The sequence below is a fragment of the Indicator indicator genome, chromosome 35, assembly GCF_027791375.1.
Source record: "Indicator indicator isolate 239-I01 chromosome 35, UM_Iind_1.1, whole genome shotgun sequence".
NCBI classification, from domain to species: Eukaryota; Metazoa; Chordata; class Aves; order Piciformes; family Indicatoridae; genus Indicator; species Indicator indicator.
The window spans coordinates 2,037,230-2,103,799 of record NC_072044.1 but is presented as its reverse complement, the minus strand read 5'-3'; the positions used below and the strand labels follow the sequence as shown (position 1 = coordinate 2,103,799).

Genomic DNA, 66,570 nt, shown 5'->3' with positions numbered 1-66,570 from the left:
TAGAATAAAGTTGGGTGGGGTTGTACCTTGTGTGGACAGGGAACCTCAGCTCCCAGGTTCTTCCATGTGAAGTTATTAATATGCAAAAGGATCCCAAACCCTTGGAGTTCTGCTCCTAAATAGGGCAGAGCTCAGAATGTCTGAAGGTCTCTGTGAGTCACAGCTGGGAATCTCCTAATGATCTTAGTTATTTTTATTTGTGCCTGATCCCGTGCGTTTACGCTGCCCTAATGCAGAGCAGCAACTCTGGCACCACCCAGCAAGAACACACAACTCTGCTGGGGAAAACTGCAGGACAGGAAGGGCAAGGGGAAAAAAAGCAATCCACAAAAATAAATTAAAGTAGCAGGACATGAAATAAAAGCACAGGACAGCAAGAAGGAAAAGCAGGAAGAGAAAACAACAAAGGTGATAAAAGGACAACACAAAGCGAAGGACTTTCCTTTTGCTCCTTCTGTTTTTAACCTTGCTTGACAGAAAGGAATGGGACAGCAGTTCACCAACGCTGAAGGGGAGCAAACAGAGATTGATGTTGCTGAATTGCAGGAATGGTACAAAAAATTTGTGGTTGAATGTCCCAGTGGGACCCTCTTCATGCATGAGTTCAAGCGGTTCTTCGGGGTCCACGATAACCATGAAGCAGCAGAGTACATTGAGAACATGTTCAGAGCTTTTGATAAGAATGGGGTAAGTGGTCAGGAGTTGTTACAGTTGTTTGGCTATTTATTTGACTAATAATTTGTATGTTGTCTTCTAATTTGGAGGTGTTTTGGTGCAATTCCCACTCCTGTTTCCATGCTTTGTGAGACTAATCAAGGATGATGGACCTGCTAGGGCAGGGGGAGGAGGAGGAGATGCTGTGGTCCTCTGTATGAGCTGCTGTGGATTTATCTTCTCATAAATCTGTGCACAGAATATCCCCTTAAGGAACTAAGGATGGATGAAAAGGCTGAAATTCAGGTTGTCACATTTGGAGGCAGTCTTGATGATCAGTTCTCAGGTAGCCAAGGTTGTTACATGGGGTGGGAAAAAAATTATCTGTTGTGATAGAGAAGGGAAATGTAGCAGAGGAAAGCCCTGCTCAGGCTTGCTGTGCACTGGGGGAAGTTTGTGTTCAGTTCCAACAGGTGGCCTGTAACAAAATATTGATATTTATCCACTGAAAAGTGAAGCAATGCTGAACAATTCAGACATTCTGGTTTTGATTCCCTCTGCTGTATTTGTCATCAGACACCTGGGAAAAGTGGGCTTTCAGGTTTAGTGGCATACCCATGTGCTGTGCAAAGCCAGCCCAGTTTAGCTAGGCTCTAGAAGTTTGGATACTCCAAAGAAATGGCACAGAGCTGCCTTTCCCATCTTGAAAGGGCTAAGCAACTCTTGCCCAAACAGCTCAGCTCTTTTCCTGGAGCTCTCGGTCGTGTTCAAGTGGAGTTGTTTGTTGCTGTTTTATTAGCAGAGAAAAAGGGAGGCAGGTCTGTTCTTTCTGATACACCAATTTCCCTTCAGCTTCCTCTGAAACCAGTGGCAAAGTCACACTGAGGTGCCAACAAAAGCCAGTTTGTGAGAAAGGATAGCAAAGCTGGGGGAGACGTGGGCAGGTGAGACCTGTCTCAGGATTTGATGTTGGTAAAATATGAATTCTTGAAAACAAAACAAAACAAAAACAGACAAAAATTAAAAAAAAAATAGACAACAAACAACAACAACAAAAAAACCCAACCTACAAAAAAAACCAATACCTGAAGTTCCAGGTCTGAATCTTGGCCTCAAATAGCACCAGAGGACGTTTAGGTTGGCTCTTCAAAGAAACTTCCCTGAAAGGGTTCTCAAAGAGTGGAACAGGCTCCCCAGGGAGAAGGTTGAATCCCCATCCCTGGAGGTGTTTCAAAGCCACAGAGATGTGGTGCTGAGGGTCATGGTTTAGTCCCAGCCTTGGTAATGTCAGAGAATGGTTGGGCTGGATGAGCTCAAAGGTCTCTTCCAACCCAAGTGATTCTGTGAGTCTGTTAATTCTGTTATGGAAGCTGTGCAGGAAGGATTGCAGGGCAAACCTGTGCAGAAAAGGTGAAGTCCCAATCCTGTTTTGTAGTTTTCCCAATAAGACTGAAAATCTGGTTTCAAGGGATGCTGGTACTTAAATTTAAGAGGAATCAGGATAGGGTCCATATGTTTGCTTACAAAGGCCCATGGTATGGAATCTGTTGAGCTGCACCTGGCACTCTAAAGGCTTATCAGTAATACAGCAACAAAACAAAACCAAGCTCTCAGCTGCCTTCACATCCCTGCTGGCTTTGGCAGTGCAGTGGCAGAGGGTTTGCTCACAGCTGCTGCAGAGCAGGTCGGTGCTGGGGGTGGGGTGATGCACAGCCCAGACCTTCCAGGGGGTTTGCTAACTGGGTCGGGAGGGCTGTAAGGTGACCAGGGACCCAGTTTAGCCCTGGGGCAGGTGGTGACCTGCAGGAAGGCCATCTGCTGGTGGCTGCCGAGGCAGTCCTCATCCCTGCGCTGGAATTTTCAGGAGGTTGAACACTCGATGTAAATCCTTTACAGTGGGTGTTCTGCTGCCCCCTAAATGGTGACATTTGCATTGTAGTCTTCCTCAGATAAACCAGGATCAGACAAGGGGGTAGGATGGAAGACAAAGGTAATGGCTGGGTGTTGGTCTCAGCATCGAAGCAGCTGAGATCGTTGAGAATGGCAATAACCTTCCCAAAAGGTCAATCTCTCCTGCAGTGACCCTCCTCTGCCTCCCCATCCATATCACCTCGGGCTATCCTTTTCTGGAGTCCTGAATGTGGCTGTCCCTTCCTCACTGTCAGATTGCTTTGCTCTGCACTCCTGATGAACTCATCCTTGGTGCAGAGTGGTGTGGCTGTGGTCTTCAGCTGGTACAAATCTCCTGTAAAGTGGCAAATAACTGCTGCCTGCATTCTCTTTGGGCAGTTCCTTATCAACTGTTCCCTGCTAAGTGCCATTCAGCTGCTGCTTTTGTTTCTCCAGGACAACACCATTGATTTTCTGGAGTACGTGGCTGCCTTGAATCTTGTCTTAAGAGGCAAACTGGAACACAAGCTGAGGTGGACATTCAAAGTGTATGACAAGGATGGGAATGGCTGCATAGATAAACCTGAGCTGCTGGAAATTGTTGAAGTAAGTAGGCATTGCCTAATCACCCATTTAAGCAATCACAGATCTTTGGCAATGTAATGATAATCATGATAATTGTGATAATCAGGTTTCAAGGCAGCTGTGGATAGTGATGAAGTGAAAAGGCCTGACCTTGGTGAAAGGGATGTGTGTTGAGTGGTTTGGAGCCCAATGTGGTGGCTGAGGGATCACTGATACCCTCTGCAGGCCCCTGGTCCCTGCTGAAGCTGTCCAGAAATGCAGCATCTGGATGCTGTTAAGTTCTGTGTCTCAGCTCTGCCTCTACTTTCAACCTTTTTCACCAAGAGCCATTGCACTGGCCAATGGAAGTGGGTTTCACCCCATGCCCCTTAGAGGAGCCAAGTTTCTTGCCTGAGTTGCTGGTGAAAACCTCTGAGAGGCACAAATCAGCACAGAAATCCCTTCTGCAGTTTTTTCTTTCTGGGTTTCTGTATGTTCTACACTTGGCTTTCATTAGGGACTGTAAGGTGTGAGAGGAGAGGAGTAGCTTAGCAGAGAGTGGGATGCAGGGCACCTGGGTTCTGACTTTGGGTGATTGTGCTGGAGTCAGCCCTGCACCACTGGTGCTGTGACCCACCCTTGCAGGAGTCATGAGATGTCATCCCTGGGCAAGCAACATTTTCAGTCTTGGGTGAAATGCAGTCTTGAGAAAACATCAGCAGTGGGGTCTGTGGAAAGTAGGTCATTTTGGGTGGAAAGTGTCACCAGCTTGTTAGCTGCAGCACCAAGAGTGGGAGCATCTCAGGAGCTTGGCCAGGCCAGGTTCAATTATAGTTTTGAGGTCAACCAGGAATTGGCTGGAGTTGTTAGGGCCTTGCTAATCTCCTCTCTGGGAAGAGTTTCAGACAAACCCCTGCAGCCCAAGGTGTAAATGGCAGCTGGCATGGGAGGAGCAGATAAAATCTGCCCCTTTCCAGTGACAAAGTGGAACAGAAACTATGGGTCAAGGGATGTGCTAATGTGGGTTTGATCTTGCAGCTTAGGCACAAGTTCCCTGGGAGAGAGCTGGCTAAGTCCAGATGTGCCTGGCCTCAAATGCTAGAAAAATCACACTCCAAAGCCAGAGGATTTTCTCCTCTGTGAAGCTCTTGCCTTGTTCTTTGCAAAGGAACCCTGAGGCCTGACCAAATTGTGTCAGGAAAGCAGGAGGGCAGCAGCTTCAAAGAGCAAATGAAGTGTTCTGCAGTCTGTGAGAGCTTCAGGTCAGAGGTTTTATTAAAGACTGAGTGGCAAATCTTCCTAGAAAGGTTAAAACTGCAGCTTTTGGAGAGACCTTGACGCTGTTGGGAAGATGCTGGAGTTCACTGCTCCTTATTTTCCACTTCCTCTCATAATCTGTGAACTTCTTTTCAGTCCATCTACAAGCTGAAGCAAGTGTGTCGGGCCGAGGTGGAGGAGAGGACCCCATTGCTCACACCAGAGGAGGTTGTGGACAGGATATTTCAGTTAGTGGATGAGAATGGGGATGGTAAGTGATGCCCAGGTGCCATCAGGTGTTCTCTGTGCTGGGCAGGCTGGCTGGAATCCTAGTTCTCAAGAAACCAGGACCAGTGGACACACTGAGTTTGGTTCTGGGCTGTTTGATGGAATCCAGAGTAACTTGGTGCAGCAGGATGAAATAATTGTCATGGTTATTGGCATGTAAAACACAGACACCTGCTCAGTCCAGGTTTTGAGGACACACAGATCTCAGCCTCTAAAAGCCCCAAGTAGCCAGAGTGTAGGTCCCAGCACAAACAGCCTGGATAAAGCCAGTGGCTCCAGTCAAGCTGGAGCTTGCAGGATGACACTTGCCACCCTCCTGGAGGAGCATGTCTGAGCAGAGGCACCACTTTGTGCCAGCCAGCAGGATGGGGCAGGTGTGGGTGCACTGGCTGGCAGCTGCTGGTTTGTCTTTCAGTTAGCTGCCCTAAACCCGGGGTGGGAAATGAAGTATGGCTTTGGTTATATTTATTACCTCCTTCTCTGAACCATAGATGGCTTTTACTTCCTGCCTTCCTCTTCTTGTCTGATCTGTCACGTTTTGTCTCCCCTTTTTGTTCTTCTCATCTCCTACACAGGGCAGTTATCCCTTGATGAGTTCATTGATGGGGCCAGGAAAGACAAGTGGGTGATGAAGATGTTGCAAATGGATGTCAACCCTGGGGGCTGGGTCACTGAGCAGAGGAGAAAGAGTGCTATGTTCTGAGCAAACTCTGGAAATGTGATGCTGACTACAACTGTGACTTACTCTAGGGTGGTAGTGGCTTTCCTTTCTCATACAACCTCAGCATCCAGATGAAAACTTCAGTGGTTTAAGAAGCTGTACCTCAACCTGAAACCCATCTGCTGCATGCTGCTGGTACCCAGAGACTATTTTTGGCCCATGAATAAGTCTTTCTGTGTACATAACACTGTGTTTGCCAGCTCTGGTTTTTGGTTACACCCCAAGGAACAAACTTTGTGTGTGTGTGTGTGTGTGTGTGTGTGTGGCTTCTTGCAATGGATGCTGGGCAGGGTTTTGTTCCGATGACAGATGGGATTGGGAAGCAAGGAATCCTGACGTGGTGGTGCTGTCTCCAGGGCAGATTGGGGTTTGCATCATCCATGCCTAAAGAGACACAAACACATCCAAACAAAAGTGGCAGCAGGAGAACCCAAAGGTGGCAGCAGAAGAACCCAAAGTCACAGCAGAAGAACCAAGGGTGGCAGCAGAAGAACCAAGGGTGGCAGCAGAAGAACCAAAGGTGGCAGCAGAAGAACCCAAAGTGACAGCAGAAGAGGTGCTCTGACAGACTTGATACACACAGGAGGCCTGTGTTTGTGTTTAGTGGAATTAAATGTCAAGGGAAAATTGCTGAGCACCAACATGTTGCTTATCAAAAGTGAGCAGTGGACTGTAGGTGCCAGCCAAGACAGCTCCCAGAGCTGAGGCCAGCCTGCTGTGTGGGCTGGGCAGGTGGAGCAGCAACTTCCAGCATCTCTCCTATGGATCACAGTCTGCTTCCTTCGACCTGTTCAGAGCCCTGGGGCTGTGAGGCTGGAAAAATGCTTTTCCCAAACAGTGAGGAGCAGCAGCAGCAGCACCAATTGTACCTCCTCTTCACAGCCACATTTAGAGGTCAGATTTGCACAAGTGTGGTTCTGCTCCTTTGGAGCCTTTTTCCTACCAAATCATCACTCCAGAACAGCTTTTCCTGCCCTGTGAAGATTGAGCTCTAGGAGCTCCACGACTCTCACTGCACTGGGAGAGGTAGAAGGAGGGACAAGGGATGAGCAGAGCTCTGCCTGGCAGTGTCCCTGCAATGGGAGGATTGGTGCTGCTTTCTCAGCAGGAGCACAGAAGGCAGCAAGTGACAGAGAATCCAAGTGAGTTGCTGCAGTCCAGTGGTTTTACACCGGGCTTAATTTAGCCACAGACTATAGATATAAAATCTGGAGCAGCTGTAGGCTGAGCTCTGCTATTCTAACCTGGACTCCCACGTGTGTGGAAGGAGAATTTGGGTTGAACCAATATTTTAGCTCACTGTTATTTGAGATTTCATTGGTTTCTTTGCAAGGAAAACTTCCCCAGGAGTATAACCATGAGCTTGTCTGGTTTGTATTAATTTTCCCAGGGGATCAGTGGGCCTGGTCATACCCATGATAAAATTTGCAACCTGCCCCCTCTCTCCCCCTCCCCTCCCCCCTTTTTTTTTTTTTGTGGCCTTTAATTAGGGTTGTAGGATCCTTCAGTAATTAGTTAGTTTTCTGGTTTGTGGTCTTGTCACTTCAGCCAGTGTTTAAATTCAGGACCATGAGGAAGTGGTCAGGATAAGATACAGGCAATGCTGGAGTTCAAATGCATCTACATTTCCACTTCTAAAACAGCCTTTCCAAGAGTGCTCTGTAAATATGCACTGGCTTCTGGTGTGCTTATCAGTGCTGATTAGATTCCCAGCTCATGCTGTAAGGCAGCTCTTGAAAGCTCAGCTCAATAGTTTAGCAGCCAAAGATCTGAAAGAAAAATTTGACTCGAGAGCTTGGAAGAAAAGATTCACTTTACTGGAGTGCTGTATCCAGCTCTGGAGTCTTCAGCACAGGAAGGACATGGACCTGATGGAGGAGAGCCAGAGGAGGGCTACGAAGATGATCAGGGGGCTGGAGAACCTCTGCTACTAGGACAAGGCTGAGGGAGCTGGGGGTGTTCAACCTGGAGAAGGCTCCAAGGAGACCTTAGAGCAACCTTCTAACATCTGAAGGGGCTACAAGGCAGCTGCAGAGGGACTGATTCCAAAGGCCTGCAGTGACAGGATGAGAGGCAATGGTTTGAAATTAGAGAAGATTTAGATTGGATGTTAGGAACAAGTTCTGCACCATGAGGGTGGTAGAACACTGCAACAGGTTGTCCAGGGAGGTAGTTGAGGCCCCATCCCTGGAGATATTCAAGGTGAGGCTCAACAAGGCTCTGAGCAAGCTGATCTAGTGGAGGATGTCCCTGCTGGTTGCAGGGAGGTTGGACTAGATACCCTTTGGAGGTCCTTTCCAATCCAGACCATTCTATGATTCTTCCAACTTGTGGACAAATGTTTTCAGTGGAGGACACAAATCTCTTAATTCCTTGCATCTCAGCCTCTCAACCAACACAACTCCCTCTGCTTCTTGCACAGTTCAGTGGATGTTTGCTTGCTGTAGTTGCAACACTGGAGGTTTACTTCAATGCTTTCAACTCTTACTCTGCTCACCTGGTGAGGCATGGGAGGAGATGTTCCATGGCCCTGCAGCAGCAGTCCTCAGCTGGGGTGGTAGAGGGCATCCTAGCACCAAGCACGTGGATGGCTGCTGGGAGAGGTTTTGTAACATCAATTTAATAAAGATTTATTTATGAAAATTCCATCTGGTTTGGAGAATTTATCTTTTTTTTCCACTTAGAATGAAGACTGAGACCTCTGTAAGCACCTGGCCAAAGCTGTAGGGCTTTAAGACATAATGAATTTAAGGGAGGTGTTAAGTGGAGCAGCCAGCCTGGGTGAGACAAAGAGAAGGCAGAGGTGATGATGCTTCTGCAGATGCAGAGCAGGAAAGGAGTCTCTTCTGTTTAACTTCTACCCAATGACAGAGAAAAGCAGAAGTGTGTCATTAAAAGCAATTAATTGTTAATGGAATTTGAAATAGGTGCTCACAAGGTGAGCTGACAGTGCTGCAATCAGATAGCTCCTGCCTTTTGACCCTGTCAGGACTGAAACAGGAAGCTCAATGAATTTAGGGCTCAATGTGTTGGACTAGGCAGCTGGGTGGTGCCACCTTCTCTGGCCTGGACCAGCCTGGGCACAAGGTGGGCAATGCCTGTGTCAGTGCTGGCATCACCCAATGGAAAATTGTTCCTCTTATCAGTTGTGTAATCTTTTGTCAAGGTGCTTTAGTCTTAGTCCTGTTTTTAAATCCATTGGTATAAGCTCTTTGATCTCCTCCCCAACTCAGTTCAACATCCACAGCAAGCCATTGATGTCAGACACTTTGCATAATCCATTTTTCCAGCCTTACAGCCCAGCTACAATTGGATTTGCCTGATCGGATTTCTTTTGGGTCTAAACTGGGAACCAGGATGGCTTGGAAAAGGCAAATGTCAGGAGGTTCTGCTGAGCTCCTGCCATCTGCTCTGATGTTTGGTGGCCCTCGAGTTGGGTGGGACTGAAGGTGGAATAATCAGATTAGAAAGCTGAAGGTGAGGCTGTAGCTGAAGGGGGCTGATGGAGAGAGGCACCAGGGAACAGGAGCCAAGGAGGCATCACATCCCAAAATACTCTGGGAAGTGCATTCCCAGGAGAAGCACTGAGCACAAATAATGAAGCTGTGAAGGAAAGAGGAGGAGTCCATCCAGCTCTGTGCTTGGTTTGTTGATACACCTGATGTCCTGAGAGGGGAGGGTCTCCCCTGGCTGGCTGGGGTCTGGTGGCTGCCTAGGGGAAAGGTTTGTGTTCAGGTCATTCCCAAAGCCCCCGTGGTCAGCTTCTCCTTGAAAATGTCATGTTGGAAAGCAGAGTGGCAGTGCCAGGGGTTGCACAGCCCTGTGCTGGTCACTGTAGGGATGTCTTGAGGTCTCACCAATTGGGGTCATGTTCTCACAACACCCACAGCTGGCTCCAGCAGTCTGGGAAAATACCTTCTCTTTCCTCTCCTCTCCTCTCCTCTTCTCCCTCTCCTATCCTCTCCTCTTCTCTCCCCCCTCTTCCCTTCTCTCTCCCCTCTCCCCCCTCTCCTTGGACAGTGCACCTCACCAGTTTAGAAAGTGTCTCAAACACATCACCTTTAAAGCCCCTGTGTTACTCCTAAAGATCTTCACTACAGGGTCTTTGAGGGTATCTAATGGTGCTCTGGGCTCTGGTGTCTGACACAGGAACATCAGAGCTGTGCCGTGGGGCAGCCTCATCCCCTGGGGATAAAGGACCTTTAGCAGCACCTGTCTGAGAACCTGCTTTGTATCATTGCTTTGTTGCACAGAGGGAGGTGGAAGGAAATACACCTCACAGCCAGGGTAGCCCTGCTCTGGTGCAGAGCCCACCTAAGACCCCTCCCCACCATGGGCAGTCCATGATTTCTGCATCCCTCAAAAGCCAGCTGTGCACTGATGGTGTTTTGGCACCTCAGCCCCGCTGAGATAAATGCCATGGTGCTGCCAAAAGTCACTCCCTGGGTGGTTTTAGCACGGCTGCAACTCTCCATCCTGACCCTGTTTCAGGGACCTGTCCCAGGTCACTGCAGAGGGGGAGGCAGAGCTGGGAGCTGACACAGCTCCAGGCTCCTGGAGCAGCTGGGCTGCCTCTCACTCACCACTGAGACTGTCCCAGGAGTGAGCAAAGTGTCTGTGGCTGCCACCACCGTTTTGAAATGAGTGACTGATGCCTGAGTTAGGCCAAAGAGAGTCACAATATTAGTTTTTAATTATTTTTAATTTGCTTTCTTAGAGGCTGAATAAACATCCTCTGGAGAGAGACGCTGAGGTGTGAGGAGTGCCTTGGGCCAGCCAGCAGTTCTGGGACAGCCCTGTTGGGATAACTTTGCCTTCATACATAGAAATGGGGCTTGTGGGGGCTGCTGCTTCCAGCTACTTGGGCTTGCAGAGCAGAGAGGGACTAGAGGAGGCAGTGGCAGGGCTGACTGTGTCTCTGTAGAGGAGGTGGGTGCAAGAAAGCTGAACTCTGCTCCCTCCTCGTTGCTGCTGTAAAGATGAAGCACAGGGAGTTTTGTGATGTTTTTTTTTTTGTGGGGGAGTTAGTTGTGCTGCAAGGAGGAGCATTGCACACTGAGTAAACAGCTCAGCCTGGCTCTAATAAGATGTTTGCAGCCTGCTCTGTCTCACACTGGTGTAAGAGGGGTGACTGGACAAGCTGGACCATCAACAAGTTCCTCCCTGGCCTTTGGTTTCTGTGTCTGCCCAACAACCACAGAGCCCAAACCAAGCTGTCAGGGGCAGTAGCCAGCAGGGCTGTGTCTGTGCATCCTGCACTTGCTGCCTGTCTGGGTGGAAAATAGGGGCAGGAGGGAGCTATGGGGCTGCCAGATGTGACCCAGAAAGCAGAAGGTGTTGAGGAATGGGTGGGGTAAAGCAGAGAGCTACAAGAGAGAGTTGTAGGATTACCCAGGGGTGAGGTTTGACTAAAGCAAGCTGAGCACTGAGCTGTGCTGCTCAGTGCAGGGAAGGTCAGAAGAGCAGGCAGCACCTGTGGGATGTGAGCAGCCAGAGCAGCCTCTTTTCTAAGCTGCTCTGAGAAGCAAAGAGAAGAAGAAACCAGACCTCTCCCCTTCCCTGTGCTCATCTTGGACAAGAACTCTTGCAATGAAGCCAAAGCAAAGCTTTCTGCACTTGCTGGAGCCAATTCATCTGTCCTGCTGGAAACAGAATGATTGATTGGAAGAGAGGAAAAGCAGACCCTGAAATAATCTTGTAAAGCATCTTTATTAGTTCACTAGAAGATTGGAAGTACAAAAGCTTCCAGGTAAAACACTGTCAAATGAAAAAGACAGGAAAATGGTCAGAAAGCTGCTTATGAATTGCAAGCATCCAGTGCTAAATGAAGAGCCCTTCAGCTAGGCAAGAAATCATCCCCGGTGTCCCTGCTGCCCCAGCAAACCTGCAGCTTGCTCCCATCGGACGAGGAAACTCCTCTGGAGGAGCAGCCGAGGCTCAGCCCCGGCCGGGCGCGGGGGCGCGGCCGCCGCTCCGGCTGCATCCCTTGTGCGTGTGCTGGGTCCTGGGTGCAGCCCCCACTCCTGCCACTGCTGGCTGGCACCTGCAGAGGAGGTCGCTGTGCCCGGAATGCTACGGCCAGGGTTTTATTCCACGGGGGACAGTCCTTGAGCCCACAGTACCGTGGCGGTGTCCTTTGCCTGCTGGGGATGCTCGTGGTGTGGGTGCTGTGTCTGGCCCCTCTCTGGCAGCACTTCCCTGCCAGCTGCTGTTGTGGTGAAAACCTCCTGATGTTCACGGAGCATAAGGGGCAGGAGAGTTTAAGTTTATTGCACAGCCTAGAAGACTGCAGGAATATTCCTACAAGCATGCAAAACTCTTCCCCCTCAGGTGGCTGCTGTTGCAGCCTGACGTGGTTCAACACAGCCCTTCCAGATATTTCAAGGAGAAAATGCCCTTAAAGTTCAGATAGTTGGTTAAAAAAGGCACCATTCTGTGGGTTTAGTGCTTTTTTAAACAAAGGAAAGCCACTGCATTCTCCACTCCCCTTTTTCTAGCCCACAGCTGTCTGGATCTGGCAGTGTCACTAACAATTGCTAACTGAATGGTGACAAATGAGAGAACCAAGGACCAAACCTGCTGATCTCCTGCTCTGGAAACAGATATGGGAAGAGAAGGTTCAGGTTTTCTCCCTGGGTTTTGTACATTTGTCCTTTGGGGACCCCCTCTCACCAGGACCAGGGGCTGGGCATCCTTGGGGCTCATCCCCAGTGCAGATGCTGGTGTTGGCCACTGCCCAGGGAGAGCTCTGAGGCTCCTCTCAGAACTCAGCCTCCTTGAGGCTCCTCTCAGAACGCAGCCTCCCTGAGGTTTCTCTCCTTGGTGCATCCTCTCTTGCCATATCCAGAGGCCCCAGAGTCCCCTTGGCAGTCCCAGCAGCAGATGTGTGCTTGCAGCATGACGAGCCACCATCCCAGCACCTTCACAGCAGCCTGTCCTCTCTCCAGCTGTGCCAGGCAGGGCCAGGGCAGTGCTTGGTGAGCCCTGGGCTCCCCTGAACCCTCTGCCAGAGGAGCAGAGCCTGGTCCATGCACTAGCAGGATAGTCTGGTACTGGTGCTGGGACAGCTCACCAGCTCCCACAGCTACAGCCTGATTTGTCTTTATAATGCAAGGGGGAAAGGTGGAGATGATGGGAAGGTGCCCAGGAGCCTACTGGGCATCCTGTGCCTCCTGCTCTGGCTCGTGTGGGTTCTTCCCATCGTTCTGGATCAAGCGGACGATGTGTGTCAGGTCCAGGCTGCGGGTGAGGATGTCCAGCAGCACTTCATCCTTCTGCACACCCTCCATGAACTCCTCCAGGGAGAGCTCCCCTGTGTTCACAAAAGGGCTGTTAATTCCTGCACCTTGGAGCAGCCCCCCAGGAGTTTTGCACCCACTATAAAACGGGGTCCTAGGTCTGTGTGTCCCAAATCCCATCGCAGATGAACCCTGTGCAGATCCCTACCCTGCCAGTGTCACAAGGGGCAGTTGGCAGTGTCCCCTCGAGCTGGCTGCAGCCCAGGGAGGGGATGAGGAGCTAAACCTTCACAGAGAGCCACCCTCCACCAGTTGTCCCCATGTCCTAGTGTTTTGGGACATCTGGCACCTGGAACTGCTCTGGCAGACTGAACCCTGTGTCCAGAGAAGGGCAACAAAGCTGGTGAAGGGTCTGGAGAACAGGTCTGGTGAGGAGTGGCTGAGGGAAGTGGGGTTGTGTAGCAATAGCATGAGAGGAAATTGCCTCAAATTGCACCAGGGGAGGTTTAGGTTGGAAATGAGAAACAATTTCTTGACTGCCAGAGTGGTCAGGCATTGCAACAGGCTGCCCAGGGAGGTGGTAGAGTCACCACCTCTGGAGATGTTCAAGAAACCTGTGGCCATGGCACTTGGGGACATGGTGGTGTTGGGTTGATGGTTGGACTTGATGATCTTGGAGGTCTTTTCCAACCTTAACGTTTCTGTGATTCTAAGGGGGAAGCAGGAGCAGCAGTGGCACTGCACAGGGAAGTTCCTCACCATCTCCATTGATATCTATTTTGTCAAACACCATGTTGGTGAACTCCTCAGCCGTCATCGTCTCGTTGCAGCGGTTGATGGCTCGAATAGCCTGGAGGGGAAGGAGGACACAGAGGACAATTCCTGAGTATTGTGCACGTCTGTATGCCCACTGGTACAAACAGACAGGACACAAGAGACCAAACCCTTCTGCAGGCAATAGCTCTCATAGATTCATTGAATGGGTTGGAAGGGACCTTAAAGATCATCCAGTTCCAACCCCCTGCCATGGGAGGGACACCTTCCACTGGACCAGGTTTGCTCAAGTTTCTGGTAGGAATAGGTCCTTTCTGAAAACTGGAGATTAAAGTCACTGCAAAAGGCAATCAGTGCATTAAGAGATTAAGTGGGCATGCTGGGGTAAGCCAGGAGCCCTTCACCTCTGCCAAGCCTTAGATTAAACTCAAGTGATTATCTCGGCTGGGTTTCGGTGGACGTGGTTGAACAACCTGCAGTGAGGTTGCTGCATGCTGGAGCATGCAGGGTGTGAGGTGCTCCAGACAGGTCCAGCCAGGATGGGCAGCCTGGTGGGAGGACTGGCAGAGGACAAGCAGCAGGTTTGGCCCGAGCCTACTAATTACCAGGGATCTGTCTTTTGGGTTGGAATATTCCTCTTACAGCCTTTCTGTTGGAATATTCCTCTTACAGCCTTTCTGTCTGCCTGCATCTCATGACATCATCCATGGTAGAATGGAAGAACCTGAGCCCACTCACTTTGATGATGTTGAGCAGTTCCCCCCGGTCAATGCAGCCATTCCCATCCACATCATAGAGCTTGAAGTACCATCGCAGCTTCTGATCCACCTTCCCTTTCAGCACCAGGCTCAGAGCTGCCACGTACTCCATGAAGTCTATGTAGCCATCCTAAAAAAGCAGAAGGTTGGAAGCTAGGTGAGATTAAAAGCAGTCAGGCAGTTAAGTGATTTTCCTGGTCACTTTTGGAAGTCCTCACTGGAGGACTTCACTGTGTGGCCACCACCCCAAGAGCAGAGACCTGGGGGCATGGTGGTTGGGTTGTGGTTGGACTTGAGGAGTCTTTTCCAACCTTAATGGTTCTATGATCCTCTTCATTGCCTACCAGTTAAAGCTGATGTACTCTCTGGTGAGAGCTCCACGTTATGGTCTTAAAAGGTCTTTCCCAACCAAAATAATTCCATGGCTCAGTGATTCCACAGCTCAGTGACTCCACAACTCCATGCAGAGCCCTTCTGTGTGGATAAGCAACGGACTCGGCGTGTGCCTGGCCTGGGGACTGACCAAGCCTGGCCTGTGCTGCAGGAACCTCTTTATGCAAAGTGGTGGTAATTCAGAGGCCAAAGAGGAGCAGCCTTATGCAGATGAACCCCCATGGATTACCTAGCCTCATCCTGCCTGCGCACACCTACAGCTCTTTGCTGCTGCAAGGGGGATCCTGCACGGAAACCTCCAGGAGAAGAAGGAGCTCAGGAATTACCCCCGCAGGCTGCTGACACTCAGGAGAGGAAGGAGCTGCTCTGTCCCTGTGCCATTTGTGTGCCTGCTTCACATTTGTCACGTCAGAAGCACAAACAGTTTTATCTTTGACTTTCCTCCTAGGTGTTTGTCCACCATGGTGTTAGAGACGTTCAGCTGGGAGCACAAACAGCTCTCCAGCCAGGGTCGTGGTACCAGTGCAGAGCTGTGCTGGGGTGAGCCCATGTGCCACCACCACCCCGCCTCCAGACACTGCCCTCTGTGGTCACAGCTCTAGGACATGGTGCTCACCACTGAGCACTCTGGTGGCACAAACCATTGAGATACAGAGCACCCTGCAAGGAAATTGTACCTACTGGAAACCAGGACTGGAAACCAGTGCTGGCAACCATGGGGAGTCTTTAGGAGGGAGTAAACTGGGGTTTGGTCAAGGAACAAAGCCACTGCACCACAGGGAGGGTTCAAGAAGAGATCATCTGCTCTATCCCACTGCCGGATTAGCTATAAATAGCTCCTGAGCCCCATTCCCAGCAGGATTTCCTGGGTATTACTTCCCTTTCCACGTGTGCATCCAAACAGGGAGCAGCAAGCAAGGTAAAGATCTCAGGGCATAAACGAAATACCTGAAGGACTCAGAGCCTAAGTTGCATTTTCGGTGGGAAGCCCTCTGGGTTGTCATCAAATTTCTCATGACATTTCCTTTCTCACATGTGGTGCAGTTCCAAAGGATTTGCAAGCAACGGAGGATGCTGTTTCCTCTTGGAGACAGAGCATCCATCTGCTCCTCTGGCACAGCTCCTGAACTGGGCAAACAGCATTCCCAACATGGGCAGGAGCTCCAAGACTGCTGGAATTGGGCTCAGCCACAGCCCAAGGTGCAAAACTTCCCTGAGAGAACCAAGGACCTTTATCACATGGGGCCAAGCAGAGGTGAGAACCCCAATGGACTCTAATCCATTTCTAATTAACAGAAGGGAAAAGCCAACCAGCTCCAAGCAGGAACAACCAGCTCACCCCACAGCGTGTGCCTCAGGAGCTGGCTGCCTCTCCAGCACTGGTTCTCGTGCTGCTCATTTCATCCTCATTGTCACAACAGTCACTATTTAAGGATTAATCATAGACCCATAGAATTGTTGGGGTTGGAAATGACCTCTAAGCTCATCGAGTCCAACAACCAACCCAACACCACCATGGCCACTAAACACAGAATCACAGAATGGCTTAGGTTGGAAGGGACCTCAGAGATCATCTACTCCAACCTCCCTGCCATGGCCAGGGACACCTCTCAACTAGACTTGGTTGCTCCTGGCCTCATCCAACCTGGCCTTCAATACCTCCAGAGAGGAGACATCCACAACACAGAATTACAGAATCACAGAATCACAGGATGTTAGGGGTTGGAAGGGACCTCAAAAGCTCATCCAGCCCAACCCCCCTGCCAGAGCAGGATCACCTGTACCAGATCACACAGGAACACATCCAGGTGGGTTATGAATATCTCCAGAGAGGGAGACTCCACAACCTCCCTGGGCAGCCTGCTCCAGAGTCTTACCACCACCCTCATAATGAAGAACTTCTTCCTAAAGCATATCCCAGAGAGCTAGGTCTAGACATTTCTTGAACACCTCCAGGGATGGTGACTCCACCACCTCCCTGGGCAACCTATTCCAATGCCCAGGGCACTCCATTCTGAAGGGAGCACAAACTGCCAGCTAAATCCCACTCTCTGAATCACTCAAACCCAAAATATCCAGTCTAGGAGTGGTCTGGTTTGATTTTAGAGCAGTCAGCAGGTGAAGAGCTTCTGCTGACATAATTTTTGTTTTTTACCTTACAAAACCGATTTTACAATTGATGAGGTCATGGCCAATCCTAGAATCACAGAATTGTCAGGGTTGGAAGGGACCTCAAGGCTCAGCCAGTTCCAACCCCCCTGCCATGGGCAGGGACACCTCACACCACAGCAGGTTGCTCACAGCCACATCCAGCCTGGCTGCAAAAACCTCCAGGGATGAGGCTTCCACCACCTCCCTGGGCAACCTGTGCCAGGCTCTCACCACCTTCATGGGGAAGAATTTCTTCCTAACATCCAATCTGAATCTACCCATTTCTATTTTTTTCCATTCCCCTTAGTCCTATCACTCCCTGACACCCTCCAAAGTCCCTCCCCAGCTTTCTTGTAGGCTCACCCAGCCCACCCAGCCTTAGACCCCCACCTGTGTCACACAGACCCAGAAGCCACCGCAGGTGACGGCACGAGATGCCCTGCAGAGGCCGAGCAGGAAGGACAATATTTACCTTATTAAAGTCAAACGTCTCAAACATTTGCTCAACGTATTTGTTGGCTGATGGACTCAGGTTTTTCAAGCCAAAAAACTGTTTGAACTCATAGAGGGTGAGCTGGCCAGAAGGACACTCCGTCATGAACTTCTTGTACCATTGGTGGCACTCAGTGGTGCTCAGCTCCTCCACGGACTTCCCATCCATGTTCCCCATCTCCACACCAAGTGCTGGTCACTTTGCAGCCCTCCTCCCCACCACCAACAGAAATAATGAAAGAAATAAATGGCTGTTTTCTGATGCTTGAGGCTTTCTTGTCGATCTTGCTTCTTGCCTTTAGAGTCCAAACGTGGCAGCACTGCAGGGATCACAATGTCAGGAAGAAAGCAAAAGGGCTGTCCCAGCTAGGGGGTGGTGGTGGTGGATGCAAAAGGCACCTCTCCTAGGAAGATTCAAAAGCACAAAACCCTCTTTGGGCAAGAGGGTGATATTTAACTCCCCAGTTAATCCCTCCCTGGCCAATGAGGCTCAGGGAGGTGATAGGCTCCTGCTGGGCATTAAGAATTCAGGGTTAAAATAGAAAGGAGGTAAAATGGGAATGTCTTGCAGATTACAGGCCCAGCAGGAGCTTAAGAGGGTGGAATTTTCTCTGTGATGATGTAATCTCCTAATCCACTTCATTAATGATTTTGTGTTGGGGCCACACAAGCAGTAACTTCTGAAAACAAGTCAGAGTAAGAGGAAAGAGAGAAAGCCACTGGGGAGTCTCTGTGCTGCTCCTGGCTTTTGGGTGTCTCTTAGTCTTCCTCTGTCTAGAGGATTTCCAGATGGAGCTGTCAGTTTGAGCCTGAAGTTCATAGAATGGTTTGGGTTGGAAGGGATCTTAAATATCCAGTTCCAACCTCCCTGCCATGGATAGGGATCTTTATGACCTTTAAGATCTCCCTGCCATGGGCAGGGACACCTTCCATCAGCCCAGGTTGCTCAAGGCCTCATCTAACCTGGTCTTGGACACCTCCAGAGAGGGGACATCCACAACCTCCCTGGGCAACCTGTTCCAGTGTCTCACTACCCTCACTGCAAAGAGTTTCTTTCTAATGTCCAGTCTAACTCTACCTTCATGGAAGGGGAGGCAGCATTTCAAGTCCTATATGAGATGCTCTCTCTCTAAGCTAAGTTTGGCGTGGGGAGACAACCACAGAAACATTGCTTTGAATGGGAAAGCTTCAGGTGCTTTAAATGCAGGCACCAGATGCTGTGATCATCTCCCAGGAAGCTCCCTCCCCACCCAGCTGCTGGGTCCTGCCCTTTGCTGGGACAGCCCCTCCTGAAGCTGCAGTGGTGAAGATTCACTGGCAGCACAAAGTTGGGGCTGGATAATCATTGAGGTCCCTTCCAACCTGGTGTTCTATGAATGAATCTATGAATGAAATGCATTCTAGGAACCTCTTAGCTCACAGGTGATCTTTAAAGCCCCTTCAACCTCAACCATTCTATGAATCTATGAAATGTGGATACAGCCTCACCAGCTGCTTCAGGAAGGATTTGCTGAGGGCACTTTCAGTTCTCCAGAGCCTGCTGGAGGAGAGCTGCAGGGATGTGCCACCTGAATTTCATCTCCAGTTGCCACCTCACTGCTGAGTGCCACAAATGAAACCACAAACAACTCTTTGCCTGTGTCTGGGACAACCTAGTGAAGATGATGTCCTTTTAGAGTAGGAGCAGAACTTAGGCTCAGCTGAAGATGCAAAGCTCCCAGGTTTCACAGCATATGCTAAGCCAGGCTTGTGCAGCTGAGCTGGCTGGGTGGTCTTCCATGCCATGCCTTGCTCTGCTGACACCCAGTGCCCCTGTGTGAGCAGCTGGCAGTGTCAGGACAAGTTGGATGGGGGTTTTAGAGCAAAATCCACACTGTGTCTCCCTGTGGGAAGCAGTGGCACAGCCTCAGATGCATTGCTTAGAGTACTGCATCCAGTTCTGGAGCCCCTGTTGGAAAGATTGGAAGGATTGGAATGTGCTGGAAGGTGTCCAGAGAAGGGCTATGAGGATGAGCAGAGGGCTGGAACTCCTCTTCTATGAAGACAGACTGAGAGAGTTGGGGCTGTTCAGTCTGGAGAAGAGAAGGCTCTGAGGTTATCTTCTTGTGGCCTTCCAGTATCTGAAGGGGGCTACAAGAAAGCTGGGGAGGGACTTTTTAGGGTGTCAGGGAGTGACAATTCGGGGCGGGGGGGAATGGAACAAAAATAGAAATGGGTAAATTCAGGTTGGATGTTAGGAAGAAATTCTTCCCCATGAAGGTGGTGAGACACTGGAACTGGTTGCCCAGGGAGGTGGTGGAAGACTCATCCCTGGAGGTTTTTAAGGCCAGGCTGAATGTGGCTGTGAGCAACCTGCTGTGGTGTGAGGTGTCCCTGCCCATGGCAGGGGGGTTGGAACTGGATGATCCTTGAGGTCCCTTCCAACCCTGACAGTTCTATGATTCTATGCTCACTGCTGGTGGCAACCCAGGGAGCAGCTGGAGTCACACCAGTCACTGGTTGCATTGCTTGGACTTTATTGCTTAGGCTTGGTGCCCAGGGTGGATCTCCATTTCACAATGTTTGCACTCTGGATGTCCATCACCTTCCTGGTGTGGTCGGTGTCGCGGTGGAAGCGGTACCCACAGGTTGGCTTCTGTGCAGTGTAGAAGGGGTTGTAGGAGTTGGACCATCTTGGGTTGTAGAAGAGAAACCTGAAGGAGTTGGGCTGGCAGCCCCCCGGGTGGGTGACCAAAGGGACAAAGCGAGCAGACAAAGGCTGGTCCCCATGGTGATGTCCTGCAGGCTTCTGGCTCCTTGGGACAGGAGGTGTCTGAGGGTTTTGCAGTTCTTTGGTCTCCTTTGTTCCCTTTGGTTTCTCGTGGTCTTTGTCAGGGGCTTCTGCTGTTTTGGTCACCTGGGGAGCAAAAGAGCCAGACAGATGCATTGCAATTGTCCCCACGCTTTGGCATCCTCACCAGTGCTGATGGCCCCAGTGCAAGGCTTGGGTACTGGTGACCAACAAGTTAAACAGCCCAGGAGAGCTTGGGGAGTGCCACCCTGCTCACAGCCACTGCCAGGATAAATGCTGACAAGTCAGGTGTTGGCATTTCTTCAGCCAGAAAGCTAAGGTGGTGTTAATTAAAGTGACTCTAAGGGAAGCAGTGGGTTCCCCTCCACTGGACAGTTTTCAGACTCAGCTTGCCAGGGTGCTGGGCCAGCTTATTTCAACTCCACTATCACCTAGAAAGATTGGACCAGATGAGACTTGGATTCCCTTCCAGCCTGGCATTCTGTGATGTGCTGGGAACGTGGCAGGGAGTCAGGGACAATAAATCAGGATACAGAGGGAAGACACAGGGAGGTTTGTAGGGCTTGGCTCTCCCTTGACCTGCTTTTCAGCTGGTTATTTGTCACAGGACAGAGAGTATGAAGTGCTGCCCAGTTTCTGCTGTTCCTGCTGTCAGTCTGGCCTGACTCACCCTTTCATCACTATGGGGGATACTGCATTTTCCTTCTGTGTTTGGCACAAGGGAGCCCTGGTCCCAGATCAGGACCTCAGTTCTGATCACCAGCAATACAAGCTCCTCATGAAGTCTTTACCAAACCACAGCCATGGCAAACCAGCCATGGAAGTGATTCAACCCAGTCTGACCCACAAAGTTCAATGGGCTGCATCCGTGATGACAGACACTGTGCTTTACACATGGCCTGGGGCATCAGTTCCACAGGCTCCAGGAGGTCCCTCTGCAGGTCCCCAGCAGCACCCTGTGCCTCATTCTGCTGAGCTTATTGCTCTTGATGAATCCTGGAGTGCTATTGTTTTCTCCTAGAAATGTGAAGAGAGTTAAAGGATCGTTCATGATCAGGCTGGAGCAGCTCTGCTGTGAGGACAGGCTGAGGGAGCTGGAGTTGTTCAGCCTGGAGAGGAGAAGACTCCAGGGGGACCTTAGAGCTGCCTTCCAATAGCTGAAGGGATCCTACAGGAAGGTTGAAACAGGTGTCTAGAGACAGGTAGCTAGACAGGACAAGGGGAATGGTTTGAAGCTGAGCGAGAGCAGGGTTAGACTGGAACTTAGGAAGGAATTCTTCACTATGAGGGCAGTGAGACTGGAACAGGTTGCCCAGGGAGGTTGTGGATGCCTTCTCCCTGTAGGTGTTCAAGGCCAGGTTGGATGAGACCTTGAGCAGCCGAGTCTCATTGAGAGATGTCCCTGCCCATGGTGGGGAAGTTGGAGTAGATGATCTCTGAGGATCCTTCCAAGCTAAGCCATTCTGTGATCAATTGGATCACATTTCTGCAATAGGTGCCATCACCCACATGCATGATGAGGGGGACCAGGCACTGCACAGAGCCCATTTTGCCTGTGCCTGCTGAACCCTCTGCAGAGGAGGGGGTGTGGATGTACCCCAAGCACTCAGACAGGGCTGAGCTGTCACCCATGGGTGCTCCAAGGCTGTGCCTGACAGAGGAAGTATTTCTGCTGCTGTTATTTAACCATGACTCAGTTATCTTGTTTTCCTTGATGGCACCTCAGTGCTAATGAGATCTGACTCTTCCCCTGCAATTAGCTGCTTTACTCCTGGGCGTCCCAAATAAAAGCTTTGCTGTCTGGCTTTATTTTTAACCTCTTAAGGAGGTTTCCTGGTTTCCGTGATGCCCTGGCTTACTTGGTGCTCTATTTCTGTCCCCTGTAGCTGGCTGCTAAACCTATTAGGCTGGGGATACCCATAAATTCCTGAGAAATCTCCTTAAAGTCTCTGAGGGGAACGCCCAGGTCCCCACAGGTTCCCCACCTCTTTTTGTCATTCATTCTCCTGGCACAGCCACCTGCCAGGTGCCCCAAAGGCTCCTTGCTGGAGCTCACGACAAGAGTTACCTCAGCAGTCACTGCTACAAGGCAACAATCCCCAAAGGAAACATTTCCCCCCTAAAGGGGATAAAATAACGGGATTTTGCCTCCCAAAGAGCAGATTTTTGTGCCCCTACAGCCATTTCCCTGTGGTTTGAGCAGAGATTTGTTCTGAAACGATTCCATTCACACAGAGATGATTACACCTCTTTGGCTTTGGCAGATAAGAGACAAGTATGCACACGACTGTGCTGCTGCAACAGCACCCACCCAGCAGGGAGGCATTTGTCTTATTAAAGCAGTTCTGAGCACTTGGGGTGTGGAAGGCAGCCTGTAGCTACTCTGAGAACTCAGCTGCTAAGTCCTGTAGATGCTCTCAAGACATTCAAGCCCTGGGTGCTGATGGCCATCGCCAGCGACAGGCAGGACACCCTGGCAAGCAGTGCTGAGCTTTGCTCTTGGGATGGGCTTCGTCTGCCCTGGGGGTTCCTGCTCATCCTCTGGGGCATCTAAAGCTTAGCAGAAACACCCTCCATGCCCAGTGAGTGCACCTGCTTACGACAGCACTGTCTTTGAGGGGAAGCACCAGCTCTATTTATGGCACTGCCAGAGCTCTGTGCCTGCACTGAGCCCCACCTAATCCTCTTGCATCCAGGCATGCAGGCAGAAACCCCTAATCCCTCCCAAACTCTGTTGTCTCTCAGAGAAGATCCCCACAGGCGGAGTCACAGAGAGAAGACTGACTTCAGCAATCAAAAAAGCACCAAGGGTTCAGCCATCAACCCCAGGAGGTGGCTGCCAGAGCCATGAGCAGCTGCCAGCACTGCCTGTCCTGCCCCTGCATCGCTGCTGTCCCCATCGTGAGTCCTCCCCACTCCTGCTGCTCCTCACTCATCCCCACAGAGCCACTCCAGGACTCTCAGAGGGTGGTTTGCTTTGAGCTCTCATGGGGTGGTACAGCCAGGTGGATTTACAGAGCAGGGAAGGGAAGACATCAAACTGACAGTACCAGGACCCTTTTGTCCTGGCCACCCTCAGCAAGGGGACGCTGAGAGCAGGAGTCCCTCCTGCCAAACCACGAGCCCTGAGCTCTCACCTGTGAGGTCATCTTCCCAGTGGGGACCCCAGCATGGGGGACTGCCAGGGGTGGAGGCTGCATGTGAGTTGCCAGGGTGGGCAGTGCCAGCTCTCAGGGCCTTTGAGGCCATTGTGACACCGGGGTGACAGCAGGGTGTCATCTGGGTGGTGGCTGTCATAGAGGTACCCAGGCTTAGCAGGGCTGCTCGGGCAGAGGGTGTGGAGGAGATTAGGAGGGTGCTGTTTCTCCTGGCCTTATGGGATAGGGGAAAAGTTGCACCCAACAGGAACCAGTCCTGCTGCCCACCCAGCCAGAGCATGGTGGGGCTGCTCTGATGACCCTGCCACCCCCACTGAGAGGTGACCTTGGCAGCAGGGACCTGCTCTCTCCTGGAGACACGAGCTGCTGCTCTTCCCATGCGTGCAGTCTGCTGTTCTGCAGCCACACATGAGGGTTTCTCCTCCTGTCCCTACTCCCTCCCTGGGCTCCAGCTGAGGACCTGCACTGCCTAAGCTCTTCGCACACCTGCGAGGTGGCAGGGAAGGAAAGATCTGCATCTGCAGGGTGCAGCAGCTCCTGCTGATGAAAGGCAGATTGTTCTGGGGTGTTTACCCACCTCAGGATCAAAGGCAGCCTCACACTGTGGTGTTACATCAGAGCAGTGCTCACATGGCTATTTCTGTGCCATGAAATCTGCAGGCCACCTTCCAAGTGCATTCCCATGCCCAGCCCACCTTAGCTGTGTGGCCTCTGTCACTCAACTGAGTGGCACTCACCCTCCCTTAAAAATACAGTTGTGCCTTCAACCAGGGCATCTTCTCTGTGTCCTTTTGAGTCTGCAGTGGTCAGCCTGGTCAGCAGCACACCTACCACACTCCTCTTCCTAGTCCTGAGCTTTCTGGAGGGAGTTCTGTGCTTTACTGGGAGGTAGAAGGCAGAGAACAAATATTTTTCATCTGGACCAAGCACATGGGAGTGTGCAGAGGAGCTCTTGCAGGCATGTTCAGCAGCTTGTGTTTACTGGGATAATAAATTCACCTCAGAACACACAACCCTTCATGTTGTGAGGAGTGTGTTTTCCAATGCTCACCACCCAGGGTGAGGCCAGCCCATGGCTGGTGGGGTGGCACGGGTGCAGCTCAACACCCCAGCAGCTGGCAGGTGCTGTCCTGCCATCCTCCCCTCACCCCACCCTGAGGGGTGAGGAACACCTCTGAAGAGCTGGATCACACCTTCCTGCTCCTGCAGAGCATAGCTGTGGCCCCTTTGAAGTGTCTTTGGAGGAATGACATTCTGTGGGACACCTTGGTGCAGGAGCCCAGGCTTTCTCGTGCCACAGGGGTTTATTGGCTTCTCTCCTTTAAAGCAGTTCCTCTTCTCCTTCCCCTTTTCCCTGGCTTTGTCTGTAACCTGTTGGATTGGTTCAGTCAGACTGTGAATATCAGTGAGCACCTCCTGCTTATCTTGCAGACATTGTGTCCTTTGTCTTTGCAGCAGTGAGTGGGTCCATTTCTGGTGCCAGTGAATGCTCTCTGCATGCTGGAGCTCAGCCAGCTGAGTTCCCATGAAGAGCTGGCTCCACCATGCTTCTCCCAGTTCCCATCCTGTTACTACTCTTATCTGCAGCAGGATGATTCCTTTTCCTGTGATCCTGACCAAGCTGTGGCTGTGGGTCCCTGTGGGGTGCTCCCTCTGCAGTGCTCCCTGTGCAGTGAGCTGTGAGGGTGCAGGAATCCCACAGGTGTAGATGTTTGCAGGAGCTGCAGGATGCTTCCTGTTCCCCATCTCACATGAGCAGCAGTTAGGATAACTGTTGGGAAGGGCAGGAGTCCCACTAATTGCAGGTCTTGTGCACTGCATGGAGCCATCCCTCCGGCATCACCTGCTGCTCCGGGACTGTATCTTGGGAGTGGCAGGAGCTGGTCACAGGCTGCCCATGGAGCATCCCTGCTCAGGCCAGGAAAAGGACCAGTGGGATGGAGCTGCACAGCTGCAGACCAGGCTGAATTCCCTGGAAAATATCCTAAATAATTAGAACCCCTGTGCTACAGCCATTCCCATGACACGTTTGAACTCTCCTTTTCCTTCCCCATTGCCAGTGACAGAATCATAGAATCAAAGACAGGTTTAGGTTGGAAGAGACCTTTAAAGGTCACCTAGCCCAACCCCCCTGCAGTCAGCAGGGACACCCCCAACTAGATCAGGCTGCTCAGAGCCCCATCAAGCCTGACCTGGAATGTCTTCAGGGATAGGGCCTCCAACTCCTTGCTGGGCAACCTCAGTGTTCCACCACCCTCAACTTCTTGCTAATACCCAACCTAAACCTATCCCTGTTAATTCACTTCCTTGAAGTGCTGCCTGACCACGTGTGCCATCATTTTCCTTTTGAAATATCCCAGCAGTGCCCATTTTTCACTGTCCACAAGTGATTTAATGCATTGCCCTGATCTGTGCTTTGTGGCAAGGAAAAGGTTGTGAAAAGCATAATTACAAAGTGATTAAATAAGGGATATTTATCACAGGGGAAAAGAAGAAGAAGAAGAAGAAATGTGTATAATTTTGACTCTCAAAATGTGGAGGGCATACAAATGGCTATAAGACAGGATGATCTTACCCTGAGGCTGTGCTTCAGAGTTAATGGTTTGACAGCAATTTGGGGTTTAAAGTTCTCCAGACATCCCAGCATTTATTAATAACCCAATGTTACTCATTAACTCCTCATTTTTCACTTGCACCACACAGAAGATCGTTGGCAACGTCAGCCCCTTGCTTTTCTACCTGAAACAAGGAGTGATTTGGGGTAAGGGCTCACTGACTTTAAGTTTTCACATCAAAAAAATGACAACACACCAGCCTGCTGGGTGGGGAATGATGTTCCTGGTGGTGGAGCATAGTAGGGGTCTGCAGAGGGGCTCAGGTCCATGGAGAAAGGGGAGTTTAACACTTAGTAAGATGCTTCCTAGCAGCTCAGGGCTATTTTACTTCCTGGCACACACACAGGGCAGAGGGAAAGGATCAAACTTCAGTGTCCCCTGGTTCCGGCTGACGAGTCCTTGTGTGCCAAGGAGACCTGCAGATCTCAGAGAGAGGATTTGGGTCCTGCACAAGAGGGGATGCAGAAGGTTTTGGGGCAGAGGAGCCCAACATTTGGGTCAGGAGTGCAGCAGCCGGTGAAGGAACAGAGCAACACGGGAGACTGAGACAGAGACCAAAGCTCTCCCACCCGAACGCGCGGTGCCTGACCGACGCGGGGGGCTGCGCTGGGCTGGGTTTATAAAAGGGATCCGACGGCATTTACACTGTAGATCTCGCCGATCCTAAGGGGGGGTCCCGAGGACCGCCCCCGGCAGCAGCTCCCAGGGCTGGGTTCGCTCCGCTCTAGGGACACCTCTGGGTCAGCCCTGCCTATGAAGTCCCGCGGGGCTCCATGCCCCAGGTAGGAGCTGCTGGGCGGCCCCGGGACAGCGGGAGGCACCTGGGAGGAAGGAGGGGCCGAAGGTGGGGCCCGGTCCCGGTCCGCCCCCGCCCCACAGCCGCCGTGGCCCCGGTCGCGGCCCCGGTCCCGCCGCGGCGGGGCTGCCCGGCTCCGGCACCATGAAGAAGCATCACTCGGTGCAGGGCACCTTCAGCCGCCTCTTCGGCAAGCGGCAGCCCAGCCCCGCCGCCGCTTCGCTCTTCGCCACCAACCCGCCCTGGATCTTCTCGCAGGAGGTGACCTCGGAGAGCGCGGGTGGCACAGGTCAGTGTCCCCCGTGCCCAGCCCCTGCTCCTGACCCGGGAGTCACTGCGGAGCCGTCGCGGGGCGCCGGGAACGGGCCGGTGTCGGGGAGGGGTCGAGGAGGACTTGATCCACCGAGTTGAGAAATTCGGGAGGTGCTGGGTTGGGCTGGGTCAGGAAAGTGCGAGTTTGGACCTGCGGAGCTGCCGAGAAGGGTCTAAGGCTGTTAAAATGTATGGCTTGAACTTCATGATCTCTGAGGTATTTTCCAGCTTGGTTGATTCTGTGAAAATTCAGCTCCTTGCTCCGTGCCCAGCTCCGGGAGCACAAACCCACCTGGGCCGGGCTGGGAAAGAGCTGTGGATCTCATGTCCTGCTTCCAGCAGCTCTTTCCCACGCCATGCCCCATCTGCCCCTTCCCAGGTTGCAGCTGGTGACTTGTAAACCCGGCTGTGTGCGAGTGAGGGTGCATATTCCTCAGGATTTATTTGTATTTCTCTGTGTGTTTAATTGCAACCCTGTGCCCTGCAGGCTCCTTCCTGGAGGAGAGAGCCAAAGTTAATAGTGATGGAGCCGGGCAGATGAAAGATAGCAGCTTGTGGGTGAAATTTGGTGGCCGAAAGGTTCCCAATAAATGCTTCCCAGCTTAAAAAAAATCGAAGTGGTGCTTCTGAGAGCTGCTGAGAGGTGTTTCTACCTCCTAACAGTTCTCAGGGACACTGCCTCCCTTGGTTGTTCTACCTCAAGGCCAAGCTGCTGTGGCTGAGATAAAACAAAAAGGAAAACTGCTGATTTCCAACTGTCGTAAATCTGAGGAGGATTCCAGCTTCTCTCTGATGTGGTTTGGATTTCAAAACCCAGAAGTGGCTGTGTCTGCTTATTATTACCAGCCTGATTTCAGTGGTGATTTCAGTGGCTGCAATCACAGTACAAAGGTTCCTTCCTTTCAGGTGTGGGGAGCTGCTGCCCAGATCAGTTTGCAAAGTAAAACCAAGAGTCCTTGAAATCAGAGCAGGAATAAAAGCTGTCGAGTCACTCCTCAGCATCCTCTTGGCATTTCTGTCATTAATTTAATTTGTGTAGGTCACACACAAGGTGAGTGACCATGCCTGGGGGAGCCTGTGCTGAGGTGTGGGCTCGTTGTGAGGAGGCTCTGAGCTAAGCAGTCACAGAATCACAGAATGTTAGAAGGTGGAAGGGACCTCTGGACATCATCGAGACCAACCCCCCTGCCAAGACAGGTTCATCTAGAGAAGATAGAGAATCACAGCATGGTAGGGGTTGGAATTCAAGGGGTGGATTCTATTGCACTGTTATTTCCCCAGTGCCATGATCTTGCTCAGAGAAGCCCCATCCTTGGCTCTGGCTCTTGAATATTTGTGGCATAGCTTCATGCCATCGCCACTGCCGGAAGGGGTCTGCTGCTCCTGCCAGTCCCCACCTTAGTTTTTCATACAAAGTAAACACCAGTTAAGCAATGTGGACTGGGTGTAGGTTTGCATGTCACTGACTCAGAAATTCCTGAATATAGTGACTGATGCCACCTCCTCCTCCTCACTGTGGATACCCCAGAGTCAAACCTGCTACGCCTACCCCAGGTGATGCAACCCCCAAGTAGGAAGAAGTTCCATTCCGTGTGTTGCAGGCTGCTTGTTTTATTTCCCCATGACTGAAAGGGCCCAAATGTCTCCAGGACAGGCTGAATGTCAAAAAGTGGCCAAGGAGTAGTTGTGGCTGGCCACATCTGACAGCCTCCAAAGCTGTTTCCTGATCCCTCCTTCCAGGAAACAAAGCTGGCAGAGCACAGGTCTTACTGGTGACAGACTCCTAGCAGGCAAGTCCTGTTTATCTAGCAAAGAAAACACAACTACAAGCACTTCATTTTACTTTAATTAAATGCATTCAGGTTAGTGATGCTTAGTAATCTAGGATCAAAGTCCTTGTGATCTCTAATCCAGTTTCTCACTGAGTTTACCTGGTGGTTGGTTTAATATAAAACTCTGATCACTGCGTGTCTCTGAACTACTCAGTTGCTGCTCCACAAAGCTGTCTGGATCCAAACTCTCACATTGCTTTGCCCTTAATTCTTGCTGCTTACTCGCTGACCCCCTGAAGGTCACCCAGAGGGTTATGCAAAAAAGGGAATCAGAGAATTGTTTTGGTTGGAAAAGGCCTCTAAGATCATTGAGTCCAACCAAGAACTCACCACCACCGTGGCCATTAAATGAAGTGCCCTGTCCACATGTTTCTGCTACACCTTCAGGGATGAGGACTCCACCACCTCCTTGGGCATCCTGTTCCAAACTCTGACCACTCTTGCAGTGAAAGAAACTTTTCCTCATCTCCAACCTAAACCTCCCCTGGCACAATTTCAGGCCATTTCCTCTCATTCTATCCCCTGATAGTAGGGAGAAGAGACCAACCCCCACCTCACTCCAGCCTCCCTCCATGGAGTTGTAGAGGGCAACAAGGTCTCCCCCCAACCTCCTCCTCTCCAGGCTAAACAATTCCACCCCAGTAGCTTCTCCTATGTGCTTGGACTCCTCAAAAGCAGGGAAGAGTTAAACTGTTGGTGGGACCACAGTAAGTGAAGGGCAGGCTGATTGGTGTTTTGAAAGCTGCAGAAAGTGTTTTTTGTGTAAAGAATCCCTTGCAGTGGGAGAAGTTTGGGATAAGGGAGAGGAAGCTGTGCCTGACCACAGGGCAGTGATAGTGTGGTGGATACTCCTGGGTGTGTCCCAGGGTGACTGGTGGTGTAGTGGGTGGGTGAAAGGAAAAGCTGACGTGCTTGCTGAACTCAGTGGCATGTTTCAAGGTTGTGTGGAATTCAGCTCCTTCCAAGCCCATACCTTCAGCAGAGGCTGTGGCAGCTCATGCCCAGCCCTTGGTGTGGTCGTGTTCTTCATTCCAGGTGTTCATGCAAGCGTTTTTTTTTTTCCTCTGCAGGAACACACACAAGCATCTGCCCTCCCCTTTTTCCACTAAACTCTGGGTAAAGCTCTGTTTTCTCAGGTTAGGGTTTCCTTGGGAGCTTCTTGCCTGATCTCTGCCCAGCCAAGGAGGACAGTGACAACCATGGCTATTCACCATGGTGGTCTGTAACAGGTTGGGGACCCTGGTTGTTGGGTCTGGAAGTGTATATGGAGAGTACAGGCTGTGTCCTAGGCCAGCAAGGGGCTGTATGGGAGCAGGGACATGCAGGAGGGGGAGCAGAGACACTGTCAGGGGCCATGGCAGAGCCTCAGTCAGGGACTGTGGGGCACAACCAGCTCTCTGGGGAGCAGACCTGCTTTGGGGAGCACTGCCTTCAGGTTTCAGAGGCTTGGAAACACAGCCCAGCCCCTCTGCCTGTGTGCAGAGCTCACCCAACCTTCACCTTCTGCCCCTCTTGGCTCTTAACTGCTGCACAAGACTTGACAGAAAGGTTAGCATGGGGGTGGGTTTGGGGACTGTGCTTCCAGACTTTTTAGTGGGAGGAAAAAAAAACAACCCGAAATTTCTTGGTGTTTGTGTTTTGGGGCAGAACGTGAAGGTTGGATGACCTCTGGTTGGACACAACCTTGGTTGTTTCTTTCTTCTCACTGAAACTCCTGCTGAAATCTTTTAGGTGGAACTAAATGATCTTTAAGGTCCCTTCCAACTCAAACCATTCTAGGAAGCTCTCCTGCAGTGCTTTTCTCCCTGGTCACAGTCATTTTGCTCACTTTTCCCTTCCCCAAGCCCTTGAGTTTCCTTTAATGTTGGTCTCCCTGGCTAGGAATTAGTTGTGTATCTCCTTCCAGCCAAGGTGGGGTTTAAATGCTTCAGTAGTTCTGCTTGTTAATTCATGCTGTTAATCAGACACAAAGAACATAATTAAATGAGTTTTATGAGCTTTATTCACTGTCAGAAATAAACTGGCCCAAAAAGGTGTGGTTCAAGGTAACAGCACAGGGCTGGGAACCAGGAGCACCTGATGGCTTCTGCTGGTACCACCACAGCTCCATGGCTGCTTCTGCTGTAGCATCTCCATTTGTAGTGGTCTTCATGGGAAGACCTTCAGGGTGTGCTCCTGTGAGGCAGGCTGTAGTCTGAAGGTGTGGTGGCACTTGTCCCCCAGTGCCAACTGCAGCCAGGCTCAGAAGCAAACAGTTCCAGCAGCTTGCAAAAGGATGCAGGAGGTGTCTGTCCTCCTCATGGAGAGCAGCTGTGGCACCTCCCTTCTGCTGTCCTCAGCTGCTGGCAGCAGGACTCGGAGGGGAAACACCTCCCTGGAATCTCCTGTGTGTCCTGTTTCCATCGCTGGAAGCATCCAAGGGGGGCCAGTAAGGTGTCTCTTCTGCTCAGCACTGAGCAGACAAGGGTCAGGGACACCTCTGCTGTCCCTGGGGCTGAGTGAAGAACCTGTGCTTAACTGTGATGCAGCCACAGAGTGGGCAGCAGGTGAGGAAGGGCAGGAGCTCTCTCCCAGCTGGTGTGGTTGGTGCTCAGACTCTGCTAGGGTTCCCCCTCAATCCCAGCCCAAGGGGACTGGTCAAGATCAGATCCTGCTTGTGCTTCTGGGCTGGTTTGTGTCACCTCTGTGGCACCTGCCCTGGACCCACCTCCTGCTCTCCTGGGGTTCACAACCTCATGGCACTATAAGGAGAGGATCCAGTTGCTCCTGAAGCATTTTCCTTTTCTAAACACAATCTGGGTGGGGGGTGGACTGAGTGTTTGTGCTGACTTTTGACCCCCCTGTGACGAATTCAAGTGAGGTAAAATTAGAAATAAGCTTTTTCAGAGCAGGTTTTGACAGCCATGCTCATTACACTCCAGAGCCTGGAGCTCCAGGGAGGCTCTCTGCTCTGTGCAGCTGTGTGCCAGTGCCTGCTCAAGGATCCTGCTCACCCAGGATCTTTTTCCCCATCTTTTTCCTCCTCCGAATGCGATGGGCTTTGGCCGTTGCTGGGGGCTGACACAGCAAATTCTTCACAGCACTTTGTACACTTAGGTGGTGTGCAGGGCTGGTTTTCCTGCTGCTAACAGTCTCCTCTCCCCCCAGGTGATGTGATTGAGGTGTATTATGGTGACAATCGCTTCGGGACAGTGACTGACTCGGGCACAGCCACACTCAAACCTCGGCCCCGGGTCCGGCCGCTCCTGACCTTCCTGCCCCTCGTGAGTATCCAGCTCAATGCTGAGAGCACAGGCTGAGGGAGCTGGGGGTGCTCAGCACGGAGAAGAGAAGGCTCTGGGGGAACCTTAGAGTTGCTTTCCAAGAGCTGAGGGGATCCTACAGGAAGCCTGGAGAGGGACTTTTCATCAGGGTGTCTAGAGACAGGACAAGGGGAATGGTTTGAAGCTGAGGGAGAGCAGGGATAGACTGGAGCTTAAGAAGAAATTCTTCAGTTTGAGGGTGGTGAGACTCTGGAATAGGCTGCCCAGGGAGGTTGTGGATACCTCCTCCCTGAAGGTGTTCAAGGTCAGGTTGGATGAGGCCCTGAGCAGCTGAGTCTAGTTGAGAGGTGTCCCTGCCCATGGTGGGGAGGTGGCAGGAGATGATCTCTGAGGTCCCTTCCAACCTGAGCCATTCTGTGATTTGTCAGGTGTGTAACTGGTGCCCAGCTGGGCTGGGCTGCTCTCATCCTCTACCTGAGGGAAGAAAATAAATGAAAAGCAAAACCACTCTGTAATAAGGCTGGATAGAAGGGATTAAGGAGGTGATCTGAGTTCAAGGCTTCTGTTGGACATGGGTGAGAAGCTCAGGGAGGAGACGTCAGCACCATCAGAGCTTCTATTTTCCATTAAAGAGAAATTGCTGAGCCTGGGAGATGTCAGATCTGCCTCACACTGCCTTTTATCTCCCCGCTGCTGGCAGGATCTCCTGCATCAGGCAGAGAGGTTTGCTGGAGAGAGCAACAGCAGAGCTCTGTGGCCATCACCTGCAGTAGAGATTGGGCTGCTCTGCTGTCACTGGGGTGCAACTGGGAGTGAGTTGGGCTCTGCAGCTGTCATATGGAGGACAAGTAGGGAGTTTATGTAGCTATCTGAGAGCATAATGAGGAAGTTATGGGGTTACAAAAGGGTTGTGCCCTCTGTGATGCCTTCTAAAAGATCATGGCAGGTGAAAAACCTCACCTGGGCTCTGAGTAACCATAGGAATGGTGCTTGAGAACCTCCTCCAGCAGCACAGGTGTGGTGTGTGACCACAGCTGGCACCCAGTATCTTAGAACCACAGATGGGTAGGGGTTGGAAGGGACTTCTGAAGATCATCCAGTCCAACCCCCTGCCAAAGCAGGATCCCCCAGGGCAGGTCACACAGGAAAGCATCCAGGCAGGTCTTGAAAGTCTCCAGAGAAGGAGACTCCACAGCCTCTCTGGGCAGCCTGCTCCAGGGCTCCAGCACCCTCACACCAAAGAACCTTCTCCTCACATTGAGGTGGAACTTCCTGCACCCATTGTTCCTTGTTCTGTCACTGGGGCACCACTGAAAAGAGGCTGGCACCTTCACCTTGACACCCACCCCTCAGATCTTCCTAGAATGTCTGCAAATCACCAGGCTTTAGAGTGAAACTGGCAATTTGTGCTGCCCTTTTTTTTTTTTTTTTAAAAAAAAAAAAGCTTTTCAAATGCTTTACTTGCAGGGCTGTGTGTGGCAGAGGAGCAAACAGCTCACATGTCCCCAGGGTAAATACTAAGGGCACTCAGCCTAGCCATGGAGCTTTGCTGCTGGCCCTGGGAGGGGCTTTTCCCCCCTCAATTGCCCTTGTGAGGGTCTCTCTCCCTGCCCTTCTCTTCCAGGAGGAACAGGTTTCCCTGAAGAAATGAGTAGGAATAAGCAGCACTCTGGAGGACCAGTCTGTGCTGGCTATTTGCATTATTGTGATGAGGTTTGATGATGATTTGATTTGGCACAGAGGCTTCTGCTGCCACATGCATACCTGTACTGGGCACTCCCACCTTAACCCTTTCATTCCACCCACCCACTCCCAGTGGTGGGGTGGGGGGAGGCTGGGAAGCATCTGCCTGGCAGCTGTGAGTCAGGAGGGTGCACACACCCTGCCCAGCAGCCTGGCCTGATGGGCTTCATGTGCCTGGCAGCTTCCCTGGCACAGAGCAGCCTCCTTCCCCCTGAATTGCCTGGCCCTTGGCTGTCTGAGCTCAGTCCCAGCAGAGCCTGCAGGAGAGGGCCTTCACTGCCCAGCTCTGGGTGCCACCACATCCCCCTGCCCACCCAACCTCCCCAGGCACTGCAGCTGCAGGCTGAGCTTTGGCATCCTGGGGGAATAAAATTCCTTTGGTTAACCACCAAACTTCCCTGGCTCTGCTTCAAAACAGGGAGTCTGGGGGTAGCTCTTTGTATTTGGAGAATCCTTGTCCCTCCTGGGATGCAAAGCTGTTGTGTTTTGGTGTGGCTTTTGTGACAGGCAGCCTCCACACTGGTTCATTTCTTGGGTGGGAAGTGTGGGCTCCTGAGAGCCCCAGGAATGGCAGCACCACAGACTGGTTTGGAAAGGACCTTTAAAGCTCATCCAGTCCAGCCTCCCTGGGGAGGGACATCTGCAACTAGAGCAGGTTGCTCAGAGCCCCAAACAACCTGACCTGGAATGCTTCCAGGGATGGAGCATCTCCCACCTCTCTGGGAAGCCTGGACCAGGGTTTCACCACCCTCAGTGTCAAACATTTCTCCCTTCTCTCCAACCTGAATCTCTCTCTTTAATTTCAAGCCACCACCCCTTGTCCTGTCCCAACAGGCCCTGCTCCAAAGTCTGTCCCCAGCTTTCTGATCAGCCCTTTGAGCACTGAAAGGCCACCAGGTTCACAGAGGCTGTGAGGACAGGCAGGCTCCCTGCACTGGGGACAGGGGATCTCTAACTCCATCCCAGTCAGAAAGTTATTCCTGGTGGTTGCAGTGAAAGCTCCCCTGGCAGGATCCTTGGCACATAAATCCAGTGCAGGGACCACAAACTGGAAATGCAGGTTCCTGGTGCAGCAGCCAGCTCTGAATCAGCTGGAGGGCTGCTGGGCTGGTCACACCCCTGGCAAACAGAGCAGAGAGAAATAATCTTTCTAGTCATCTCTGGGGACTGGCAGAGGATGGTGGATGCTTTCCATTTGAGAAGCCAGCTCTGGGATGTCAGGAGGGGGGTGGGTTCTGAGAAACAAGCTGAGAATTAGCAGCTGCAGCAGAGCTGTTTTTTGGTGTCAGATGGGCTGGGCCAGTTTGGAGGAGTGACATGTCCAGAGTGAGTGCTCAGTTCCCTCCTGCTTTGCATAGATCTCTTCTGGCTGCCATTCCCTTCCTCCTCCTCTCCAAAGGTGTGATGCACAGGTTGGGTTTAGTGCAGTGCCCAGGTGTCTCAGTTTCCCTGGACATGAGCAACTATCCCCAGTGTGCTCTGGAGACAGGCAGTAATGAATTCCCAGAGCACATGGGAGGTGCTGGAAGGGTTTTTTTTCCCCCCTTTATGGTCTTTGATATCTCATTGCCCTGGATAATTATTGGCTCTCAAGGTGCCTGTTAGTCATTGTCTTGCCTCTGGCTTTCAGGACCTGCCTTGTACTGTAGCTTTGGGAGCAGTAAAGAGGTCTCAGGTGAGGCTGTGAGGTGTTCTACCACTGCCCCAGTGCCTTAGCAGACCCTGGCTTCTCCAGCAGCACGGAGCTGGCTGATCAGTTGTGCAATCCCAGCAATGCCAGTTCCCCACTCCTGTTCTCCTGCCTCACCAGTAATTGGCTCATCCCCTTGTGGTTATAGAGGATCTTTGGTCACCTGCAGGCTGATGGCCTTTGCAAGCAAAGCATCTCTATTTTCTTCTTCTTTTGTCAAAATAACAGGGGGGGGGGAGGATTCCAGGGCTGTCCTGAATGAGCTCAGGCTGCTGCTATCAGTCAGCTCTGCCTCAGCAGGTCTGTGCCCCTGAGCTCCCTGTGCCCAGGGCAGGGTAAGGTGAGCTGTCTGATGGTGATGTGCTGCTGGCTGAGCTCTCAGCTTGACCTTTGATTGAGGAGACTTTGGAATCCTTCAGCAAGCTCTTATGACAATAGTGATGGAGTGAAAGGCAAAGGCCTGGGTGTTGTGGAGGCTTTTGCATGCAGAGCAGCCCTGGGGCTGATGGCAGGAGAACATCCCCATAAAAGCTAAAGCAAACAGCAGCCTGGGGGAGGAGCAGGGCAACAGGGTGGGCCCTGGAGCCTGGGAATCTGGTGACATGTCCCTCACCACTGCCCATTGGCTCATGGAGTTTTAATTCCCTGCTGTGGGTCACTCCCAGTGCTGGTCTCTGAAAGACTACTGCCCCAACTACATCTGTGCTGACAGCCTGGTGCAGCATCAGCTTGTGTCAGGATAGGGGTGTGTTAGGGTAGGTTCTGTGAGCAATGCCAGTCCTGCACAGAGCAATCAGCAGTGAGTCACTGGAGGGGAGAAGAAGAGCTTTCTGCTGCTGGCAGGAGCCCTTGGTCAGCACTGCAGGTGAGTCAGGGTGCTACGAATATCTCCTGGTGGGTGGCTGTAATTATCCAAAGTGCCCTCCTGGCTGTAAGCAGCCTCACTAAACGTGTAGGCTGCTAAATTGCATGGTCCTGCAGCAGCTACAGGCACTGCTGAGCGCTGCTCAGAGCAGTTCAGAGCCAGACACAGACCACACAAGCAGGAGTTTTCCCTGGAGTGTTGAGATGTGCTGGTGCCAGCCTCCCCAAGAGCTGGAAGCCTGGCTGTGACTGCAGCATGGTGTGTACGTGACTGTGGTGTGAGCTGGCAGGGCTTGCTGGAGAGCAGAGCCCACAAAACCCACGGGAGATATCCCACATGCTTGCTGTGGGAATGGTGAGAAAGTGGTGCTGCTGATCGTGGGCTGGGGAGCTCTGAGCTTGGATGTGGAATGGTCCTGGTGCTCCTTTCCAACTCCTCTGCACCCAGCTGGCACCAGAGAATTGTCTCCATGGTTGTGCAGCTTTGATCACTTCACTCATCCCCTTGAACCCTGCCAAGAGCACCTACCACAGGGACCTCCAAGCCCTGGATCCCATCAAGCTCCTGTTTTTGTGGACAAATCACAGCTCTACAGGCTAAATCCTGCTGGTCAGTGCTTTGCTCTGATGGGGACAGGAAACTAACAGCTGCATTTTCTCTCCCACTGCAGAATGCCCAAGAGTCCCATGGGGTGGCTGTGCCAACGCCACTGGTGCCACAAGACTTTGAGCAGAAAGCAGCTCTTGGTAAGCAGGGAACCTTCTGAGTCCTGCATGGTGCTGAGTGCTCAGCAGTCCCATGCCCAAGGAGGAGGAAGTGTTGGTGCAGCGAGCTCTGGAGCAGACTGTCTGGTCATCAGGTTTCAGGCTGAACTAGAGGCTGCTATTAATTCTTTTAAGTCATTGAGAAGGAATTCTTGTCTGAGGGGTGAGGCAGGGGGCTGATAGGGTTCAGCAAGCTTTAGCCAGCTGCTGAGCAAAATGAGCTGGCTTCCTGGGAGGGTGGCTGGCTGAGGTGATGCTGCCCATCCCAGTGCTGATGGAGAAGGGGCTCACAACTCTGTGCTCTTGCTCTTGCTCTTCCCTGCAGACTCTGGCTCCCAGATCAATGGCAACTACCGAACGTACAGCTCGGTGGGGGACCTGCGCCCACAGGCTCTGGAGGGGGATGACCTGGAAGAAGACATCCCTCCTCCACCCTCAGTGCCCCCACCACCCCCTCCAACAGCACCAGCACCTGTGCCACCACCTCCAGCTTCGCCAGTCCCTCCTCCACCTGAAGTGCTGCCTCCACCGCCACCACCACCACCTGAGATGGTGCCACCACCGCCCACTGTGGCACCTCCACCACCTCCAGGCTCTGCCTTGTCCTCTCCCAGCACACCAGCTCCTCCAGACTTCATTCCACCAGCCCCACCAGGCGCTCTGTCATCCAGCTGGGCCCCAGCACCCTTCACCAATGGCATCTCCAAGTGGAAGTCTGAGACTGTGCTGAACACGAGGCAGGTGGACGGTGAGAGGCCACTCTGCCCTGCCAAGGCTGGGGTGCCAGCTTCCCCCAGCCCAAACGAGACCCTGCAACCCAAGAACTGTCCTGAGCCCCACCTCACCTTCCCCAGGTCCTTCAAGGTGCCCCCTCCAGCCCCAGCCCGCTCCTCCTCCATCCCCACGCAGGAGAACCAGCAGGCAGGGCAGGAGCCCCTCCCCAGGCAGCCTCATGCCCGGCCCCCTCTCCCGCCATGCTTCACCATCAGACCTGCAGCCAAGGCTTACGCAGGAGGAGAAGCTGAGCAAAGGAAGTCCCCCCTGAGACAGCCATTCACCAAGCCAGCTGTGCCCACACCCCCTCCACTGAGCCCCAAGCCGGGCCCTGGCCTCACCCAAGGGATGAATCCTGCTGGTCCCCGGTCCCCACTGGCAGGCTCCCAGGTGGAGAAGCTTCCCCAGCCAAAACCAGCCGAGAGAGACTCTCCTCCAAAATCTGAACCTCTCTCTGCCAACGACCTGGACCTCCCCCCGCCAGACTACCCTACCTGTGAGGAGGAGGATGACTGGAAGGACCCCAGCAACCTGAGCAAGCTGCAGCATGAGCTCTCAGCCCTGCTTCGCTCTCCACGCAGGGAGGAGAGGCTGCTGGAGAAGCCAGCTGCCCCCCGGCCCATGGGTGGCAGTGCCAACCGTGCCAGCAGCCATGAGCCCAGTTTCAGCAGGCCCCAAGTTGTTGGACCTCCTGGGAAGGATGTAAGGTTACCTGCAGGAGGGGAGAGTGAGAAGAAAGATGTGCCCAGTGTACTCCCCAGTGCCAAGGAGGTTTCTCCCAGCATGGCTCTCTCTGCTCCAGAGAGCAACCCAACCACACAGCCCCGCAGTGTGCTGGAGATCAGGAACGAGCTGGAGGCTGTGCTGGCCCAGAAGAAAGAAGGAAAACCTGCCCTAGGGCTCAGCAGCCAGAAGCAGGGCACTGAGGATGGCAGCAGCGCCCCACACATGAGGAAGAGCCCTCCTGGCCTGGGGAAGAGGTCTGCTGATGTAGGGAAGAGCCCTCCTGGCCTGGGGAAGAGCTCTGCTGATGTAGGGAAGAGCCCTCCTGACCTGGGGAAGAGCTCTGCTGATGTAGGGAAGAGCCCTCCTGACCTGGGGAAGAGCTCTGCTGATGTAGGGAAGAGCCCTCCTGACCTGGGGAAGAGCTCTGCTGATGTAGGGAAGAGCCCTCCTGACCTGGGGAAGAGCTCTGCTGATGTAGGGAAGAGCCCTCCTGACCTGGGGAAGAGCTCTGCTGATGTAGGGAAGAGCCCTCCTGACCTGGGGAAGAGCTCCCCTGACCCAGGTGACTCAGTGCTGCCAAAACCAGCCCCAATTCCAAAACCAGCCTCAAGCCTTCTGCCAGCACCAGCATGTGCAGCGGAGAAGAATGAGATGAAGCACAAGGACCATCCCACTGCTGCCACTAAGAAGGCCACAGAGAACTTGAATGGGTCCCTCGACAGCAGCGTGAGCCCCCCAGACCCACCTCAGGGACCAGCAGAGGAGCCTCCTGCTCCCACCTCCCCCTCGCCCCCCAGCTCTCCCGCCCCGAGCCCAGCCTCGCAGCCCTCCGCTACCATCTTCCAGTACAAAGTGCACCGGGCTGGGACCAGCTCAGCCGAAGCGCCCTGTGCCGAGCTGCCCTGCCCCACCGGCTCGGCCAGGAGCCCGCCGGGCACGGGGCAGGAGGAGGTCCTGATCCACCCCGTGACGGGCGAGCGGGTGGAGCGGGGCTCCCCCATGGCACTACTCCTGGCAGCCCGGCAGCGTGCCCAGCGGGGCCGACAAGGGAGCGAGGGGGGAGCCACGCCGCGGGCGAAGCCAGCGCTGAAATTTGACAGTGCCTCATCAGACACCACCTCCACCACCTTCTACCGCCACGAGTCCAAGCCCTACTCCTTCACCGTGGTGCCTCGGCCGGCTGCGGCGGGGTCAGGATGCAGCAAGCCTCCATCCTTCTCCAGCTCCTCGGAGCAGGGTCGGGACACACGGGCAGTCCCCGAGGCGCAGCCCCCAACCTTCTCTGGGCACCAGCAGCGAGCTGCTGCCTCCAGCCTGCTGCGGGGACTCCTGGAGCCCGGGCAGCAGACCCAGCCCCGGCACAAGGAGGAGGAGAACGGGGAGCCGGTGCTGGACTACGGCATCATCCCCCCGCCCCCCGAATTCAGCAACGAGGCAGACGAGGCTGAGGGGTCCCTCCTCAGCCGGGAGGACAGCCGCAAGTGCCCCAGCTTCCCCGACTGCAGCCGGGGCTCGGAGGCTCCGCGCTATTTCAGGTGGCCTGGCTACGGCCGCAGCTACGGGGCCAGCCGTGAGCCGCCGGCCCCGCTGCCCTCGGAGACCCGGAGGAACGGCGACTTTACACCCCCGTACCCGGAGCACGGCAGCTCCGCCGGGTACCTCAGCAGCGGCCCCAACCCTCGCCCGCTGATCAAGAAGCGCCTGTACGTCTCTGAGCCCGACAGCTCCTACCCCCGGGCCGCTGCAGCCCCCCGGGGCACCGGCACCCTCTCCTCCTACACTCCGGGCGGGTACAGCTCCTCGGCTGGGGACGGGGTCCGCCGCCTCGGCTCTGCTCACAGGAATGGCCCAGCGAGTGCCCAGGGCAGGCGGATGTCCATGGATGCTGCTGGCAAAGCCACACCGTACAGCAGTGCCGGGGCCGATGCCAAGTACAAAGGGCAGAACGGGGACTTCTCACCCACCAGCGTGGTGGCAGCCAGCAGGTGAGTGCCCTGACCCCTGCCCTGTTCTCTGTGTCCCTTTGAAATCCCAGGGTTGGCCCCAGATGAGAGAAGTTGTTGCCCTTGGCTCTTATGGTGCTGTCAGACACCTGTTTGTCCCTGCTCCTGGCCAAGGTCTCCTCCTGCCACCTCAGTCCAGAGCCATGGCTGTGGCATAGCCCCTGCCGGGTCCCAGCCGTAACCCTGGCACTCATTGCTCTCACTCCCTGTCTCTGAGCAGGGACACAAAGTGACAAAAGTCACCCTGCTCCACTGGGAAAAAAAATACAAAAAGAAATGATTGCAATACGGAATAAACCCAAGGGGTTCCTTGGCTTTTGGTGACTTTCTCTCTGTGTTCCCTCCAGACCTGCACACAGCAGTTCACCATACACTGGACCAACCAACACCTTCACAGTCAGACCTGGAGCACGCCAGCCCATCTCCTATGTCTACCAGAGTGGCCACCGATAGGCTTGTCCCCAGGCCTGCTCCACCACCTTCATCTGGCTGGGAAGGGCTGAGAAGGCACCTGAGCTGGTTGTCTCCTTCTCCATGGGCATCAGGGATGGTTCCAATCCAGCCAGCAAATGCACTGCTTGAAACTACTGATGGAGAAGGCAGGGAGTGAACCTGGGACATGGACTCTTCTCAAAAGACTGTTCTGGAGAATAGTTACAGCAGAGGACAGGCTGCTGCCTTGTTACATGAGCAAACAATGCTTTGCCTTCCATTTCCCTCCCTGTATTATAGTCACAATCGCAGCCTGAGAGGTCTTCTAAGCCAAAGAGCATCCTGAGCTCTCTTTGAAGAGCATCCCCCACTGGAGAGGTTGTTTTCAGCCTGAGTTTTCAATTGGTTTAAATCCAACTTGCTTGGGAGTAAGGAGAAACCACCTGGGAGCTGTGGTAATGGAGGTGAGCCAGAGCATAGCTCAGTGCAGGGGAATTAAAATAAGAACGTGAGGCCAGTGGGATAGAAACAAGGCTCAGGATGTCGAGCTCCTAACCTTTTCTGTCCCTACCTCCTCTGATAGCCTAGAGCAAACCAATAATGCCACTGCCTTAAGAACAGCTCCTGGCTTTCCAAGCTGAACTGGGGCAGCTCTGCCCCCAAGGTCAGAGCCCCCTTCACTGGAGGCAGCAGCTTGGGGAGCAGGGACCCTCTTTTTCCCTGTGCCTTTTGGTCACTGTAGATGTTTCTGTTGGTAATTACTCCTCATGGCAGAAGGCTGTGAAGCACTTTGGACCTTTAAGAGCCTGAGCAATCCTTATTGTTTAGCAGCTGGTGGGTGTCAGCAGCTCACCAAGGTGCTGTGCCTGTGGTGCTTTCCTCCAGGGGTCTTGTGCCACTTCACACACACCTAAACCCCACCTCTGGAAGCTAAACCATGGAGTCCTAATCAGCTGTTACACTGAAGCTTGGCTCTGCTTTGTCTGACCTGGGGGACTAGGAAGCTGATTTTCAGTGTGTCTGCAGAGCATTTGATCCTCCTGGTGTGTGGAATGTCTGTGGTGACACCCAAGGGAGCTGGCTCCCACTGGTCCCCTAACTGCTTGTCTGGGTGCTGAGCAAGCCTGTCCCTGCTTCCTGCAGTGCCTCTGAAGGGGCTGCTGCTGGCTGTGTGATGGGAGACAGGAGTAAGCCTTACAGGAGGCATTTAATACTCCAGAGCCAAGCAGCACAGTCTCACAATATCTGGCCAAAGCTTTGGAGAGCCAGCCTCCTGAAATTACAGATCTGCTCTCTGCCTCCTATGTTACCTTGCTGCAAACTGCTGTAAGATAAAGTGTAAAAATGTGTAGAGAATGTTTTCTGCTGGCTGACAAACTAAAAGCACTTTGAGACATGAGTCTACTTTGATGACAAGCACTTTCTCTTCTCAGTCCTTTACAGGACCATTGGTTCCACTCCAGTTATCTCTGTCTGCATGGGAGCAGATTTTGCTCTCTCCAACCCAACTTAAAAGTTGGTGATGATTTTTTTCTTCACAATGGGATTTTCAAAGGAGCTGCCTGGATTAACATCTTCTTGTTGATGTTCTGTGTTATTTCTAAACCTCACCTCATTTAACAGCTGTTTCAAATACTGCAGCAGCTTCGAACTATCCTGAACGTGACTTTGCTGGGAATAAAATGACAACACAAATACCACGGACCTGCTCTTAAGAGCTGAGTCTAAGGGCATTGTTATGCCAAGTTGCAGTGAGTTGGAAGATTTCCAGATGTGCTCACCCCAGCCGATATGGAAACAACACAAATTAAATCCTCTGGGTGTTGGCTTTTAAAGTATTTGTGGAGAAAAGTGACTATGGAGTAACTGTTTGGGTGTTTCAGTGTGCCAGTGCCATGGTGAACAGCACCTCCTGAAGCAGAAGTGGCTCTGTGCAAGGAGCATATTGAGGATTCTTCTTTCTCTCTGGAGGTAAAGCTGTGATCCTCTTTGAGGGATTTTTAGGGTCATGTTTTTGTCTTGGATGAAGTCTCACCAATTCAACTTGAAACAGAAGCCTCTCTGATACGATTCCAACCGAATTGTTGGGCTTGGGTTTTGATTTATTTCCAAAGAACAACTGCAAATTACCTCTCAAAAGCAATTCCAAATCTAAAGGCTTGTTGGGAGACTTCAGCCTTTCAAGGTTGATTTTTTTTTTTTTTTTTTTTTTTTTTTTTTGCCCTGAAATGGGGGTGGGTTGGTGTGATTTCCTTCCCTCACCCCCCACCCCCCACCCCCCCTGCCCAAGAATTCTCCCAAATTTGAATGTATCCAAACAAGGTTTGTTTGGTTCATTTTGGAGCAAAACATGAAACTCCAGCACTGACACCTGCTTTGAATTTCATCTTTTCTGTTTCACCCAGACATGGAACTCCTGTGTAGCTGTAGTGTGGTGTTACAGTGTGGAACCTCTTGTTCCTAGCAGACATCTATTTGCTTATTTTAAGTATCAGACGCATGATCATGTAAGTCAGGTTTATGAAACAGCCACTGCCCATTCTGGGAGTGTAGAGCAGGCTCAGCTCTAACTAAACCAGGCAAGACTCTGCCCACAGTTGTAGAACTGGTTGGCATAGATGTCTCAGGCAGTGGAGCTACTTTATTCTTTCAAACACTTTGGACTCTTTCTCTGCTTCTTTTGAATGCATTAAGCAAAATTCTAGGATTTCAGTAACAACTAGACATCTATGCTGGGGCCACTGGGAACTGTGTGACAAAGAAACCACTGTCAGAACTGCTGGCAGGCAGAGCACTTGTGGAGAAAGCTAAATCCATAATGAAGAGCCAGGATTGTGGCTGCAGGGATGGGTAAGAGCTCCCTGTTCCTTGGTCAGAGAAGCACCTAGATAAACTCTGCTCCAATTCCTGTTTCTGCTCCTCCACAGATCTAAATTTAGGAAGAGAAAAGAAACTAAGGGGTAGAATGGAGCAAACTAACCTGCCTTACAGCCCAGTCTTAGCACTGGAAGCAATCTTAAAGCCTGACAATGGAATTCTTTCCACCCTCTCTGATGCAGTTTGGTCTCGATACAACTTAAAATTATTCCCTGCAGCTGCCTCTTCCTCAAAGTGCCTGCTAATGGAGAATATGATAAGCCAGAGCCTTACTTGTAAAGTGTTGAACAAAGTCTGTTATTTATGAGTGCCACTGAACACCAACCTTCTTGCATTAAATATGACTGAATTTGCTGTCTCCTGTGTGGTCTGACTTATTTTAGTCTGGCTGAAGTGGGCTGTCTGCTCCAAGATGGAGATCTTGGCTTTACATTCAGAAGAGAGGGGCCAGAGAGGGGATTCTGCCCCTTGAATCTGCTCTGCTGAGATCCCACCTTGAATCCTGCATCCACTTCTGGTGTCCCCAGCTTAAGGACACAGAGCTGGTGGAGTGAGTCCAAAGGAGGCCACAAAGATGACCCAAGGCTGGAGCACCTCTGCTGTGAGAATAGGCTGAGGGAGCTGGGGGTGCTCAGCCTAGAGAAGACTCCAGGGGGACCTTAGAGATGCTTTCCAATAGCTGAAGGGATCCTGCAGGAAGGCTGCAGAGGGACTTCTCATGAGGGTGGCTAGAGACAGGACAAAGGAGAGTGGTTTGAAGCTGAGGGAGAGCAGGGTTAGACTGGAGTTAAGGAAGTTCTTCAGTAGGAGGTGACTCTGGAACAGGTTGCCCAGGGAGGCTGTGGATGCCTCCTCCCTGGGGGTGTTCAAGGCCAGGGTGGATGAAGCCTCGAGCAGCCAAGTCTAGTTGAGAGACATCCCTGCCCATGGCAGGGGAGTTGATCGTCTCTGTGGTCCAACCTAAGCCATTCTATGACCTCTGAATGTAGGATTAAAAAGACAGGAAAACATGGCTCAAACTGGCCTCAGCAACAGCCTCAGCTTCCCTAGGGTTTGGTCCATTTTCTGCCCACCACTTGTTGCTATAAATTCTGTGGCAATTGAAGTGATTTTTGGAAGCTGGTTGAAGGAGGGAAGGGGCTGCTGGCCCTAACTGCCCTGTCACTCCTGGAACACTCCTTGCCTCCAGCTGGCTGGGCAGGCTGCTAGAGGAGCTGGTGCAGTCCAACCTGTGCTGCTGCTATAAATAGTTGTTGGGTTTGAGCTTTTCATGAGGAATGAAACTCCCATGTGCTTATTTGCAAGTCCAGACTGGAAGCCTGCACTGGAAACTGAGAACGCAGCGTGAGCAATGCAACATAAAAGGCAGCCTGGGCTGCACAGTGGCTGCTTCCCTCCACTCCTCCAAATTATACCTGTTTGCATTTCTCATCTCTTTAATCCAGCCTCAGAACCAGGTTCTTGCTGAGGGGAAATGCGTGGAGGGGTGTGAGTGTGTCGTGAAGCTCTCACTCCAGCCACAAGGTATTTATAGAAGTGTCCCCAAAGGTGAAGAGCACAGAGCAGAGAGGGTGTAAGGGTGCCACAAACCCCACAGGGCTCACCCAAACGCCTCTGCAGACAGCTACAAACAGCCCTTGATGTGGTGCTGGCAGCATTTCTGCCATGCTGCCTGTGTGCTGGGGCATTAAGTAGTAGTGTTGGTGTCACTGTTCAGTGCTGGTGTGACTAGCCAGGTGCTAGCCAGGGTAAAGCCAACTGGGAGCCAAGCTAACACGAGTGACTCCTACACAAACTGCAGCTCTCTGTGTTTCTCTTGTGATGGTAAAGAGCCCAGGTGTAAGCAGTTAATGAAAAAGCAATGTGCAAGGTCTGGGGGACGTCCTCTTGCTGCTCCTCCAGCTGGCAGCTGCTGCCCTCCTGTGGCAGGACATTCACTCAATGTTTTTTAACAGATGTTGAAGGTTTTTGTGGGTTTTTTTGTGCTGCCACACCGGGATTATAGAATGAAATGGTTGGAAGGGGCCTCCAAAGCTCATCCAGTCCAAACCCCCCTGCAGTCACAGGGATGTCCACCACTGGATCAGGTTGTTCACAGCCTTGTTGAGCCTGACTTTGAATACTTCCAGGGATGGAGCTTCAACCACCTCCGTGGGCAACCTGTTGCAGTGTTCCAGCACCCTCATGGTACAGGACTTGTTCCTAACATCCAATTTAAATCTCTTCTCTAATTGCAAACCATTGCCTCTCGTCCTGCCACTGCAGGCCTTTGTAAACAGTCCCTCTGCAGCCTTCTTGCAGCCCCCTTCAGGGACTAGGAGGCTGCTATTAGGTCTCCCTGGAGCCTTCTCCAGGCTGAACACCCCCAGCTCCCTCAGCCTGGCCTTGTAGCAGAGCTGCTCCAGCCCCCTGATCATTCTGGTGGCTTTCCTCTGGACCCACTCCATCTGGTCCACATCCTTCCTGTGCTGAGGGCTAGAAGTCTTTCATCAGCTGTAAACCCAGGGTTAATACATCACCAATGACCTGTTGGCAGTCCAGGCTTCACCTTTTCTCATTATGGTTTTGCCATGGCCTGTTGTGTTTTGCTCACAGGGTGGCAATGTGGGGAACTCAACACTGGTTACCAATATTTGATATTTGAAGTGTTTGTTTGGTTTTTTTTTAGCTTTTTTTTTTTTTTTTAATAGCTGTGCACAATGGAAACCCTGCTCCAAAAAGTTTTGGAAGGAAAAGCTCCCCTAGAAGCAGCAGGACTTGCAGCCTGCCTGGCTGAGGAATCACAGCAGGCTGGCACTGAGCAGTAATACAGTGCATGTTTATTGAAGAACAGTTTTCATTTCAGAGACTGCAATCACAGCTTCACTTGGGCTGTGAGCACGATCTCAGCTGGCTCTCCAAACACCACAGAGGTGGTCTGGTGAGGCTTACACCCAGTTACAAGTAAAAATGGATTTATTTAAGGAACTGCCTCACACTTTCCCAAGACAACTCTTTGCCCCAAACAGCACAAGACCTGCTTCAGTTCTCAGTACACCATCAGAGGGCCACAACAGGTAACATTTTTGGCTCTTCAAAAGGTACTTTGGAGGCATTTTGTCAGTTTATTTTTACAGATTTTGACCTTTTCCTTTGTCATACATTGCTCTAGATCAGCAGCTCTCTCATGGGAACTCCAAAAGCAGCACACCAGGTTTAGAAAGAGCATGAGGAAAAGTACAAAGCTGGGAAAGCTCAGTCTGTCTGAAAATTAATTGTGGGCTCTACATAACTTGGGGTCAACTGAGCCCCATGGCTCTGCAGGGATAAGCCCAGTGGGAGTGGTGTAGTTTATAGTGTTGCCATGGTGCTAAGGACACAAGGAGCAATCATGTCAATGGCATTTTTGTGTGGCTACTCAGGACCTGCTTTATTCTGACTAGGCAAAGTGAGGGCAGACCAAGCTGTATCTAGAGCAGTGGCAAGCATGCAAGCATTTTTTTTTCCCTTTTTTTTTTCCAATTAAATATGTTCCAGAGAAACAGTTTAGTTTGAAAAGTATGTGGGATGCTACAAAAAACACCTCTAAGGATTATGTGGAGCCTGCTTTGAGGGAAGGCTTGGTCCCCTCAGTCACTGGCACAAGAAGTCACTCATCACAAGTGCTTAAGGAGTCTCATTTATCACTAAGCAGAGTCTGTTTATGGCAGCAAGCACATGAAAACCCAAGTCCTTAGTCCAGTTTTTCCCTTACATAAGCTTTTGTTCACAGGTTTTATCTCTGAATAAGCTGCCTTCAGCACAGAGATGAAACATGATGTCCAACAGCACAGCTGCTGACTTCTCTTGGCTTTCAGCAGGCCACAGCAACAGCCTCTTTGAGCTGGCCTCAGCTGCTAAGTCCATGCTGGGCATCACAGCTCCCAGATTTCAGCAGGTCATGCAGTGTCAGGGAGGTGTTTGATCACAGGGCTACAGCTAGGATCCTGATCATCCAGCAGAGAGAGCTCCACTCCTAGCACAGCTATTCTGCTACCAGTGAATAGCCAGTGCTCATCACAGGATACACACCAGATGTTGAAGACCAACCCTCTCAACCACCACGCTGCACCAAGGACATCAGTGGAACCCTCCTAGTCTTGAAATGCCAACACAGCCTCCTGTTCTCTTGGAAGAATTGATTTGCACAGCAAGGGTGAGGCTCTCACATCCAACTACCAAGAGGTGGTGTTTTTAACCTCCTCCCCCTCCATGTTTCTATTAATGGAGAACTGAGGGAGCAACTGAGCCTTTCTGACACTGATACCTCATTCCCTGTCCCTCCAAGTCTCCTCTGTGCCTGAAGTAATTTTTTTTTTTTCTGGGTAAAACACTGAAGTCTTATCACAGGTGCCACCAACTCTTGAGGAGAGGGTAAAGCTTGGTTTATAACTAACTTATGCCTAACTCAAAATTACTACAGGAACCTCCTTAGTCACAAGCTTCAAGGCAGCCAACAGACATAACCTGCTCCAGTTCCCACACCTCTGACTTCAGCAGAATCAAAGTTATGCCAGGAAGGAATCTGGACCACAAGTTTATAAAAACTACTCTTTTGCACAGTTGACTCCAGAAGCTTCACCTGTTGGTATGGGAATAGTGTGATGTAAAACCTGATGATCCCATCCAACTGTGGTGAGCAAGGCATCATCTGAAGGGGACCAGGACAAGCCTTTGACAAAGTCTCGGTGAGAACGGCTCCGGAACCTGCAAAACAGGGACAGGCAGTTAGCCACTGAGCACTTAGAGGCTTCTGCACTTCCTAACTGCTGCTTCTCCCCTGTTCAAGGAGCATTTTCATCTTTCACTCAGCACATGGTTAAATAATTAGCTTAATGAGAAGGCAACGATAAACACAGGAGTGCAAACACTCTGTCTGGTACTTACACCTCTGTGAGGTTTGAGTCGAGAACAGCTACTGAACAGTCTTCACTGATTGAAGCCAGCAAGGGTGAGCTGGAGGACAGAGGAGGTCACAGTCAGAACACTCAAAGGGCATAGAATCAGTCACAGAACGGCTTAGGTTGGAAAGGACCTCAGAGATCATCTACTCCAACGACCCTGCCATGGCCAGGGACACCTCTCAACTAGATTTGAGATGCTCAAGGCCTCATCCAACCTGGCCTTGAACATCCCCAGGGAGAAGGCATCCGCAGCCTCCCTGGGCAGCCTATTCCACAGTCTCACCATCCTCTTTCTCCTAAGATCCAGTCTAACTCTACTCTCCCTCAGCTTCAACCCATTCCCCTTGGTCCTATCTCTAGAAACTCTCATGAAAAGTCCCTCTCCAGGCTTCCTGTAGGATCCCTTCAGCTATTGGAAGGCAGCTCTAAGGTACCTTCATAGTCTTCTCTCCTCTAGGCTGCACAACCCCAGCTCCCTCAGCCTGTCCTCATAGCAGAGCTGCTCCAGCCTTCAGATCATCCTTGTGGCCCTCCTCCAGACTCTCTCCAACAACTGAAAGCTTCTTGTGAAAAGCACATTTCCTAGTCCCAGCCTGACCCAGGTACAGACAACAGAGCTTACAGATATGTTTCCACCATCATTTAGCAGCTTGCCAGCATACTAAGTGACAACATTAGTGTCAAGAGGCCAGTAAGCCCTCACCAAGCAGAGGGGACTGCAACTAGGAAAGTCCCACAGGGACTGGGTCAATAATTCTAAAACCTCACTGTCTAAAGACCAAACCCAGGACTCTCACAGGTTTTACTCAGAGAAGATGCAAGGGTTTCATCAGTGTGTGCAGTGAGAGGTTGCATGCCAGCACCAGACCCTACCTATGTGCAGAAAATGCAAACCCTGTGACACTTCTGATGTGCACAGAGGAGCTGAGGGCAGCATTAGGATTCTTCGTGTCCACCAGCGCAACCGTTCCGCTTTCATCACCTGCAGAGGGAAGGAGAAGGGAGGAATCAGCAAAGCTGCCACCTGGGAAGAAAAACCTTGATTTGTCTGGTAAAAAGCCAAATAGGATCACTTCTTACCCAAAGCAAAGATGTCACTTTTCTGTGGATGCCACATGACTGAGGTAGGGAGGTAATTACAGGCACTGCAAACTGGGAGCAAATTGGGAGGAGTGTGAAAAGAAAGTCAGTACCAAGATATTCCTGCACCACCTCCTTCAGCACTGCTACTGAACCAAGACAAGCATTAAGAAGCTCATTTCATTTCTGTGATGGTGTTAAGACTTAGCTTTTATCAGCCTTCTCTGCCCCAATTGTCTCCTCACTAGACCCAAAGTCTGCCCATCATCAAGTCAGGCATAAGACGAAGTCTTTCTTCCATCAAGTCACACACACACAGCAACTGCACACAGAAACCTACCAATTCGAGTAGCTGGTTTGGGGCATCTGGTGTCCCAGAGTAAAATTCTGCTGTCCTAGAAACCCAAAGTGAACAAAAAGGTTTTTACAATTTCTTTGTGGCAGGGGCGGAGGCCTAAACCCAGATTCACTGCAAACTGCTAGACCCACATCCCAAACCAAACCACCTTATGCTTTGTGTTAAAAGGATGCTGCTCCTTCAGCCAGCCCCAGGAGAGACCCAGAAGCTCCCATAGCTTAATACAACCCCACAGAGATCAGCTTGGTAAGCTGGAACACCAATATGACACAGGCATGCAGCTGGGAACACAGGAGGTGATGTCTCACTAAGTGCATTTAACAGGAAATAACTGAAGTTAAATCATGTTTTTAGCAGGTAGGTGTAGACATAGAACAGGCTTTACCTCAGCACAGGACAGGAACATGGTCTCCTTACCAGGACAGGAAGCCACACATGTCACTCCACCAGCATGGGCTACCAAAAGCACAAAAGGACAAAGAGCCTCAAAGACTGTATCCAACTTTCCCACTTATTCCCAAGGACCTCTGAAGGCACGGCAGTGAAACAAAGAATACTTGATGCCCAGACACAGGGCAACTTCTACTCAGGAATAGCCAAGTGCTTCCTAGCAAACTGATGAGCTGCCAAATCCACCCAGAGCCACTGCAGCCACGTCCCTGCGACATGCACGAGCCTGGGGAAGTCTCTCCAGACAAGAGGTCAGTTACAAAGGGGCTGGTGGGGAGAGGATCAAACAAAGCATGGCCTCTGGTGTGGCTGGAGATCACAGTTCCCCATCTTCAGCAACCAGCATCTCAAACGAGCTGTTATTCAGGACATGCACGGCTCAGAAGATCGATGATCACATGCAGATGGGAAAAAATTTCAGCAGAGAAGAAATACTCTAAAAAACACTTAGAGAGGCAGGCCAAACTAAGCCTTAGAGCACTCATTTTGTGGTGAGAAGCAAACAACAGACAAAGAAGCAAGGCTGTGCCAGGGACTTCACAGATCAGAGCCCCCAGTGTGGTTTGACAGCTGGGGGGACAAGCAGTGCTGCAGCCCCCAGCGATGGGGCTGGTGTGGCACTCACCTCTGTAGGAGTGCACCACCGTTTCCTGTGGCAGGTCCCAGACCTTCACACTGTGGAGAAAAGCAAGCAGTCAGCACCCAGAACCGAGCCTGGGCATGGCAGCTAGGCAGGGGGCACTCACTAGAAGTCCCTGCCACCGCTGATAGCCTGGGTGCTGCCCGCCAGGACGGCCACGGCCATCGTGATGTCGTCGTGCTCGTATTTACAGAACTTGTTCACGATCAGGGTTTCCTTCTCGTCCAGCTCCCACAGCTCCACGGCACCTGGGGGGAATCAGGAGGGCACCCATCTCAACTGCGGGGCACCCCCCTCAGTAGGAGGGCACCCATCTCAACTGCCGGGCACCCACCTCAGTAGGAGGGCACCCATCTCAACTGCGGGGCACCCCCATCAGTAGGAGGGCACCCATCTCAACTGCCGGGCACCCACCTCAGTCGGAGGGCACCCACCTCAACTGCGGGGCACCCATCTCAACTGCAGGGCACCCATCTCAACGTGGGGGGAGCACCCACCTCAGTAGAGGGAGATCCCTGTTGCTTACCAGTGTCAGAGGCCACCAGGATGCCCCTGTCAGCCACCCAGCATAGGTCGGCGACACCCGCCTCGGTCTGGACGCCGGCGATGCAGAAGCCCTCGCTGGGTGCACGGCGGGGGTCAGCGAATACCCAGAGGGAGCCGGTCCAGCAGCGCCCGCTCAGCGCCGAGGCGCCCAGCAGCAAGGCCCCGTCTGCGGGAGAGGGGAAGGGAAAGACCTGCTGAGCACCCGCCGCCGCTCCCCCAGGGGCCGAGCAGCCCCGATAAGCCCTAACCCCGGCGCCCCTCCGGTCCCCCGGGCCGGCGGCCCGCCCGCGGCCCCGCTACCTGCGCGGTAGTGTGCGCGCTCCAGCTGCCGCTCCATGCAGGCGGGCGCGTTGGGCGGGATGTTCCACTCGGGGCCGGCCTCCGCCGAGGACTCCCCCTCCGCCGGGTCCGGCGGGGGCTGCTCGGCAGGGGGCTGCTCGGGCGGCGGCTCCTCCATGACGGCAGCAGCGGCGGGAGCGGAGCGGGGCCGGCGGCACCCCCCCACGTGCTCCCGCGCCGCGCGCGCCGCTGCCTCTCGCGAGAGCGGCCGCCCCGCCCCGCCCCTCCGCTCGCGTTCTCGCGAGAGCGTCCCTGCCGCCATCTTGGGGCGCAGGCGGCCGGCGGTCACCGGGACGCGGGGGTCGTGCCGCTACCTGCCCTCTCCCGCCATGCTCTCCCGCCTCGTTCTCCGCGCCGGTGAGCCCGGGGTGGGGCAGCGCGGTGGTGCTGGGGTGGGGGCGGCGGGCGGGGGAAGGTTTGTTCTGGCTGAGCTGTGCCCTGACGGCTCTCTGCCCCTTTCCTCCCGTAGCCCCGGCCGCGCTGCGGAGCCTGCCGCCTCCTGTCGCCGTGGGGTGAGTACCGCCAGGGCAGCGCTCAGAGCTTTGACCTCTGGTTGTGGTGTGCGGGGAGGCCTGACAGGCTGCAGGAGGAGGCCGGGGAGCACCCCGGGACCTTGTGCTTCAATAACGTTATTCTGGCCTTTCGCCTTTATTTTCCTAATTAATTCTGTTCTAACTAAGGCTTATAAAATAGTCACGGCCGGAAGGAATCCTTGGAGGTTATCTAGTCCCACCCATCGCCTCCGAGGAGGCGTATCTAATGAGCGTTACCCTGCTTAAGTAATGACGTGTTTGAGCCTCATCCCGGGGTGGTTTGTTGGTGGTTTTTAGCTGATTACTTCAGTGGAAGCTTTCTTGTTTTTCCTAGGGTATTGCACACTACAAGACCTCTGCATACAAGCCAGCAGTGCTCAGCTCCTTTGCCCCCTCTGCCTGAGAAAGGAGGAGAAGTTCGTCATGGTTTGATCCCCGAGGAGTTTTTCCAGTTTCTCTATCCTAAAACAGGAGTCACAGGTTAATGTGTACCCTTACTCTTTTTAAAATAAAAAGTGTGGTTTGTGATGTAGATTTAGTTCTGTCCACCATTTCTGGCTGCTGGCAAGGTAAAATATTAAAGAAAATGATGGTTTGCATGTGCAGAAGGAGGTGTTGAAGAGTCAGCCAGGGCAGGACTGTGTGCCTCTGAAGCACCTGTGCTTTAAGAAAAGGCTAAAAAATGCCACAATGCAGAGAGCTTTATTTGCCTGCTGACTCTCAAAACCTTTAAACAGAGATTTGTGCTGAATGAGCAGAAAGCAGCAGGCCCCATGCAAGGTTCAAGTTGCATCCACTTTTGGTGAGCAGCCTCATGGCTCCTCCTTAGTGCTGCTGGGTTTCTACTTTTCATCGTGGTAACAGACAACACTTCCTGATCCTCATCTCCCTCTTTTTTTTTTTTTTTTCCTCCTTTGGTGAGCCTCTTTCTGTTATGTAAAATTAATTCTGCTTTGGTTTTCCTTTAGGGCCTTACATGCTGGGAACAGGCCTCCTGCTCTACCTGCTGTCTAAGGAAATCTATGTGATTAACCATGAGACAGTGGCAGCTGCCTGCATATTGACAGTCATCATCTATGCTGTAAAAAGATTTGGGGGTGATGTAGCAGCTTTTGCTGACAAACTTAATGAGGTAATAAAAGAAACTCTTAGCCTTGTAATAATTATTAACTCTTTTACCTGATGAACTGTTAAAAAAAAAAAAAAACTTGTGTCCAGGCTGTCATAAAAATCTGAGTCTAATATGTCCAGAGTACGGCTTAAAGAAGGTCTGAAGTCATAAATCTTCCAAAATAAAATACCTCATACCAGCACAAGAAAGACACAGAGCTGGTGGAGTGAGTCCAGGGGAGGGTAGCAAAGATCATCCAAGGGCTGGAGCACCTCTGCTGTGAGGGTGGGTTGAGGGAGCTGGGGTTGTTCAGCCTGGAGAATAGAAGACTCCAGGGGAACGCTGAAGGGGATCCTACAGGAAGGCTGCAGAGGGACCTTTCATGAGGGCATCTAGAGATGGGACAAGGGGGATTGGTTTGAGGCTGAGGGATAGTAGAGTTAGACTGGACCTTAGGAAGAAGTTCTTCAGTACTAGGATGATGAGACTCTGGAACAGGTTGCCCAGGGAGGCTGTGGCTGCCTCCTTCTTGGGGGTGCTCAAGGCCAGCTTGGGTGAGGCCTTGAGCAACTGAGCCTAGCGGAGAGCTGTCCCTGGCCGTGGTGGGGAGTTTGGAGTAGATAATCCCTGAGGTCCCTTCTAACCTAAGCCATTCCACGATTGTTTGTGAGCCCAAATCCTTCTCTGCCATCCTTTCACCTCAGCCCTGGCACAGTCCAGTTTGTGCAGACAAATGGTAGTGCAGGATGCCAGCAGTCAATTACAGATCATTTGTTTTCCTTCATCATGCTTCCGTTCTAAAGTTTGTTTTTTTTTTTCTTATTAATTTCCTCACTCAGGAGAAAGTTGCTACTGCTTTGGCTGTGAAGAATGAGGCCATCAAAGACCTGGAGAGTGCCATTGAGCAGGAGAAGAAGGAGCAGTGGCGGGTGGAAGGCCGCAGTTACCTCTTTGACGCCAAGCGGGTACGGCTCTGCCTCTGCTCTTTGCTTCCTCTTCTGTCTCCCCCACATGTCTGAACCCCTCCTAAATTCTGGCTTCTTAAATTACCACCCTTTGACTCCCCAGTGATTCTGCTCTAAAATGCCTTCTGCTGCTGATTGTGGTGTTGCCAAGCATTAACCCTTTGGTCCCCTCTGCTGTGCCCAGAACAACATCGCGATGGTGCTGGAGACTAATTACCGAGAGCGGTTAATGACTGTGTACAACGAGGTGAAGAAGAGGTTGGACTACCAGGTGGCTATGCAGAACCTGAGGCGTCAGAAAGAACAGGAACACATGATCCAATGGGTGGAGAAAAGTGTTGTTCAGAGCATCACACCTCAGCAGGTACTTGGTGGGTTGAATCTGCTGAAAATAGTTACTGTGGTTTAAGACAGAAGATGATAGATCACCTTCAGGTGACTCCCAGACATGGCTGCAACTTGTTCCTGCTGCTAAGAGCTAACCAGCCCAGTTCTCTAGGTACCAGGTGCTCTTGTTGCTGGTGATGGTGGTGGTGCAGCATAAGGCTCAGCTCATGCTAAGATGTGTAGCTGGGGTCAGGGAAGTCAGCTGTAAAATTCTGAGTGAGGCTGTGGCAGGTTAAGGTCAGCAGGGGAGCTTTAGATGCCCTATCCTTTAAGGACTGCAGCTAAGAAGCAGAAAACTTTCCAAGCAGCACTGTGTGTAGATGCTTTAATGCTGGTCACTGGATTTAGGAGCTGTAGGTACATCCCTTTTATTCTGTAACATAATTGCTGGGTCTGAAAAGGAGTCTCTGAAATGTTTTCAAATGCATATTTTGCTTGTTTAAATCATGGAATCATAGAATGGTTTGGGTTGGAAGGGACCTCCAAAGGGTATCTAGTCCAAATGCCTTGCAGTCAGCAGGGACATCCTCCACTAGATTAGGTTGCTCACAGCTTTGTTGAGCCTCACCTTGAATATCTCCAGGGATGGACCTCAACTACCTCCGTGGGCAACCTGTTGCAGTGTTCCAGCACCCTCATGGTGCAGAACTTGTTCCTAACATCCAATCTAAATCTCCTCTAATTTCAAGCCATTGCCCCTCATCCTATCACTGCAGGCCTTTGGAATCAGTCCCTCTGCAGCCTTCTTGTAGCCCCTTCAGGTACTGGAAGGCTGCTGTTAGGTCTCCCTGGAGCCTTCTCTTCTCCAAGCTGAACACCCCCAGCTCCCTCAGCCTGGCCTCGTAGCAGAGCTGTTCCAGCCCCCTGATCATTTTGGTGGTCCCGCTGCGTCACATCCTGGTCCTTCCTGTGTTGAGGGCTCCAGGGCTGGGTGCAGTACTCCAGGTGAGGCCCTCCATGAGGTCTTTCTTCTGACATGTCCTTTCCCTGTCTCCTGCAGCAGAAGGAGAGCATTGCCAAGTGCATTCTGGACCTGAAGGCGCTGTCGAAGAGCGCGCAGGCAGCGGTGTGACCACGTCTGATGCCACTGACCCCTGCCTCTTGGCTTACTGTTGGAAGCTGTATGGTTCTAAAGTATCATTAAAGAAACTCACCAGTCCTTCTGCTGTCTTCACTGCCAGTGGCAACATATTTACTGTTTGTGTCTGAAGCAGCTGAATCAGTCAGAGGAGACACTGCAGTCAGTTTATAGCGGGGGGGTTGGTTGAAGTCACAGCACCTGAGGTTCTGTTCCTTCTTTGCTCATGGACACTTCCAGAAACACAAAACTTCACAGAGAGGCATCCTGATGGCAACAGAGATGAGGTTTTGGTGTAGAATTGTGCGTGATATTGACCTATAGATAGTGACTAATTATAAACCTGTTGTAAAAGCTAAATGAGCATCAGTGCTGCCTCCTCCAGCATGGGGAGCTACTTGAAATGGGGGAGCAGCTGGGAGAGGAGCCAGAGGGTCATTTGTGCCTGGGGCTTGTGCTGTGAGGGTAACATCTCATGGTGCAATCTGTGGGGAGGGGACTGCTGCTGTGTAACCCTTCGTGAGAGCTTGTGGCCTGCTGATGGTCAGAGTTTTGGTGAAATAAGTACCTGCAGGGGGCCTACAAGAAGGCCAGAAGGGACTTTTTCCAAGGGCTTGTAGTGATAGGATGGGAGAGAATGGATTGAAGCCTGAGGAGGGAAGATTTACACTGGAGATTAGGAAGAAATTCTTGACAAAGTGGGGAGATACTGGAACAGGTTGCCCAGGGAGGTTGTGGATGCCTCCTCCCTGGAGGTGTTCAGGGCCAGGTTGGATGAGGCCTTGAGCACCCTGGGCTGGTGGGAGGTGTCCTTGCCCATGGCAGGGGGTTGGAACTGGATGATCTTTAAGGACCCTTCCAACCCAACCCCTCCTATGAATCTATGACTCTGTGAAGGTTCTTGTCTTAAATTGACCAAAAACCCCTTTCATAACAAGGCTTCAGACAGTGATGAAAGTATCTTCCTGCTCTGGAAAAGAGGATGTAGGTGCAGGAAACGTAGCAATAGCCACCAGAAAACTTGGGGTTCACCAATCTTAAATTGAAAACAGTGAAATACATGAGCTCAGTCTAGAGGATTTGGGCTTTTTTTGGGGTAAGGAGAAAATAGGTTTTTGGTGTATGAGGATAACACACAGCAGAAACCTTTTCCTTGAAGGATTTTGTTAGATCTCAAATGTCCCAGCTCAGCTTACACTCACCTGTCTGTAACCTCCTTTTAGTGCTGGGAAGTGATTCATTCAGTGAGTAAACTCAGTAAGCAGACCAGGATGCCTCCTTTAGAAGGTTTGTTGCTACAGGAGACAAATATTCCTTCCAGTGGAGTTAGCAAACCATCAGTTTACACTTTATAGTACAAATGCAGCCAAACAAAAAGGTGTTCTTCACAGGTAAAAAGCTAAAAACTGAGCTAAGAAGAAGCTGGAGTGGACTCCAGATAAGCACTTCCTGAGAACTGCAGGTGTGGCACAGCTTCCTGATTTTATGTAATTGAGAAGAAAAACGTGAAGTTGTTCAACTTCCACATTTGTCACCCACATCTGACGGAGCTGACTTGCAACTAGGGTGATAAGACAACTGCTGCCAAGGTCTCAGCAGCTCTCTCCAGCAAGTGTGCAGCAGAGGTAAGGTGGAGCTGGGTGCTTTTATTGCTGTGTTTTGGACTTGCTGCAGGAAACTGGGAGGCTGTGACTGATTGCTCTGGAGAGTGGACATGGAGCAGGCAGTGGAGGACAGGTGGTTGAATTTTTATGCTGTTGTCAGCAATACTTTGATGTGGTTTGCTAGGTGTTGAATGAGAAATAGGGTGAGGGAAGTGATTCTACTGCTCTGCTCTGCTCTGGTGACACCCTACTTGGAGCACAGTGTCCAGCTCTGGAGCCACCAGCACAAGAAGGAGATGGAGCTGATGGAGAGGGTCCAGGGGAGGACACAAAGATGATCAGAGGGCTGGGGAACCTCCCCTGTGGGGACAGGAGAGAGAGTTGGCTTTGTTCAGCCTGGAGAAGAGAAGGCTCTAGGGACACCTTAGAGCAGCCTTCCAGTACCTGAAGAGGGCTACAGGAGGGCTGGGACTGACAGGGCAAAGGGGGGGCAAGGCTTTGAGCTGGGAGAGGGGAGATTGAGCCTGGAGATTAGGAAGAAATTCTTGACAGTGAGGGTGGGGAGACACTGGCACAGGTTGCCCAGGGAGGTCTTGGATGCCCCCTCCCTGGAGGTGTTGAAGGCCAGGCTGCATGAGACCTTGAGCAGCCTGCTGCAGAAATAACTTCTGGGTGCTTTTGTGGTTGTTAAATCCTGCTGCCAGAAGGCAGCTTCCTGCTGAGTGATCACTAGGTTGTGGCTTTGTGCCAGTTTGTGTCAGATGCCTGTGAAATTGATTTAAAATTAAAACAGAGGCCGTGGGTCAGAAGAGGGCAGCAGGTTTGTTTTGCTCTGGTGTGTCCATGAATGTGTATAAACACAGTGTAGAGAAATACAACTTTTGTTTTGTTTTGTTTTTTATTCCCTTCCTCTCCTTTTAGCTTCTGTTGCTGCTTGTCACTGTTTGGAGAGAATGGGAAGTAGTTCCTCAAGAGCAACTGCAGGTATTTCCTTCTTGAAGGGCTTTTCTTAGTTTCTTGAAGGACTTCTCTTGGCTTCTTGACTTTTGCTGCTGTCCTGCCTGAGAAGGGGCTGCTGTGGGGGTGGCTCAGCCAGGTGCATGGGGTTGGGGAAGAGCTGCACAGCTGTGACACATGGGACATGTCTGGGCTTTGCTCTTTCAGCCTGTGTGTCATCTCTGTTGCTTGTGGAGGAAGTTGACAGGTTTGAAAACCAGTTTCTGACTGATGTTTTGGTTGGTGGGTTGTTTTTGTTTTTTTTTTTTTCCTATTCACTTCCAGCCCCACCAAGAACCGTTCCCACTACTACCCCTGCACCTACCACTGCACCTACCACTGTGCACACCTCTGTGGTTGACCTGAGAGCTTCAGAAGTCAATTGTTGGATCAATAAGTAAATATTTCACCTTTATTTCCTGGCTTCAAACACACAGCTCCCCAGGGTGCAGACTCTTCCTGGAAGGGAGGAGTTCTATGTAAAATATTTTTATGTCTTGGGGGTTTAAAAGGTTGTTCAGAATTTCCTAGTGTGGATGGTGAAACCACAGCTGCAATGCTGTGTCCAGTTTTGGGCTCCCCAGTTGAAGAGCTTCAAGGATCTGCTGGAGAGAGTCCAACAGAGAGCTGTGAGAGTGATAAAGGGACTTGAACATCTCTGCTATGAAGAGAGACTGAGAGCCCTGGGGCTGTTTAGTCTGGAGAGGAGAAGGCTGAGAGGGGATCTGTCTATAAATACCTGAGGGGTGGGTGGCAAGGTGAAGATGCCAGGCTGTGTTCTGTGGTGCCCAGTGACAGGACAAGGAGCAACAGGTCCAAGCTGGAACCCAGGAAGTTCCACTTCAGCATGAGGAGAAACTTCCTTACTATGAGGGTGCTGGAGCCCTGGAGCAGGCTGCCCAGAGAGTTTGTGGAGTCTCCTCTGGTGAGAACACTCCCCCTGGATGTGTTCCTGTGTAACCTGCCCTAGGTGATCCTGCTTTGGTAGGGGGTTGGGTCCCTTCCAACCCCTAGCATTCTGTGATCCTGTGAATTCACAGTGATGCTTACTGCAGATCCTGACCCTTCACCTCACAGGGCTCTGCTGGTTCTTCAACACCTCTGCTAAAACTGAGCATTCTGACACCATCTCTGTGTATTGACAGCCATGAAATACTCTACCTATCCCTAGCCTTCACCTCTGGCCTCCTGACAGCTGTTCTGGTTGTTGCCATCCTCTACCTCCTCAGAAAAAGTAAGTGGCACAGCAGCAGCAGGACCTCCCAGACCTGCTTAGCACCTGGTGCTGCACATCTTAGCATGAATGGTGCAAGCTTCCATGTTCTGCATCTGACAGGTCCTGTTTGGTTTGGGTTTTTCTCCTTCCATCACTGACCACACAGAGTTCTCCACACCTTCACCTCTTCCTTTCATCTTAGCCACTTCCAAGGGGTGGGCATGGACCTGGGCCACCCTCCTGCTTAGGCTGCAGCTGCTCACTTTGCAGTGCAGGTCTGTGAGAGGCTTTAGAAGCCATTCCTAAGCCACACACTCTTCTGGTGCTGCTCCATCACCCTGCCCTTGAGCCCCTCTTGCACTGCTGTCTCCAGCAAGGTGCAGGCTGCTGAGCCTGGTGTCTCTTCTCCTTCCTTCCTAGAGTATAAGAGGTCCCAGCAGCACTTACAAGAGCAAATTCCCTCCCAGACAGTGACTGAGGAATCTGCTAAGAACACCCAGGTAAAGGTCACAGGTTTTACTTCTCATACTTTTTGCAGAGTTTGTTGAGAAGGGCAAAGGTTACCTTCGGGAGGAGCAAAGAGGTTTGCTCTTGCAAGACTCAAGTGTTAGCTGATGTTTGACTAAGACAAAGTGATTTCTGCAGTGCCTCCAAGGCCTCAGCTTCTGTTTGTAGTGGTCTCAGGAGGTATCTGAGAAGGTGCCTGAGAGTAAGAGGAAAGATGCTCCTTCTGTCTCAGCACACTGCCCACATCTCAAGGATTCTGGGGAAGGATTCTGGGGCTTAACTATCCCACTAACTGAGCAGGTTAGGGGAACATGTTTATAAGGGGCAAGAATTTCTGCACTTTTCCCCCTGAGCTGTGATGCTTGCTCACTCATGGAATCTCAGAATGGCTCAGGTTGGAAGGGACCTTAGAGATTATTTCCTCCAACCTCCCCACCATGGGCAGGGACACCTCTCAACTAGACTCAGCTGCTCAAGGCCTCATCCAACCCAGCCCTAAACACCCCCAGGGAGGAGGCAGCCACAACCTCCCTGGGCAGCCTGTTCCAGAGTCTCACCATCCTTCTACTGAAGAACTTCTTCCTCAGCTCCAGTCTAATCCTGTTCTCCCTCAGCTTCAAACCAATCCCCCTTATCCTGTCTCTAGACACCCTGATGAAAAGTCCCTCTGCAGCCTTCCTGCAGGATCCCTGCAGCTCTAAGGTGCCCCTGGAGTCTCCTCCATGCTGAACACCCCCAGCTCCCTCACCTATCCTCACAGCAGAGCTGCTCCAGCCACTCTCTAATGTTTGTGGTTTCTTTCTCCTCCCCAGAACGAGGTTGCCTACTCCTCTTTGGTCTTCCATCAGAAGCGGACACCAGTGGCTGTGTGATGATGAAGCTGCCAGTGAAATGCAGCTGTTTGCACTTCCTGAACACCAAAAGCTACCAGAAGTTTCTGTCAAGGTCTAGGGTGCTCTGAGAAATGCCAGTGCTGCCGTGTGTCCCATCAGTTCCTTTTCCAAAGGGAACCTCATGGTTCCTATTCCAAACTGCTGCCACCAGGGGTGGACAAAACTTCTTTTCATACCAATTTTTCCTCAGCTGTAGAAATCTGGATGAGTCCTTCCAAGGCACTTGTGGTTTCAATTTGTCTTGCTTCAAGCTACCAAAGAGAACTGGTAACCATTCCTCTGCATCTGTTGATGTCTACACCCTCATGTTTCCCTTTTTCTGGCATTGTAGGATTTTTCTTGGGTTGTTTGGGGCTTTTTGTTTGTTTGTTTTAATTGCCAACCACTCTGGTTAGTAATTTCCTGCTTATTGATGTTATGAGAATGAAATATTTGCATGCAGATGCTTGATTCCTTGGCTGGGTCATCTAAAAGAAGAGCAGACTCCTAGTGGGACAACTCCAAATTCCTAGAAAGGTTCCTTTGTGTGTTACTGTCACTAAACAAAAGTGAAAAATCATCTTCTTGTCATACACTGGTGACTGAGGACTCAGTTGCCACCAGTGACTAAGTCTTAGCCACAGAGAAGCTTCTCTGCATGTTCCTGTGCCCATGGATGGGAGGTTTGTTGTCCAGGTGCTGTGATCTCCATGTGTTGTTCAATGCTTCTCCTGCAAAGCTGAATCAGAGCCAGGTTCCTGCTGCTTCAGCCTGCTGGGCTCAGAGCCCTGCTTGGGTCTGGTCACCAGAGAGTGTCAGGTAGAGAGAATTGGGGCTGTTCAGCCTGGAGAGGAGAAGGCTGCAGGGAGCCCTTAGAGCTGCATTTCACTATCTAAAGGGGACCTACAGGAAGGCTGGGGAGGGACTGTTCAGAAGGGCTTGGAGTGATAGGATGAGAGACAATGGTTTGAAAGTGGAGCAGGGGAGGCTTAGGTTGGACGCCAGGAGGAAGTTCTGCACAATGAGGTTGGTGAAATACTAGAACAGGTTGCCCAGAGATGTGGTTGAGGCTCCATCCCTGGAGACATTCAAGATCAGATTTGATGTGTCCCTGGGCAGCCTGCTCTAGTTGGAGGTGTCCTTGCTGCCTGCAGGGGGGTCGAAGGTCCCTTCCAAAGCCATGCACTCGGTGCATCTGTGAAATGCAGGAGTTTGCATGTGTGCTGCTGCAGACACCCCTCGGAGGAATGCCAGGGGCAGGAGAAGGCTGCTCCAGCCTCCCGAGCGCCGCTGCTGCAGACAGCGAGCCTGGCATGGGAGACGTCAGCGGAGTGGGAAGGGAGATGCCACCGGATGGCAGCACGAAGCCATGGATGGGCAGCTGGAGCCCGCTCGGCTTACATGCGGTGCTGTGGTGTCCTGAAAAACAGCAGAGCAGTGCCTCCACCTCTGCTGGCCTGGCACGCCTCACTTTACCATTACTCCAACAACACTACAACATACAAAACCAACAAACAAATAAAAAATCCCAAACAAAAAAACCAAAAACAATAAAAAAATAAAAACCAAAAAACAAAAAAAAAAAACAAACAAAACAAAAAAAACAAACCAAACCCAAAAAACAAACAAACAACAACCAAAACAACACCCAAAAAAAAACACCAAACAAAAACACAAAACAAAAACAAAAACCAAACCAAACAAACCAAAAACAAACAAAACAAAACAAAACAAAACCAAACCCAAAACAACACCACAAACAAACCAAAAAAAACAACCAACCAAACCAAAAAACACCAAACAAAAACACACCCAAACAAAACCAACCAACCAAAACACACCAAAAAACTAACCACCAAACAACAAACCCCAAACCAAAAAACAAAACAAACCACCCAAACCAAACACCAACCAAAACCAAACCACCACCCAAAACACCCAATACACCAAAACCACCCCAAACCACCAATCCACCAAACCACAATAACCACCCAAACCCACATAACTACCACCCCAAACACCAAACCTCCCCAACCCCAAATCACCCATCCTACCACTCCCCTATCCCTCCCACACCTCCCTCCTCCCACCTCCCATTTCCTCCACCCATACCCTCCCTTTCCCTCCCTCCCCCTTTCCCTCCCTTTCCCTCCCTCCCCCTTTCCCTCCCTTTCCCTCCCTCCCCCTTTCCCTCCCTTTCCCTCCCTCCCCCTTTCCCTCCCTTTCCCTCCCTCCCCCTTTCCCTCCCTTTCCCTCCCTCCCCCTTTCCCTCCCTTTCCCTCCCTCCCCCTTTCCCTCCCTTTCCCTCCCTCCCCCTTTCCCTCCCTTTCCCTCCCTCCCCCTTTCCCTCCCTTTCCCTCCCTCCCCCTTTCCCTCCCTTTTCCCTCCCTCCCCCTTTCCCTCCCTTTTCCCTCCCGCCCCCTTTCCCTCCCTTTTCCCTCCCTCCCCCTTTCCCTCCCTTTTCCCTCCTCCCCCTTTCCCTCCCTTTTCCCTCCTCCCCCTTTCCCTCCCTTTTCCCTCCTCCCCCTTTCCCTCCCTTTTCCCTCCTCCCCCTTTCCCTCCCTTTTCCTCCCTCCCCCTTTCCCTCCCTTTTCCTCCCTCCCCCTTTCCCTCCCTTTTCCCCACAGCACTGACACTCTGCTGTCTGACAGCAATTAAGAAATAAGGAGGTCTGAATATTGTCCTGACTTGCACAAAAGTGACTTCAGCACACCTGCTGCTGCAGCACACATCCTGCCTCGGATGCTGTTAGATCCTGGGTCAGAAGTGCAAGAGAAGGTGACTCACCACAGTTTTCCCCCCAAGACCAGCTCTGAAGCTGGGTCCTTGTGTAGATGCTTCCTCACTCTGCACTGTGCTGAGCCTTAGCAGAACCATTTCTTGTGCTCTGTGAAACCCTGCCAGCCACAGGCAGCGATTTGCTGTCTGCTTGGAGAGCTGAGCGTGGGGCAGCCCTGGGAGATGGAGGCTGACAGGGAACCTCTGTTCATTGTGTGGCTGCTAACAACTCCCAGGCTCATCCCAGGGCATCTCTGTCTCTCCCTTCCCCATGCCAAAGGCTCTGTACAATCTTTTAATGGTAGCCATCAGCCAACTCTTTGTTTCACAGACAGACAGAGGAATTTGGGACAACTCGGTCTGCTTACCAGAGTAGAGAAGGGGTTGTCTGTCTTCTTCTGCTCTTCTGGCTCTCTCATTTTCACTGTCTCGGGAGGTTTCTGCTGGAGGTGTTTGTACTTGTGGTCTCCCTACAGAAAGAGTGGTCAGGGACTGGAACAGGCTGGAGTCACCATCCCTGGAGCTGCTCAAAACACCTGTGGCCATGGCACTCTGGGACGTGGTTTATGGCCATGGTGCTGTTAGGCTGATGGTTGAACTCAATATGCTCTTAGAGGGATTTTCCAACCAAAGAATTCTGTGATTCTGTGACAAGCTTTCACATCAGGAACCTGCAAGGAGTTTTGCCTGGGTGTGGAAAAGTCCAGCACGAATTGTCCATCCCTGGCAGGCTGGGTGGAGGTGGCTCATGGGTTAAATGGTGCTCTGAAGCACCATGGGCAGTGGTGGCCTGAGATGTTCCCTGGCATTTTGGGACTGCCATCTGGTTGCAATGTTAAAGGGATGGATTTTCAGAGCTACAGCCACGGTGTTGACGTGACTGTCAGGCTGCATCTCCCTCAGCCAGCAGTGAGTCAGCTCTCAAAGGAGACCTAAATGCTTTGCTCTCCCTGAGGGATGTTTGTGCACACGTGGACTGCTGCCATGTGCCTTCACCCATCCTCACTTCTAGTCTCATCATTATGCAGCCTCTTTGCTCTCTGCCTGGGACTAAACACCACAACTATTTCCAGAGCAACTGCTGGAAGCAAGAACCAGGGACCTAGACCTGCAGGAAGGTTTCCCAGCCAGCCCCACCACTGGCAGAATCTCCCTGATGAATTCTCTCTCCCTAGAGAAAAAAAAAAATCCTGCTCTTTAGGTGGGACCTGTTGTTTTGTTTTGTTTTGTTTTTTGAAAGCAATTGGTTCTACCAACTGATAGTGAGAGATCCTGGAGCAAAATTTTGCTGTCCTTCTGCAGTGACTTCCTTTGCTGGCCTCTTATTAATAGAGCTGAGCTATGGAAGAGGGCAGGACCTTGGCTTGTGGCACAGCTTGCATCAGATAATAAACTGAGATGCCTGATCTCAGCTAGAGGAGCAGATTCCAAGGCTTTCTGAGAGAACTCCCAGAACGGTGTACTTCTCTTCTGCTTTTCCTAGACCATTCCTGTTACTAAAAGATGAAGAAAAAAAAAGAGCCTGGCCTCTAATGACTTGTTTTGAGCTTGACCCACGTTCCCCAAAACCCACCTGGGTGAGCTGTGTCCTGTGCTTTCTGTGCTGTCCTGCTGAGGACACCAACTAACCCAGCAGGGAGATTTCATGCAGGCTGCTTTTGTGAGTGTTGTGGGAAATGAGCAGGCTGAACTAACATCAAATCCATCTGATATTTATTATGATATATCCAGGTGGAGATGGGTGCCAAGTGGTGTCCCTCAAGGGTCTGTACTGTGAGCAGTGCTGTCAATATCTTGATCAATGATATTGACAGGGAGACTGAGGCACCATCAGCAAGTCTGCAGATGATACCCAGCTGAGTGGTGTGGTTGATAAGTCTGAAGGGCATCCAGAGGGACCTGTAGAGGTGGGTTGAGGAGAATCTCATGAGGCTGAATAAGGCAAAGTGTAAGGTCCTGCACCCTAGGTTGGGGCAGGCTGATATCAGTCCAGGCTGGGGGGGATGAGATTGATAGCAGCCCTGCAGAAAAGGACTTGAGGATCCTGCCCTTGTCACAAAAGAGTTCATGCAAGACTGGGAGCCACTGAAGCAGAACAGACACTTCCCTGTGAGCCTCTAGCAAAGCAAGAGGTTCACTGATGGGCTGGTAGCTCCTGGCAGGTCAGAGCTTCTTCCTTGTTAAGGACTTGGTTTGTTGATTGCTCTGTAAGACCTGGGTCTGATTTTCTGCACAGAACATAGGTCCTTAAAATGAGAAGGTATGTGGCTTTGAACTTCTTGATCTTGCAAGCATAGACAATGGGGTTCATGGCAGAGTTGGCATGGGACAGCAGGATTGCCACGTACACCACGTATGGGGGGATCT

The 66,570-nt window shown here is 51.7% G+C and overlaps 8 protein-coding genes across 8 annotated transcripts in view; 4 read left to right on the top strand and 4 right to left on the bottom strand.

Annotated features, from left to right (window-relative positions):
- Nucleotides 1–483: 483 nt before the first annotated feature.
- Nucleotides 484–5,356, top strand: GUCA1B (guanylate cyclase activator 1B). The gene is made up of 4 exons (XM_054395900.1): nt 484–687; nt 3,001–3,150; nt 4,522–4,636; nt 5,229–5,356. Exons 1-4 carry the CDS (start codon nt 484–486, stop codon nt 5,354–5,356), a joined length of 597 nt encoding a protein of 198 aa, XP_054251875.1.
- A 7,169-nt stretch (nt 5,357–12,525) lies between these two features.
- GUCA1A (guanylate cyclase activator 1A) lies at nt 12,526–17,358 on the bottom strand. Its single transcript, XM_054395905.1, has 4 exons — nt 17,161–17,358; nt 14,125–14,274; nt 13,372–13,462; nt 12,526–12,686 (listed from the first exon to the last, which is right to left on the bottom strand). The coding sequence occupies exons 1-4, from the start codon at nt 17,356–17,358 to the stop codon at nt 12,526–12,528; spliced, it is 600 nt and encodes a 199-aa protein (XP_054251880.1).
- Nucleotides 17,359–19,695: 2,337 nt separating this feature from the next.
- GUCA1ANB (GUCA1A neighbor) lies at nt 19,696–23,220 on the bottom strand. The gene is made up of 3 exons (XM_054395778.1): nt 23,109–23,220; nt 20,663–20,716; nt 19,696–20,093 (listed from the first exon to the last, which is right to left on the bottom strand). Exons 1-3 carry the CDS (start codon nt 23,218–23,220, stop codon nt 19,696–19,698), a joined length of 564 nt encoding a protein of 187 aa, XP_054251753.1.
- A 3,464-nt stretch (nt 23,221–26,684) lies between these two features.
- C35H6orf132 (chromosome 35 C6orf132 homolog) lies at nt 26,685–40,965 on the top strand. The gene is made up of 6 exons (XM_054395967.1): nt 26,685–26,829; nt 31,832–31,947; nt 36,916–36,991; nt 37,335–38,731; nt 39,047–40,494; nt 40,860–40,965. Exons 1-6 carry the CDS (start codon nt 26,685–26,687, stop codon nt 40,963–40,965), a joined length of 3,288 nt encoding a protein of 1,095 aa, XP_054251942.1.
- Nucleotides 40,966–48,315: 7,350 nt separating this feature from the next.
- On the bottom strand, nt 48,316–52,274 carry WDR77 (WD repeat domain 77). The gene is made up of 10 exons (XM_054395899.1): nt 52,118–52,274; nt 51,798–51,983; nt 51,378–51,519; nt 51,257–51,306; nt 50,567–50,637; nt 50,164–50,218; nt 49,824–49,895; nt 49,617–49,725; nt 48,727–48,795; nt 48,316–48,546 (listed from the first exon to the last, which is right to left on the bottom strand). The coding sequence occupies exons 1-10, from the start codon at nt 52,272–52,274 to the stop codon at nt 48,387–48,389; spliced, it is 1,071 nt and encodes a 356-aa protein (XP_054251874.1). The 3' UTR covers nt 48,316–48,386.
- Nucleotides 52,275–52,448: 174 nt separating this feature from the next.
- Nucleotides 52,449–56,341, top strand: ATP5PB (ATP synthase peripheral stalk-membrane subunit b). Its single transcript, XM_054395871.1, has 7 exons — nt 52,449–52,513; nt 52,626–52,668; nt 53,024–53,169; nt 53,658–53,821; nt 54,640–54,765; nt 54,950–55,129; nt 56,153–56,341. The coding sequence occupies exons 1-7, from the start codon at nt 52,486–52,488 to the stop codon at nt 56,222–56,224; spliced, it is 759 nt and encodes a 252-aa protein (XP_054251846.1). The 5' UTR covers nt 52,449–52,485; the 3' UTR covers nt 56,225–56,341.
- A 2,443-nt stretch (nt 56,342–58,784) lies between these two features.
- C35H1orf162 (chromosome 35 C1orf162 homolog) lies at nt 58,785–61,617 on the top strand. Its single transcript, XM_054395777.1, has 5 exons — nt 58,785–58,818; nt 59,116–59,227; nt 59,976–60,064; nt 60,467–60,546; nt 61,366–61,617. The coding sequence occupies exons 1-5, from the start codon at nt 58,788–58,790 to the stop codon at nt 61,423–61,425; spliced, it is 372 nt and encodes a 123-aa protein (XP_054251752.1). The 5' UTR covers nt 58,785–58,787; the 3' UTR covers nt 61,426–61,617.
- Nucleotides 61,618–66,337: 4,720 nt separating this feature from the next.
- The window catches only part of ADORA3 (adenosine A3 receptor), a 2,160-nt gene continuing 1,927 nt past the window's right edge, over nt 66,338–66,570 (bottom strand). Inside the window, exon 2 of the mRNA XM_054395776.1 lies at nt 66,338–66,570. This exon is cut by the window's right edge and continues 416 nt beyond it. Within this exon, the coding sequence (XP_054251751.1) occupies nt 66,338–66,570 (233 nt within the window).

Bases quoted from the DNA above. Each gene is read 5' to 3' on its own strand.
- GUCA1B (XM_054395900.1), top strand. From the start codon at position 484: ATGGGACAGCAGTTCACCAACGCTGAAGGGGAGCAAACAGAGATTGAT. The intron at 688-3,000 runs GTAAGTGGTCAG...TTGTTTCTCCAG, and splicing joins GAGCTTTTGATAAGAATGGG to GACAACACCATTGATTTTCT. The intron at 4,637-5,228 runs GTAAGTGATGCC...TCTCCTACACAG, and splicing joins AGTGGATGAGAATGGGGATG to GGCAGTTATCCCTTGATGAG.
- GUCA1A (XM_054395905.1), bottom strand. From the start codon at position 17,358: ATGGGGAACATGGATGGGAAGTCCGTGGAGGAGCTGAGCACCACTGAG. The intron at 13,463-14,124 runs GTGAGTGGGCTC...CTTCCCCTCCAG, and splicing joins AACTGCTCAACATCATCAAA to GCTATTCGAGCCATCAACCG. The intron at 12,687-13,371 runs GTGAGGAACTTC...TTGTGAACACAG, and splicing joins AATAGATATCAATGGAGATG to GGGAGCTCTCCCTGGAGGAG.
- GUCA1ANB (XM_054395778.1), bottom strand. From the start codon at position 23,220: ATGGCCTCAAAGGCCCTGAGAGCTGGCACTGCCCACCCTGGCAACTCA. The intron at 20,717-23,108 runs GTGAGAGCTCAG...ATCAGAACTGAG, and splicing joins CTGGGAAGATGACCTCACAG to GTCCTGATCTGGGACCAGGG. The intron at 20,094-20,662 runs ATCCCCCATAGT...TGCATCTGTCTG, and splicing joins ACACAGAAGGAAAATGCAGT to GCTCTTTTGCTCCCCAGGTG.
- C35H6orf132 (XM_054395967.1), top strand. From the start codon at position 26,685: ATGAAGAAGCATCACTCGGTGCAGGGCACCTTCAGCCGCCTCTTCGGC. The intron at 38,732-39,046 runs ATGAGGAAGAGC...AGCCCTCCTGAC, and splicing joins ATGGCAGCAGCGCCCCACAC to CTGGGGAAGAGCTCCCCTGA. The intron at 40,495-40,859 runs GTGAGTGCCCTG...TGTTCCCTCCAG, and splicing joins AGCGTGGTGGCAGCCAGCAG to ACCTGCACACAGCAGTTCAC.
- WDR77 (XM_054395899.1), bottom strand. From the start codon at position 52,274: ATGGAGGAGCCGCCGCCCGAGCAGCCCCCTGCCGAGCAGCCCCCGCCG. The intron at 51,307-51,377 runs GTGAGTGCCCCC...TTTTCTCCACAG, and splicing joins AGCGGTGGCAGGGACTTCTA to TGTGAAGGTCTGGGACCTGC. The intron at 49,896-50,163 runs GTAGGTTTCTGT...ATTTGCTCCCAG, and splicing joins CAAACCAGCTACTCGAATTG to TTTGCAGTGCCTGTAATTAC.
- ATP5PB (XM_054395871.1), top strand. From the start codon at position 52,486: ATGCTCTCCCGCCTCGTTCTCCGCGCCG. The intron at 52,514-52,625 runs GTGAGCCCGGGG...TTCCTCCCGTAG, and splicing joins CCGCCTCGTTCTCCGCGCCG to CCCCGGCCGCGCTGCGGAGC. The intron at 53,170-53,657 runs GTTAATGTGTAC...GTTTTCCTTTAG, and splicing joins TCCTAAAACAGGAGTCACAG to GGCCTTACATGCTGGGAACA.
- C35H1orf162 (XM_054395777.1), top strand. From the start codon at position 58,788: ATGGGAAGTAGTTCCTCAAGAGCAACTGCAG. The intron at 58,819-59,115 runs GTATTTCCTTCT...ATTCACTTCCAG, and splicing joins TTCCTCAAGAGCAACTGCAG to CCCCACCAAGAACCGTTCCC. The intron at 59,228-59,975 runs GTAAATATTTCA...GTGTATTGACAG, and splicing joins GTCAATTGTTGGATCAATAA to CCATGAAATACTCTACCTAT.